We start from the raw sequence: 57,508 nt of genomic DNA on the forward strand, positions 1-57,508 counted from the left end.
TAGAATACAATCCCTGACACAGATGGATGGTAGTGTTCAGGAACATGAACATATGACTGAAATAGATGAGTGGCTGAGAAAAGAGAGAGAAAATGCTCAAACGGTACATCTGGGTAATGGAGACAAAAGGGAGAGCACACTGGAATGTGAAACGAAAGGGAAAGCAAACTTGGGAAAAAGAGAAAAGAGGGTGAAGAAGTTGACACTGGCAGGTTTGGCACAGAAGAACACAACCTTAGAAAAGTCAAGTGTTAGGAGGATATAGCATATAAATGGAAAGTGATATAGAAAGAAGAGACAAAGAAAGATTACGAAATGGAAAAGGAAAGCAGGGGCAGAAAGGAAGACAGTAACTGATGTGACAGTAACAGATGCTTACACTTATTAATACAAAGGGACTGCTGATCTTGCAAAGTGCCCACACTCTGCTTCTCAGCCCAAGACTTTGCTTGGTTTCTTTCAGAATATAAATCTGTGTTCTCAGGAAAGACCTTAGTGAATGTTTTACATATTTGGCATATGTTTACTCCGATGCCGTGACAGACTGCACATTGGAGACCTTAAAGTGTTTTCAGACCCAACTGAAGACTGGAGAATCTCTGACTTTCTTCGCTGCTTGATTGAGTTCAAAGAGATTTTAGATCCTAGATCACATTTATAATATGCAGCTGTTGTTCCAGTGACATATTGGCTTAGAAGTACGGTATAAAAACTGGTCTAAGTGCAGTTCTTGTCTTTTTTGACTGTGATTAAATTCAGGCTGTGGCTTAAGAAGGATTTTTAAGGAAGAACTGGAAATCAGTCTTTTTTTGCTGGCATTATTCCTGGCTTATTTAATTTCCAATGCAGTTAGTGGATGGAAAAAGGCAAAGAATAGGCAATCACTTGTAGCTGTTCTACTTGGAAACCCATTTGTGGGTAGGATACTGTGAAGAAATTCAAAGTGGGAGGCTGGTAGATAAAAAAAAAAAAATAAAAATCTTTAACATGTAACTAAGAGAAAATAAAAATGGCAGGGGTTTAAGTCACTGAGGCTTAAATCCCTGTGCAGACCACTTAGGAAGAATTACATGACTCATGGATTTTAGAGCCAGAAGGGACCAACAGATTGTTAGTTTGACCTATTGTTTAACATGGGCCATAGTATTTCATCAGCTAATTTTGCAGCTAGACAAAAGCTTGTCTTTCCTGAACTCAGGTGGACTTGATTTAGAGATTTCAGGGGATAAGCTCAATGCGTCTGTTAACAGTTTGTCCTCTGGTAGTTTATTCCTTGTAGTTTTAAATTTGTTTGGTTTATACTTAACTCCACTTTATACAGCTTCAGTCTCTTTTTTTCTTGTTGTTGTTTTTGTTTTGTTAATATTTTCCTGCATTATTGGAGGCCCACATTACCTATTATTTTATTTATGTGAAAGATGCTTATGAAATAAAGGGTGTAGGCTAGGTACAAAATATTAGTGAAAGCAAGGACGTCCTCTGTCCAGACTGTAATATGAGTGACTGGAAGGGTGAACATCAGTTCTCAAAAAAATTGCCTCACTTTGAAGTGTACTGTGTATATCTGGGCTCCTCTGCAGCTTATACGTTGCTGTTCCAGTTTGCATTGGGCTGTTGATGCTGGCAGTCTGGGGCATGGGCTCATGAACAACTCTGCAGTGTAATAGCAGGGTAGAGCAGGCTGCACCAGAGACAAGGTAATACCAGCTCTTGGGACAGCTTTTGGCAATGGCAGCTGCCTATGTGGAATGTAACGAGAAGTGAGAGAGAGTGAAATGGCAGACTGTGTGAGGCTGCAATGAGTCAGCCACTCCAAGGGGGCTGGAAGAAATGTATAGTCTGTACAGAGGAGCACTGGGCTGCCCTGAGCTAGAGGCGAGGATTTTGGATTTCTGCAAATCCAATTCATCTGATGTTCTTGGCAGTCAGGGGAGGAAACTCACAGCAGAGAGCTCTGGTGTGAAAGGAGTGATGACTCTTAAGCTGCCTTCTGGGAAAGCAGACCAATAAACGTGGTTACCATGTACTGCAACAATAGTCCTGAAGAGGGAGTGTAAACTAATAGTAGTATCCAGGGCAATATAAATTGCCTCCTTTGTGATGGAGTGAGCAGTGTGTGACTAAAGGTTAAAGCACTACACCACCATTCACAGGAAAAAATTATGTATAAATGTCTCTCATAACTGATTATTTTGCCCCATTTGCTAAGAGAGAGAAATTCAATGTGTTAATTAAAACTCTTCTTCATGCAAGATTTATATTCTGGGAGGTTCATCATCTCATGATCTTCATGCTGCAATTTCTTCTTCCATTACTTCTTCTAAATACTGGATTTATTCTTTTTCTGTCCAAACATGAGGATCCTTTCCATTTCCTTATTGCGTTTTGGAGTTTCAAAATTCAGCCTCAGAATTTCTCCTTCTCTTGTAAATGGTACTAATTTAGAGGATTTGACATTTCTCCTACCAGTTTCTCTTACTGAGAAGTGAGGTATTGTAAGAGCATAATTGTAAAGTACTAGAGTTTTTTTGGGGGGAGGAAATGAAACAAAACTAACAAACAAAAACCCCACTAGGTATTTTCAGGTGGCCACACAGTGAAATATCATTAACACCATGTAATTTGCTTGGAGTAGTCCAGACTTGGACTGTGTGACTGTATTTTACTGCGTCAAAAAATATTGTTGCTTCAGCTGCAGCCATATCTATCTCCCTGGGAAAACTTCCAGCTTCGAAGGGAAATCTGATTGTACATGTTTGAACTGTGTTTTTAGCTGCAACATAATCTTTTCTGTCTTCTGGCCGTTCATTAGAAATGGTAATGAAAACATGGCACATGGTCATTTCAGCCTCAGTGTAACCTTTCTCTTACTCAGGAAAAACAAGTTCCTCAATCTAGAGGGCAATTCAGTTACTGACATCCTTTCAGATGCTTTGAAGATACACTTTGTTGGAGCGTCTGCATGCATGTTAATACAGTAAAAGGTTAACCCCTATCAAGGCAATGTCAAAAACTAAATACATCCATCTCCTAACTAATGCCTTTCACAACAACTGCATCATATTAAACATAGATTCATTTCATGGGCTGAATGGGCAAGTTCTTAAATTTACAGTTACCAAAACATGTTGTCATAAGAAAGTCATCAGTGAGCTTAGGCTCATTCACAGAATCACAAAATCACAGAATCACAGAATGTTAAGGATTGGAAGGGAACTCGAAAGATCATCTAGTCCAATCTCCCTGCCAGAGCAGGAACACCTAGGTGAGGTTACACAGGAACATGTCCAGGCGGGTTTTGAATGTCTCCAGAGAAGGAGACTCCACAGCCCCCCTGGACAGCCTGTTCCAGTGTTCTGTCACCCTCACTGAGAAGAAGCTTCTTCTCAAATTTAAGTGGAACCTCTTGTGTTCCAGTTTGAACCCATTACCCCTTGTCCTACCATTGGTTATCACCAAGAAACACTGGTAATGGAAAAGCCATATGACAAACATTTCTGAACTTTCAGAAAAGAAAGCAAGCAAGAAAAAACAACAACATTTATTTTCTCTTCATGAGCAAATGAGCTATAATAAAATATAAAAATAAAGAAATCTTCACAATTCACGACCTCTCACCTTCACCCCATCCAAGATGCTTTTTAAGGCATTTTTTCATACTCTTGGTTTGTTTATTGTTCCTCTGATGCTTCCAAGTTGACCTTCAGATAGGATTCCACACAGAGTTTTGCAGGAAATAAAATAGGTCAACAGAAGCAAAAGAGTAATTAGCTGGAATGATGGTTACAAAAATATGTGTGAAGTAATTATAGCAGATCTGTTCCTGTCTTGCTTATATATATGTATTGATGTTTGTCTCAGACTCTTTTGGAAATTTTCAGACACATTGATAACTTATGATAAATTTCTGTATTATTTCTCATATTTTCTCATGGCATCTCTATGACCCTTCCTGTTCATAGAATCATAGAATACTTTAGGTTGGAAGGGACCTTCAAAGCTCACCCAGTTCAACCACCTGCCATGAGCAGGGACATCTTCAACTAGATTAGGTTGCTCAGAGCCCCGTCCAGCCTGGCCTTGAATGTCTCCAGAGATGGGGCATCCACCACCTCTCTGGGCAACCTGGGCCAGCATTTCCCTATCCACATTGTAAAAAACTTTTTTCTTCATGTCTAACCTGAATCTCCCCTCCGTTAGTGTAAAAAACATTACCCCTTGTCCTATTGCAACAGGCCCTGCTAAAAAGTCTGTCCCCATATTTCTTATAGGCACCTTTTAAGTACTGAAAGGCCGCAATAAGGTCTCCCTGGAGCCTTCTCATCTCCAAACTCAACAATCCTAACTCCCTCAGATTTTCTTCATGGGAGAGGTGTTCCAGTCCTATGATCCTTTTTTTTTTTTTTGCCTCCTCTGGACACTCTCCAGCAGGCCCATGTCTTTCCTGTGCTGAGGGCTCCAGAGCTGGACACAAAACTCCAGGTGGGGTCTCACCAGAGTGGAGTAGAGGGGCAGAATCAGCTCCCTCAACTTGCTGGCCACACTCCTTTTGATGCAGCCCAAGATATGGTTAGCCTCTGGGCTGCAAGCACACATTGCCAGCTCATGTCCAATCTTTCATTCACCAGTAACCCCAAGTCCTTCTTTGTAGGGCTGCTCCCAATCTCTTCATTCCCCAACTTGTACTGGTACCAGGATTTGCCCTGACTGAGGTGCAGGACCTCGTCCTTGGCCTGTTGTTTCAGGGTGCTCTGTTTGGAAAATATTAAGGCCATCATCATTATCATTGCTTAAATAATAAGGAAAAATAAATGAGTAGACTGGGTTCTTCTCCATGTGAATTCTCACTAATTTCATATATACATGAAATGTAAATTACTTCATCTAATAAAGTCTTCTCTAAGGAGTATCGTGTCCATTATGTGATTTATTCTGGCTTAAAGAAGATAAGCAATGGACAACAATTCACTTCTGCTATTTTTCTTCCTCTGGTAAAAGTTATTCCTGTGTGTTTTGTTTGTATTTTATCTAGTCAGCAAGGGTTAATGATGGAGTACTGAAAAGATACAAACCAAAGGAGATTAAAGGCAAATTGGTACTATGCAATTTAAACTAACACAGAGATCTGAACCAGTCCGTTGCTGTAAACCACATGTATGGCATATGTAATATAGCAAAATTTTCCAGGATAGTCTATTTTTGTTTTTCAAATATCTAAACACCTACACAGACACAAACATAAACATACATATAAAATGCCAACCTGTAATTTAAATGGAACAATGTCACAAATTTTTAATATATTGTTGGTATTAATGGATTTATGTAAAAATCTACCAAATTTTTTAGCCATAGTAATTTATTCAAAGATTAGTATTGTTTAGTTCATTCCTCCTTTCTAATGATCTGAAGGCGCTTTTGTTTTTTCAAAGGAAAAAAAACGATAAAGATTTTTTCCTAATAATCTTGTACTATGAATACTTCCCTAGCCATTTCCAGGCATTTGTGCTGATATCTGGGACAGCTTATGTGGAAACAACAGAGTTATCTATTTACCACTAACATGGGCTCCGCCTAAAATCTTACAATGGAGAAAAATATTTTTGTATCTTCTGAAGACACATAAGTGAATGTAAATGTTTACAAAATGCAAGAATGCTTTTACTTCTTTTTATAACTTTTCTGTTAGTTCTATGAAATAAAGGGTAACTTTAATATTTGTTCTTCCTGGATTTTGACTCTGTGACTGCAGTATTATTCTTTATTATCTATTTATCTGTTGTTCACATGTAGTCATCACAGTTTTGTGTACCTCAAATAACTTGAAGCTAACAGTCTTGGGTAACAGTGCTGAAGGTAAAACAATTTTTCATGTATTTTTGCTGGCATCAAAGGGTCCTGCAAATACTGTGAAAAAGCTACTCTGCATCTGAATTGTGTTAAAAGGTGGGTCTGTGTCATGCTGGCAATACATTTTGTGCAATACAAAATGTGTTTAACCCCTAAGGCTAAGTGAAGGTTAAATATAACTTGCTTGTAATCCAAGTGTTATTCATTTGATAAACACCTTCTCCCATACACAGCATAAAGTTGAATTAATTGTTCAGTGTACTGATACTGCAGTGTCAGGAGGCTTAACCCACTATCACTTTTTTCCTTTACACATTTGTGTTTTGTAATTTAACTTGTTCCACCCAGACAACCTGATTTTACTTCTCTGAAAGCCTTTTGTCATTTTCCTTTCTGTATCTCAGGCTTGGGAATTAACGTGATTCAGAGAACTTCATAAAACTGCCAGGGGAGATGGTTAAAGAATGTAATGTTGTAAAAACCCATTTGATGGGTTTGCTTTGTGTCTGCCTTAGCAGCATACTTGCCACATTAAAAATTTCAGTGTGAAATGGATACTAGAATTTGTTTGCAGTAGCTTTCTCTTGCTTAGCAGAATACAAGACATTGCTCTTGCCAAGGCTCTAAGCAAATGATACCCATTGTGCATTTTTAGGTTTTCAGCAACTGACAACTAAAGTTTGTTATTCAGAAAGGGGTAGAATGGAAGAAGCATTGTAGGCTTGCACTTGGTGTTGCCAGCAGAGAACAGCTACTATGGGAAGGTTTGAACCCATGGTGTTTTCTTACAGCAATTATTTATCTTTCTTTCTGTAGAATTAATTTCCATGGAAAAGATGAACCTCACAAAAGTTAAATTTGAAAGAACATTGAAATTATTTGTCCAAAACTTGTGAATTTTTGCATGAGAACGGTGCCTGTGTAGGAGATGGAATTAGGGCTCCTTATGCTCTTATTCTTCTCCATTGCCTGGGTTTTCCAACGAGGGCATTTGTCCCATTTCACTTAGTCATGAGAGGAAAAGGTTTGGGAGAGAAGACTGGTCATATGGATGCAGAGACTGACTAAGGACCCTTCCCACGAAACGATTTGCAAGTGTTGATCAAATAGACCTTCTCCCGCACACATGTCTGCTGCTTGGCTGGCAGGAAAAGACACATTTTGCCCCAAAAGCAGGTCCTTAAGGGCGCCCCGTGACCTTTCAGAACGGTCGGGGCGAGCGGGCACAACCAGCCGAGCACCAGAGCGCGGGGCGGGGGCGGAGCTTCCCGTTCTGCCCGCCCCCGAATAGCCTCGGCCAATGGGCGCCCGAGTAGCCCGCAGAGAATTTGCATGTGTTGACGTGTTGCCGTGGCAACCGTGGGGCGCTGGGCCTGTCCCCTGCGAGACCCCTGCAGGGCTCCGGCCGGGGAGCGGGAGAAGCCCGGTCTAAACAGTGAAACACGGTGGGGAAAAAAATGAATATATGGTGGGCGGGAGGGGGGGAAAACGTGTTCTGGGTGTGTCCACCTAACTCTATTGTTCAACTTTTCTCTTCCATAAAGGGCAAACTGACCCAAAAGGCAACATGGGAGAAGAACAAATCTTGTGAAAATTGGGAAGATTTGAGCCTGTCTTTGGAGCGAAGGTAATGTTTAGGAAGACATTAATAATGTGATGCCTTTCACAGTCTATTGGGCTTTGAATCTGAATAAGCCTGTGGACTTTTTTAGTGTGGAAAGGTGTAGGAATGGTTGGGTGAAGAGGCACCATGGTTTTCCTTCAGTCCTGAAGTCCAGGCAGCTGTCCTGCCTAACCAAAGGGCAAGAGTAGTTGGGATCCTCTTAGATCAGATCCAAGTTTTTCTGTTTTTCAACTGATTTCTTTCTGAAACTCAGGTGATGGTACTGATAACATGCCTGGCCTGAACCTCAGTAGGCCAAGGATTAAGTAATTCATCCCACTGGACTAGTGACTGACACCAAAGTACCAAACAGCCAGGTTCCTGCAGAGAGCAGGGCTCCAGTTATAAATGAGTAAAAAGGTCTCTGAGCAAAGATTTGAATGACTTTCTCCCCCTCAGACCAGCTAGCTGGTAATAAATGGGTATGTAACAGTGCTTACTGCAAGGATAATGCATTTGTTCTCTGGAATTTATTTCCACAGAGATTTGCCTGGCAAAAACAGTGTGTGAGTAAACAGCATTTACCACGTCAGATGTTCTGATTTCCTAATTCCCCTCTCACTTTCCTTGGGAAGTGGACAGAGCTCACTTATGTATGCTTTTTAAAGGGCAGGATAATACAATTGGAATGGTAATGGGCAACGATTTGGGTACTGAAAGCTGGAAATATTACTCTGTATAGAAGATAACCCTACCTGGCACATAACTACTGATTTTCCTGTATATAGATATTACTTATTTCAGATATCTTCCCAGAAAATATGTGGTGCTCAACAGTAATGAGAAGGTTTACTACAAAAGCTAGATTTTCTTTTTTTGGGGGGAAGCACAGGTGAAACAGAAAACATAGCTGTCATTTCCAAGTGGTTTATCTTAAACCTGAGGTTCACAAAATTTCTTCTCAAGATATTTTCAGTGAACTGATTGCTCAAGTTATAAATTAATACCATTGACTTAATTACAAATGTATAATTTTTTAAATTTGAATTTACTTAATTCCCTAGGACACTCATCTACAGTAGGATACACTGGTTTCTAACCAGCTGAAAATATGGTTACACAGTAAAGAGCTCAGGCACACACTTTTTTTACATCTCTTCATTTAACCGACTCCTTCTGGGGCTATTTCAGACTTCTATTTCATATGTGTTTCTATTGGCTTGTGGAATTTAATAATATTCTGCTAAGTAAACAATTATAGAACAGGAAGCCGGGCAATGTAGACAGATACATGGATAACAGCTTCAAATATAAATTGAGAAAAAAAGACACCATTAAACTTAACAAATTACAGAATCACCAGAGCCCAGTGGTACCAGGTAAAACTTAATGAAGTTTATCAGCCATATCCTCTCACACCAATTAAAAATTATAGTTGGTCTAATGTGGAGGAGAAAAACAATGATGTAAAAGAATTATATTTTTAAGATTTGTCATTAACAAGACCCTTAAGAATTAGTCTTCTCCTACCAGCAGCAACCATCAGCCTTGTGCTACAATGCCTTCAGGTCTCATGCTGGATATGATGAGTTAGAAGTTCTTGTTAGGATCATCAATGCCTCACAAAAGAAACAGGATGTACAGAGTTTTGTTCTCCTAGTCATTGGCCACTTCAGATTGTTTAATTTGCTTGTCTAGATTCCCTCTGTTGGTTTTCCATTACTGTGGCTTTCTGCTTGCCATTTGGTTTTCATAATGCTTTTAACAGCTGTTGTATCTTACTGAGCATAGGAATTGCTATGGTAATCAGATTATCTAACTGAATATCCTGTTCATAACAAAAGTACCAAAAAACATAGTTATGGAGTCACTAGTCAGCAGGAGCACTTTCTTTCTGTTGAAAAATTATTAAGGTGGATGTACTACTGTAAAAGATTAGAACATCTACCCCTTCTGATTATTTTATCCTGCATAATGTAGCTGTTAATGCAGATTATTGAGAAAAATGTTTTGCCTGCACTGAATCACTCTAAACATCTAGTGACAATCTCTCAGCATATGTACGTTGTCATCCTTCGGATTTCCACTGACTTGTATCAGTTTGTACAAGCTGTCATGCCTTTTTTGTTATCAAACAGACTCATAATTGATTATACATTTTTACATCCATGTGCTTTTTCCTCCTAAAAGATAAGCCTGCTTTCTTGAAATTATTGTACAAATTGCACACTCATCATCAAAATCACAAGGAGTCAGCCAGATTCTGCACACATCAGTCCCAGAAACTGAAATGCTCAACCTGAGCTAGGAAGTACATGTAGATCACTTCGAGCTGTGTAAACTTCCTTGCTCCAGTGTCTCCTTGCTCTCATACTCCTGTGCTTTGGACAGGGTAAACAAGCCCAGTCTATTAATTATTTGATGCATATCTGATGCCCTCTGTGGTTTGCATGGTGTTAGATATGACAGATCTATTGCCGCAACTGGCAATGATTAAGACTGTGATGCATAGTATCCCAAATGTCACCCAGTTGGGCATATGACTATGCTGATTTTTAGACAAGAGTAAGTGTGGGGGCAGGGTAACATTATTAATTTAAATATGAGATAAGTGTGTTAAATAATTGTATGTGAGTAAAACTAAGGTAATCTTCACCCTGATAAGTTACAATGCATCACTGAGTAAAATATTAAAAGCAAGAACCTTGTTTGTAGAGCATAAAGGATATCTGAGGGAGAAGGGCATTACTGAAGCAGGCCCAGAATTTTTAATTGTTAAATTCAGACAAATTCAATTTTTTTAACCAAGAATGTTTCACTTTTTCTGTATATTTTAACTAATAGCAGTGATAGTTCCTTCATATAAGGTTATGATTTCAATCAAATCAAAGAAATTCTTTCTTGTGACTGGGCAGAGGAGGACACATGAATGAAAGAACAGCTGGGTGACTAGAACCACTCTCCATCTTTCTCTGGCAACATTGTCGTAAACTTAAATAATATAAAGTTAATTAAATAAAACAAAGTTACTGCATATTTATATGTGGAGTATCCTCAAATGCCAAGTATACAATGATTGCTATTGATGTCAGTGAATTTTTGATTGACCCATAAAGTTTTAGGTTGGAAGAGAATGAGATCCAAAGAAAGATGCAGGCATTTTAATAGGTCAGATGAAAGTTACAAAAACTTTTGTCTAGGTTGATTGTCTCACCACAGCAAACACCTTAAATAGTTCTTGGTTAGAATCATATAGAAACCTCAGGGTTATATATTTTCCTTCTCTTACATTCTAATGAAACTTTGCACACACACAGTACTGATTTCTCTCTTACTTTTGTGTAATTGATACAGGAACAACTTTGAAGAAAGTGTTAGTTTTGTCTCACCAACACTTTAAAAGGTGGGAAAGATGTTAGAAAATTCCCACACAGTTCTAGCTTGATTATATACATCAGAAAACAGTGGCTTTCTAACCTGCTATATTTGGGGTTGGATATTCTTCCCTTGTCCATAGCTGTATCCATGTTTAATGAAGGCGTAATCAACAGCCCTTGGGCTGAGGGTACTGCTATACGTGCAGCTGATCCTCTGGTGGAACATGCTTCATACTTGGATGTTTCTGAGTGTGCATTACTCATAAGATGTTTGATTTTACAGACTTACAGAGTCTTGAAGCTGCCAGAAGTGGGGGTACATGCCAATATTTGTGTGTTCAGAGGTTGCATGAGAAAGGAGGATGCATTAGAATATGGGTTGTGCTCAGCCATGTCAAGATAAAGCTTCCTGACTTAGAAAACTATGGATTTCCTACACCTCAGTGGTTTTTATTTAAGTTTAATCAAATAATAGATTACTCTTTTCACATGACCAAAGGAAAATATCAGTCTCTAGGACTAATCAAAGGAGACTGCTCCAGCCAGGAACTGTGGGGAAAATGAAGTGCTGAGCTGGAAAAATATGAGGGTTTTAATGTGTGGTTAATTTGCTAAAAATATTGTTGGAAACAGAAGACTTCTATTTCCTTTTATCTTTCAGTGAAAAACAGATCCAACAGTAAGATACTACAAATATCCAATATTTTTGTCCAACATGTGTTTGAATACTTTGTCTTTACAGATTTCTAAAATGATTTATAATTGAGCAGTACAAAACAACATTTAGCACAAGAGAGCTTAAGATGTTGGTTTAATTTCATTTGCTTTCCCTTAAAGAATAATGGGAAGCCTCATAGAAAACATTTTATTTGGAAAGAGCCTGAAGCAAGGCTTTTTGACACTCAACACATGATGTCAGTTTGGTCCTTTCTGACACCTCTTTTATATGTAAATATAATGAAAACCCAGTAAAAAGGAGAAGAAAGAAGAAATGTCTTGCCATGACTGTAAAGTTATAGATTGGCCTTAGAAAATCCTGTGACGGGACTGGTTTAGTGTTGGGGCACAAAAAAATCTAGATTGATTTCCTTCTCTTTCTGACCTGCCCTGTTATGCTCAGAGGATGACTTAATCTCTTTCTGTATATTTTGTCATCTTAGACTGAGTTGTTCTCCTTTGTCTTTTTACACCGTCCAACCCAGACCGAGAAACTAGGATCTCCAGGTACTACTGTAGTGCGAGAAGTTGCTTGTTGCTTCTCATCTAAAGCTATTTGAGAATTTTGCTATTTAAGTAGTAGTAAAGTTAGGTATTATAACTGAAATAACTTTTCTTTTGGAATACTTGTGAATTTGGTCCAATGTATATGAATCACGTTTATTAAATGACCTACAGAACAACAACTGTGATACCACAAGTAGAAAAATTATGACTTCCAGCACTGAGTGATCAACAGGCAGAATTAGTATACAACATAAAGTGTAGTATTGAAGGCAAACAAAGGGAAAACTTCTCAGCATGAAGTGAGGTTTTGCTTAAAAAAGGGCTTACACAACCAGGAACTTTTGAATCTGAGATACTGGATTAATCAGTACATTTTTGCAAGCTAAAATTAGGGGGTTTTGGGGGCTTGGGGTTTTTTGTTTGTTTGTTTTTTCTTTATTTGTGGGCTTTATTGTTATTAACAGGCTCATCTGTAGTTGGGCTTCCACCAGGCTGTTGTATTTGGATGACACCATTTAGAACCATATGTTTCCCCCTTTGTTTAATGTATCTCTGTGGCCTGTTGTGCACTTCTTCAAGCACAGCAACCCATGCAGATATGCTCATGACTCTGTTATGTGAGTCCTAATTTTGTAAGCACTCTGCAATTACAAATGACCCTTCCAAAGAGCCTCCTGGATTTAAGCCACTTCCACCTCAAGCAAGTACTTCATATAAATCCTTTTCATAGCTTTATTGAGCACTGTCTTAAAACTAGTAAATGAATCACTATTTATTTTGCTTGTTTATGGCTCTCCTAAATCAAGATGTGAAAATTGGCTCTGCCTTTAGAAGGAGTCAAGCATGTCCAAGGGGTGTTTCTTTGAGTGTCTAAGCTTGAAAGCTTTGAGACCTTTGTTTTAGCTCCCAGTGCCAGGATTTATCTTGTCCATTTCTATGCTGGCTGATAAAAACAATAACAGTATGCCAGCCATGTAGTTTAAATGGAGTTTACGGTCTGATACAGCTGCACTTGTAGGGGCTATGATATCAGTCAGCATTCACAAACTCCCGAAGTTGTCACAGCTGTTCCTGTATTTTGTCCATTGAATAAGCATGGTTGTGTCCTGGCAGCAGGCTTCATGCAATGTGTTCTTCCATGAGGTAAACTCTGTTTTGTTTTTTTTCAGCTGGGAAATCTCCTAGTGGAATTCTAGGTAAGTCAAAAGCAGTAGTGTTGAGGATTCATTGGAAACAGCCAATTTAATCCCCCAGCTAGTGCAAGTATGTTTTGTTCAATTCAGTCAAGAAATACAGGCTTATAAAATGACCTTATAATGGGTTTTGAGGAATTGTTTACATGAGAGAATCAAGAGAGATGAAAAACAGAAAGGGTCACTCTTCAGGAACAGGCTGCATACAGGAAATAGGAAACGTATGTGTCAATTTTGCTTCCAAGTTCCAACACTGACATAAAAGAAGACATAAAGAGGGCCATTTCAGGGAAGAAGTTTCCAAATTGCCTGTTGAATCACACATGGCATGTAAGAGAAGGCAGCATTACTGAAACCTGGATAATAATGCTATTGCAATTTCTGGTTAGGATAAGCTTAAAAACAGTGAGCAAGGGTTCCAGTTCCAGTTTCAGGATAAGAAGACAAGAGATGTATTATTGAGTTATTTCCACTCTTGTAGTTTTGTTCTGTTTTGGCTAAAGTGAAGCTCTCAGCTTGATGCTGAACAAGCCATAGTATTTCACTTGCTTTTAACTAAATTGAACACATCCATTAGTTGCAAGTGGCCTATCACTGCAGCTCATGAGATTGTTGTACTCAGTGGAACTGCAGAGGACAGGAATGTTTTCCAACAGCTATATGCAATTATCAATCATACCATCCCACTTTATGAAAGAACATGTTGCAGCATTTTTAAAAAAGAAAAATAAGGAGGTTTAATGTTTTGAAATGAAAGGTTAAATACCAATCCTGATTTGTTTCCACATCTTTACCACTGAGGCTAAGAAAAGAAGATTTGAACTACTCATATGCCTTTTCATTTCACACTGAATTTATAGGAAGTTTCCAAATAATAACAGTTAACTTGGCAGGAATAAATGTAGACCAAATGGTGTAATCCCCACAAGGAAGCATAATTCTCTTATGAAGTATTTACGATAGCAAGCTCGGAAATCCAACAATAGGTTATATTGTTAATAGGTTGTTTATAGCATCTTTTATTGACTGATTCATTCTTAATTGTAACAGATTTAGTCATCTAATATTCTTTATGTGGCAGGCAGTTCGATGTCCACTGTTGCTTTAAGAGTCCTCTCAGGTAGCAGAAAGCATCATTCTGAGATAAATCCAATAAATGGTACATAAATAGGACATTGCATAGTTCAGAAGTTCCCTGAAATGTATCTGAGAATTCTGATGTTCCCTTTCTGTGACCCTCCAATAACCCTTATCTCCCCTGCCTTCATAACTCTTTAATGTTTCTTTGGCTCTCCATTCCTTTCATCCTCCTGAAGAGCCTGGCTGTTTCCCAAGTTGGACTCATCCAACAGGCCACCCTCCTTGGAAACTCCCCCAGTCTTTGAAAGTGCCTTGCAGTAGAATAGCCTCAATACTAGTTTGCAAATTTAAATTTAACATGGTGTTAAACCACTTGCATAACAAAATAGCATGCATGACCTGGTTGAAAGTGGCAAACTCCTGCAGTGGCAAGTTGTGGTACAAAGTGATCAGCCTACTGTAAAGTTAAGATCTGAAAATGCAATCCTTCTAAAAGGAAAACAAGGGAAAGGCTTTGGGATTTGTTGCACAAACAGCTTTTGCAATACTTTCTACACAGTTAATAAAGTTTTTTGCATTAAGGGAACATTGCTAGTGAAGGCAAAAATTGTTTCTTCAAAATGGGATAGCACTAGTTTGAAGGCAGCTAGCTGCCCAAGTATTATTAGTTGTTACTGTCAAACCTGCTTGTATCCTTTGTTTCTTGGTTAATTTGTCATATGCTTTTCCACGGGATATTTTGCAGTTATACATTGTGACAAGAATCAGACAAAGAAGAGTTTTTTGATATCTGAAACAAAAATTCCAGTGGTACAGTTTTGTGTATCCTTCAACATACATCATACACTTATCTGATAGCTTCAGATGTGAGAGGATACTTTACTATACTATACTCTTTTACTATATTTTTCCACAAACTGTAGTTATCTAATAGAGTTTTAGAGGAGGTGTTAACTTTGACTGCTAAGTATAATGTCTCACAAGAATTTTAACAGCTAACTGTAACATACTGTTCACAGAGATTTGTTCCAGTACAAATCACAGATTGGCTCTGATGGTCTTCACATCTTCCAACTTGCATACAAACAAATCTGAGCTTCAAGGTGATTTTGTAAAATGAGAAAGTGTCACAAGTGTCCCTGGAATATGCAATTTTGTGAATTATTTAAGGAAGCAGTGTGAATGCAGCAATCTAAATATCCTGGTGTGCCTGGCAAGAGGATGACTAATCCTGTGAACCTGGTGACACCTTGTTTTTTCTCTGTTGCCCATGTCCTTAAGGTATTGCCTAGAATATTCATGAAAGACTAGAAGCATCTCAACACTTCTCAGGCAAAATTTAAGTTTGTTGTCTCAAGGCTAATGACAAAACTGTGTCCTCACCCTTGGGTGTAGTAAAATTCAGCCCTTGGGTTCAGAGGTGGGAGTGACTTTTTACATTTTTTACATTTACATACAGATTTACATTGTTCAGCTGAACATTAGGGGTAGGATATATTTCATGTTATTTGTCTGGTATTTAAAAATATAACAGAGTGGTAAGGTAACTCATCCTTGTGATAAAAAAAACCTTGTTGTAACCTTAGCAAGAGAGATGGTGTTTAATAATAAATACTGACTTAATTTGTTTCAGGATCATGTAAAACCAAAAGGCCAAAGAAGAACACGCAGAAACCCTCTTTCCCTACTGAAATCACCATTAGGTGCAGTTTTTCAGCTTTGAAGTCCCTAGTATATTCCAGCCCATGAAACTGAATTAAGAAGATGGAGCATCATGCTGAATAACAGACTTTCCCAAGCCCTTTATGTGTAGGAGAGAGAGATGTTTCTTGAAATGTTGTACCCTTCATGGAAATGAATATCAAGAAAAAGAATGTGAACAAAGCCTGTAACACTCTACCAAGTGCCAGAGAAACCCCTGCTAGTGTCTCTAGCATCTTGCTTTCAGAGCAGGTTTCACCATCTAATGTGTCAGATCTTCCCAGAACTTTGCCCGAAATAGTACATCTAGAAGAAAGACCCCACAGAAGGCGACCAGGCACTGTACTAATATCAAAACGGTCAGATTCTTCAAACATGTCTCAGACACCACTGAATAGGCCCGTCATCCCACCAAGGAGACCTGGCTTCATGGTGTGCTACATCTGTGGCAGAGAATTTGGGTCACAGTCTATTTCTATACATGAACCCCAGTGCCTAGAGAAGTGGCGTGTTGAAAACAGTCAGCTACCAAGGCATCTCAGAAGACCAGAGCCCAGGAAACCTGAGGCCCCTACTGGTGGTTCCTGTATGCTTTCAGCTGAAAATGAGGCAGCTTATCACAGCGCTCAAGCCCAGCTCCTGCCCTGTGAAAACTGTGGCCGAACCTTTCTTCCTGACCGTCTCATTGTGCACCAAAGGAGCTGCAAAGGTGGTAGCAGTAATGTGGGGCTGTCAAGCTTTAACCCCCATAAACCTGGTAAAGGCCCAAGCTCTGGGTCAGGCTCAGCAAGTGATGATCCATCCAAGACTCGTCAGAAAAAGAGCCAAACTACACGAGCCGTGTTAGACAAGGTAAAGTGGTAACCATGTGCTGTACAAAAGGGTGTGGATGCATTTCAATTCTAGGCACTCCAGAGGAGGCTGGGTTCTCATCAAATTTAAAATTGCTTTCCTCCATGTGAAAGTTTCTTTGCTGAATTGTAGGTAAAGGACAATACAGTGTGAGTCAGGGAAACTTCTTATTCCTGTATCTTTTGATTTTCCTGTTGAAAGGAAGTGGTTGGGTTTTCATACTCTGTGGTCCCATGAGAGTTCTGTCCCCAAAAGGGACCATTGTGTGCTATAGTTCCCTAGGAGATTCTATCAAGCAGCTTAGGCAAACTTCAGATGTTATGTATCTTAGCATGTATTAGGTATTTTTGTTTAGTTAACTTGAAATACAGTGTTTCCAATGATTTTCACTTTTTATCGTTATTCTTAACTCTGGCATGGAACACAAGTTTACTGAGGACTACATATTCAAAGGCAGCAACTTGGAGTATAACATCAACAAAGTAAACAAGACTGCACATTTATTTCCACTGAATTTGATTCAAGATCCTGGAATAAAGAAGCTGATTCACATTATCCAATAGCTACACAAAGTTTTGGAAAATGGCATGTGTTTTTCTGCATTTGTTTTTGCACAAGCTGTCTTTTGGCCAGAAGTTTTGTAAAAAGATAGATGTCTAAATTTAGGCCCAGTGTCTGAAATAAAAGGCAAGGCTGTTGGTTTTTTTGTTTGTTTGTTTTTGTTTTTGTTTTGTTTTGTTTTGTTTTGTTTGGTTTTGGTTTTGGTTTTGGTTTTGGTTTTGGGTTTTTTGTTTGTTTTTTTTTCTTTTTTTTTTTTTATCTTTTCACCAGTGGTGGCTGGACTCCTGATAGCCTAGCCTACTTTTAAAAATGGAATTTAACTTCCTCAGTCACCAAAGGAATGCAACGCTATGCAGAGCATTTCTAAAATGTTTTGAAAGTCAAAGCATGCTGTATTTCAGTTTTTCAGCTGCTGAATAAATGGAGGTAATAGCATTATGCTAACAAACATGACAAGACAATGTGAGGCCTCTTTATATTATATTATTTGAGGCTACTAATCGATAGATACTGGCAAATTAGGTCCACTCCTCAGGTCTTTTATCAGCAAATTTCAAATAACCCACAAACAGTTCAAAGTGCTGCATAGGTGCATCTATTGTTGTGGGAAAGGAGATGTTCTTGTTGTACACTACATTGTACTATTTACCAAAGAAAAGGTGTTGCTCAAAAGGTGTTTGTTCAATGAAAGTCATGGGTGTGAAGCAGAGATTTTTGTCCACCACACATAATTCTGTATGTTCAAAAAAAAAAAAAAAAAAGAAAAAAAAAAGAGGCTGGGGGGTAAATGTTCCTAGTTACAATGTCATAAAAAAAAAAACCAAACAAGTTTAAAGTGCAGTTTGGAGTTTGGCATGGAGAGTGACTCTAAAAATGTTTCCCTCTTGCACAACATATCTGATCCCTGTGTGGATTCAGTCACATCTGCTGACTTGTTTAACAACATTATTACCACTTTTTACTTCTGTGAGTTCTGCCAGAGCCAGAATGAATTGTGTTCAAATCTGTTCTTCTGTGTGAACAACAGGTTTCCTCATTTGCTTTCATCAGTTACAGCAGAACTAATGAGTCTCTACAGCCTGCAGTTTGTAATTAAGTCTGAATGACTTCATTATTAGTGACAACTTTCAGGAAGGGATGATGGGTTTTACTTCTCTGAAGTTCTTTATTTTATTATTTTTAGAGGCATCCTTTTGAACAGTGGTGCACTAAAAAGGCAGAGATAAGAATGGAAAGAGTGAAAGAAATTGCCTGTGATCCCAGGGCCATGAAGGACTGGCAGAATGCTTCTTAAAGACATGGTCGAAGGAAGCCTCTTTTCCATAGGTTTAAATTCTCTGTCTGAGGGTCTCCACCTCTTGTTTAAATTTTTGAAAGGTCTGCACATTGAAGGATATTGAAAAGCACTAAGCTCAGGGAAGGACTGCGGATTTGCTATGAACAGGGACATGGTCTGGGTCTCCTTCGCAGTCTTTGTATTTTTCCAACATATGGTTTTAATTTTCCTCACCTTACCAGTTACTCAGCTGCTTATTAATTCTGCTAAAAAAAAAAAAAAAAATACCACTATTGGAGTGAAATGGCAATCTGCTTTGTTCCTGGCAAGAAAGCATTTGAGGCAGTCCCTGTCTCACTTAGCACACCTTATCTCTGTTACAATTAATTATTTAAATACCTGTTTAAAGTCCTGATTCAGCAAAACATCAGAGGAAAGGAACAACTGAAAAAAGTCCAGCCCTTCTATAAGCATATTTAAGAACGGTAATGCTACTGTCAAATTACTTTATGCAATGAAAGAAGTCCTAAATTAAAAAGCTGTATTTTCCTCATTCTAAAAAAAAAGACCTGACCGATTTGATGGTACACCATGTGAACGGCATTTTAACTTTACAACTGCAAGCACTTTTGCCTGTGTAGCTCTGTCCTGGACTTCTTTCTCCCTTAGCAAGCGCAGGGTCAAGTATCATTACTGACAAACACTCCATTCAGTGTTAAGTGCCTTTAGAGCCCCTCTAAGCCAACTCTTCCACTAGCTGTCCTTGCTCTCAGGTTGCATGAACACATCTGAGTTAATCATGTCTGGCTGTGTAAAACAAAAACCAGCCTATGCTTAAGAGACTCTCAAGGATCACATAAGCTCAGAAATTCTGTTTTAGATTCTGCTGTGATACCCCAGATAATGGAAGGGATGTCTGGAGCTACTGAAACTCAGACTTACACTAGAGCAGAATATGGTTTTTGTTCTTTCATTGTCCAAAATGTCTGCTAGATGTGAGTATTAATGACTTACTCTGGGTATATGCTACCATTTTTTTGACGACAGATAACGCTGATCCTAAAATCCTATCAGATGTGTCACTAGCATCTGCTGCTGCCATCTGCTGTTTTCTTCTTATCAAGTTAACTACCTAAAAACAAGATTTCAGTGATCTTCCGTTACTGTACTGTAGCGCATTCTAACATGGCATAAGTCTTGAAAACTTGTGTAACAAAAAAATGTTGATATTGTATCTTGCTCTACCATAAATTCATCTAGTCACCTGGTAAAATGAAAACTCTTTTACCTGCTGTGTAATTCTGATGAAGGTGCAGCAGTTTGGAATATCTGGTTAGGAGAATACTGACAAATATATTTGCAAATGTAGAAAGTTAGATGAGAATAGACAGTGAATGGAAGGTTTGAATGAAATCTATTGACCATTCTCATTGCGAATGATTGAGCTTCCTGCCTTTCTACCTTTACACAAATGCATGCTCATTATACTGATGTATTTATTTTAAAAGGTAGCACATCAGGAGTAAAATGGGATATTCTAGTAGAGTGAAACTTTTAATTGCAACATGTCAGAATTACCTTGCTGTTCGAGGAAATTTCATACACAGGCATATGAGCAGTCCTAGCATTAGTCTGCTGTTGTGTCAGGGCAGTGGCTCAAAGCACTCCAGAAGGCTGTGAAATGCACCTTTGGGTGGTCATGAGAGGCATGCCACAGCTTGTCCCTGTCCCTTACACATGAGTCTTACTTTCCAGAGGAAATGTGGGAAGGACAGCTTTCACACCACATGATCCTATTGCTAAATGTTTGTACTAATCTGTTCCTGAACCTCTTTTACTTGGCTGATTCCAACCTATGACAAGAGCTCTGGCCTAGTGCAGGAAACCTTCCCTCCTCCCATTAAAATAAATGGACAACAAAACAAATAATAAAGGCTGGGGTGTATGCAGTCCTGGATGACAAATATTTATGGAAGGGAGTTTGAGAGACAGTCTTACTGGGTGTACTTAAGAAGAAATTAAAAGCTTTGTGCAGTATGGGAGGATTTGACCTCATGTGACATCGTAACAGCCTGCGGCTAACCTCGAGCAATGTCAGGTCTATTGAAAATACATAGTTGCATAGCCCTCTGAGCTAAATAACTTCATTCATGGTCACGCAGACGTACTTAGCAGTCTTGTGGAAAAAAAGAAAATACTGAGACACCGAAGTAAGGCTGAACTGTGCTGTTAGGTATTTGTAGGTACTTTTATAATAACACATGCCCTCAGGAACAGACTTTCCCTACAACCCTTTTTAAAAATGAAAAACAAAGCAATGAGCAGACAGACTTAGCCACTGGCCTGTGAGTAGTTTGGGTTGGAAAATTGTGGTGGTTCCAAAAATAGTTTAGTTTCAAACTGCAGGCCTCCAGATGTGACATTTAGGATAGGCACACTCTGAAGAGAAAAAGAAATGAAGGATAAATATCATCAGCTGTAGAAATTCCAAATAAAGCTTATCAGAACTGGAGTTCCACAGTTAAGCAACAAAAGAACTGTCACTACCAATTGTAAGGACATTCTCCTTCAGGTTTTATTTTTCAGCATTTTAACATGTGAATTTACAGAGGTGGATTTGTGTATGTAATTTGATGTGCAGTGAAGGTTCAAACTCACTACATTTCTGAAAAAATAATCCCATTCTTAGAGTGATCTGATTCCTTTTAATTAATTCTGGTTGTTTCTGTACAGTTTTTAATTCTGGAAGTGACAAAACAGACATTTCTATTTGAACAGATCTCTTAAATATTTTTTTCACCAAATAGGCTTTAGTTATGAATAAGTCCCAACTGATAACTTTGGAAAACAGAATCCTCTATTTAGCAGCAATCACAAAACAAACCCCACCTATAAACACTCTGTCAGGATTTGGAGATCAGGATCACAGTACTACTCATTTAGACTTCAGGTTTTTGTGTGAGACTACCAAAAAGACCATCTCAGAACTGTGGGAATGTATCCAGATTGCACTGGATGGAGGTTCCTAACTTTTATCTTGCAGGTCTCTGGCAGCTGTTGGCAGATGTAGGATATCACAGCTGCTTTAGAACAAGTGTAATGGATTTGAATGAAGCAGTCATGGGTAGCAGACTAGCCTTGTTCACTAAGGAGATATTTACAAGATAAAAACCTACTTGATTTTAACAATGATATTTCTGTACTTCCGTTAAATGTATTCGGAGTATTTAATGTTTAAGTGATTTTTCACCTGTCTCATATGAAGTCTCCTTGAAGCTATAGAATTGCTTTTATTATACTGCCCCATACTGTGGAAATGACTGTAACAGTGCAGGCTAACTAAATGTGATTTCCATTTGTATTAGGATTCCTTTACCCCCTTCTGGTAGTATAAAAAGTGTCTCTACAAACCAAACGTAAATCAAATTGCTTTTTCATGGTTTTTGGCCAATGAATAATCTATTTTACTGAATGGCAGGAACCTAGTTAATGAAAGCTAGAGAGGTAGATGTGCTCCCAATGTTTTCACACTTAGCATTTTTTTCAGAAAACGATTTCTAAAACGCTGTAAGCATACCCATGAGAAGCATGCACAGTGAAATGGGCTCCTTGACCTCAAGAGTTTATACTGTGGCATCCTTATTTAAAGCTCTTCAGAGCCTACCAACTAAAAAACACTGCCTTCAAAATACTCTGTATGCGGGCCTAGAGTCTTATCTCCAAATCAGACAAGGTCTAGCTCAACAGCTGAAGTAAGGAAGTAGGTGAAAATTAATGATGAAAAATTGGAGGTCATTCTTAAAATATCTGTTGCTATATTCAGATATGAAAAGGAAGAGAAGGTTATAGACACACACATACATATATTTAAAAGCAATGAGAAGAACAAAAACAACCCTTGTTATCAAAAATGGCTAAGGAAATTCCATTTGAAAATGAGGAGGATTAAAATGTCCCTGGAAAGACTGTCTTTGCATAAGTTATATTTCAATTCACTGTGAGAACTTTCCAGATGAAGTCCAACTTTTCCCAGCAAAAATACGCTTGTAGGGTAGTATTTCTTCATGTAATTGGGTTTACATGTGTGATACAGGAAAGAAAGCTTATGCAGATTGTTCACTAATGACATTTTCAGACTGTGGCATAAATGTGAGAAGAGCTGCCCAGAATTTATTGAATACACTGATGGTCTAACAGACAGAGTAATAAATACTGGAACAGGTTATGCTTTGTCTTACACAGCAGCAGAGGAAAAAATGAAATCCCCACCTCCCCTGTTTGAGTGAGAAAGGCATTCCATGTTTGGTCTGGCGTGGCTGTCCCTCTGCCTTTAGGAAGGTGGGGAACAGCTCAACTCTTACTCGTATTCTGCAGTCAGGAGTGCAGGAAATGCTGGCAGTTGTGAGAACCATCAGTGTGACCCAAAGAGCTGTCTCTGCAGTATGTTTTTGCACTGCTCTTGGAGTCCAGCTGGTACTGACACCATGCCTAGCCCAGGATGTGCCTAAGAACACTAGTAAATCCATAATCTGCAATACCACAGTAATTCTATATTTTTCAAGCTTAGAATATGTATTTATGAGGCTTGGGGTTGAGGGATATTTTTTCTTCTGGTAAGCTGTTTCTGTTTGCGAACAAAAGCAGATCTGCAGTGCAGAAACAATGACTTGCTTAGAGCCAGTTCTGCCCTAGCTACAGTCATTGGCAAAGCTCACACTGAGACCTTCTGGATAAATAAACAACAGTTCCATTTTTTGTCACTCTATCCTGAAATATCCTGGATCAGTTTTAATCCATTGAGGCCAAGAATTCCAACAGCTAACTGATTTGTGGCAGAAGCAACGTAGGGTTAGGGACCACAACCACAAGCTTGAGACTGCTGCCCTCACTGTCCAGCTTAAGAGAGATGCTAAGGATGGACACAGAGCATTACCTGTAATCTTCCTGGAGATGGGGTCTTTTTGCTACACGACTAGACATGAGCAGTTCAGCTGATGTTGCTGCTTTCCATGTTGCTCCTGTTTGGTAGATTAAAAAAAGGGCTTCAACATTTAAGATGGAGACCGTGCTGCATCAACATGATCAAGCAGAGGAGTCATTTAATACAGGAAGTTGATGGTGTGAAAATAAGAGAGATAAAACCTACATACCTAAATATTAATTAGATGAGACACAGGGATTTTCAGCCCAGTATCTAGAAGGGTCCTATTTGTTCCAGGTGCCCAGTTAATAAGCCAATATCTCTTACAAGCTTCAAGACTGAATCCAGACAAAATGAAATTGATAGAAAACAGTTACACTGATTTCACACATATGAACCAGTTTCTTACTCTGTGATTGTTTTAATTCAAAGTTGTTCAGATTCAAAATTAATGTTGAAAACAATCCTTATTCTTCATCACGATTTTTATTTGTAGGCACAAGTGGTAAGACGTCCACCAACAGTGATTTGTTACCTATGTGGCCGTGAGTATGGAACAAAATCTATTAGTATCCATGAGCCACAATGCCTGAAAAAATGGCACCAGGAGAATGAAATGCTACCCAAGCACCTGAGAAGACCAGAACCCAAAAAGCCTGAAGTCAGACCCCTGCAAGGTAAGCTACAGACCGAATAAGGAAGAAAGTGGAAGGAAGAAAAAAAAATTTCAAGCAGTAGTTTAGAGGTTTGCAAGTACTTATTTTTCCCTTTTATTGTGAAGAGAAGGTAGCCATCATGGCTTGTTTTAAGCTTTCCAGTAAGTATCCTGTTCTCCTTTTGTACTGCATCTGTGAGAAGTAAGAGTAGTTGTTGCCTTGTGGGACATGCCTCCTGGGACAGTCCTCTTTATATATCAGTATGTTCCAAATCAAAACACGTAAAGAACCTGCTTCACTGTTACATCACTACCTTTTGACTATTTTCAGTGCTGTAGAAAGGCATACTTTAAAATGAGCAGAAGCATCCAAGAATAATGTGCAGACTTGACACATACAGTCACTAAAATAAAATACCCTTTAGGCAACATAAACACTTCAGACAGGTTTTATACCTGTAGCATTGGTTATAAAAAAAGCCTGACACTAGTACTTAGCAATGGTAAAAAGTGAGTGGCCTCAAAAATAGGAGTTCTGTGGTAAAATAAGAAATATAATACTAAATACATAATGACTGGTAGAAAATAAGGTATTTTTAAAACCTACTTATAATATATACTACATTATAAGTTTTTTTATTAAAATATATTTATAGATAAAAATGCAGTATCTTCTTCAATGAATATCCAGTGAATGTTGTTGATCCTTTTTTATTTATGAGTCCTAGAAATTTTGTTTGTGAGACATTATACTATAAACACATTGGAAAAAAAATACATGTAATATAAAATAAACATTGTATTTCTGCCAATTATGTGGGTTTGTGCTGTAGGTTCTGTTTTGTAAGATGCCCAGATCTTACTTCTTCAAATCAATAAAAACTGATGATCCTCAGCATCCAACTGAGCTGTGCTCCCATATGTATCCTAGGAGGGTGTGTTTATGGTAGGATCAAAAGGGAATCTTATCTGTGCTTTGCCTGGAAGCTGCTTTCAGGACTTTCCATTCCCACAAAAACTTATTTCACCATTTCAGCTGAATGCTTTCCCTGGCCCCACCAGATCATCTTTGGCTACTTTGGGCCAAGTTTGGACCACTTGCTCACAAGCAGCTAATTCACACACTATTTTTTATGTATCCCATAATTTCCCACATCTTCCCATCATGTCTGGAAAAGTAGACATATTTTCCTACAACTCACTATGAAAAAGTCATAAACTGGATCAGTTTACAGCAGTACAAAGAAATATGCCCCCAGAAGACACACACAGGAGAGAGCAGGTTCGCTGAGAACGCTAACCAGCTGTTCAAAATAATAATGATTGCAGCTCAGATAATATCAAATCAGGACTTGGTTAACAGATGCCAAGAAGCAGAGTTGAAGCTGCAGTAAAAGATAGTCTCAAAAGATATTTTCATTGGATTTGCTCTTTTTGTTGTTAAGCTTTTTCTAATTATTACATGTTGTGTGATAAAAAAAGATGGGGAAAATGAGAATTCCATCTGAAAGAGGAGGAGGTAAAAGGACAAATGAAATTATTTTGAAATACACTGTTCTTATTTGAAGGTGTGGAAGCAGAAAGACAACCACTCTTTGAGAGAACAATCCAGCAGAAGGCTCCTAGATATGAATCAGAAAATTGTCTCATTGAGTCAATGAGTCACATCAGGCACCGTGCATCTCCTATGAGGTGTTGTGTGCCCACAGTTCCCCAGGGGACATTGACCTGCTTCCAGCATCTGTCCCTTCATGCCTGCTGATGCAAGTCTGATTAGTTCTGTAGCCTGAGCTAAAACTGCTGTTCCCCTGCAGTTGCCTCATGCTCGTGGCCTCAAGAAAATAATCTCAGTGTTTTTCTTTTTCTGTAAGACTTACTCCTGATCATCTGGTAAATGCTATAACTGACCTTGAGACCACATACATATACTGTATGTCTCACAGTTTCTCAGCTTAGGGAGGAGGGGTTATCCTGTTGTTGAATGGAACAGGCAATGTTCAGAAAAAAACTCAGAAATATTAACTGCTTACATAAAACTTTTTATAACCTACATAAATCTTTTTCTGAAAACTCAAGTGTCACAGGAAGACAACCGCTGCCCTGATTACAGTGTGTTTTGTTTGTGGAATGCCTAACACATGCCTGCAAGGAGAAAGGAGAAAGTCATCTTTCTTTCTCTCTCTTTTTTTTTTTTTTATTCAATAAACTTTCCAAAGTACAGAAAATACACATTCATTTCCTGCAAGCAAAGGGGATATTTGTCTCAGCCAAGAAAAGAAACACTACTTGGTTGCTTTTCTAACAAAAAGAACATTAGGAACAGGCCTATTAAGAGATCTAAGGCTTATTGTGGTTATGTGAACCATTGGATATGAATCATATTAAAAGTGTATGGGCCTTTAATGAAGAACTTTAACATGTGCCAATCTCAGAAACTATGGAATATTTTTAAATGCACAAATCCTTCTAAAAAAATATTGTCTTTTTCTGTGTTTTCATACCTTTTGAAAAAGATAAAGCAAATACATCTTCAAATCAAGCCATATAGATTTTTTTCTGCACTCTTTTCAAATGAAGACTCTTAAGATCTAAATTGAGGTATCAAGCAACCTACCTGGCCTTTTTGGAAACTGGTGTGAAACAACACTGTGAAAGTCCATTTCAAGAATAAAGTAAACAATATTTTTTTATACTTAAATAAAATATTGAAAATACATCTGATGTGCATATTTGAAGAATGTTCCTGAGCTTTTGGAGTAATCACTCTTCCCACAGTGGAAAATAACCGAGGGTAAGACTGAATTAGTGTTTAGATGACAATAGAAGCCATGACCTCACTGGAAGTTGAGGCTTAAAAGAATTGTAGGGTTTTTTCTTTAAGGTTTTAATCTTACCTGAGCTTTACTCCACTTATTGGCAAAACTTGCACAGACTTCATGAGGGAGAAAATTGGAATCCTTGTCCAGAGCACTACAAAGAGCATATTCTCAAGTCCTGCCCATTGACATGGTCAGATAATACCTTCTCATCAAAGAGAACTTGAAGTAAAGCCAAAAAGGGAAATTTGTTGATAATAGTATGTGTGCAAAGATGTTAATAATTAGCTGAGAATGCATACACTTAGCATGATATTTTCTCTGTACTCTCATACAATACAAAATGATTCAGTTTGAAGCTAATTTAATTCAACCCCTGGGACAAAAAGCAGAGTCTTTTTAATATATTTTTTACTCTTTTGCTTCTTTATTTTCTTTTTCATTTGCAAAAGCCAGTATGGTTTGGTTAAACTGAAAGGCTCAGTCAACAGGTATTTCCTGAAAATATTTTCCATAAAGAGTTGAATGTGGGTCTCCAGAATGAAAGCTGATACTTTCTTTTTTTAATTTTCCAGCCAAAGGTTTCTATGATCTTGATTCTTTAAATGAGGCTGCCTGGATCAGCGCCCAGAACCAGCTAGTTCCATGTGATATTTGTGGGCGTACTTTTCTTCCAGAGAGGCTGATCGTCCACCAGAAGTCCTGTAAGCCAAAATATTCGAAGCAGATGTAATACACATACATACACATGCCTGTGTGCTCACACACACAAATGTGTGTACACACAAATGCGCACACACAAAAGTCTGTGTGTGCATGAACACACACACACATGCATTCATGCCTTTTAGCCAAACTGTCAGAGAAATAAAGTACAGCTGGAGAGCCATGGGCATCAAAACTGCAAAGTGTCATCAGATCATGTAATCCAAAAGACTCCGGAGTAAATCAGCTGTTGTTACTGTAGTGTAAGGTCAAATATGGTGATTTTTTTAGGCCAGCAGTAGCAAAAATGCCTTCTCATTTCTACTGTTCAAGTAGTCTCACCTTGAAACCACTGTCTGAGAGGGGTGACATAAGAATACTTGGAAGGAACATGAACTGTCATCCTTCTTCTCTTGAGACTGCACCTTTTGGGGGGCAGGAGAATCCAAGTGAAGAATCCTCCCAGTCTGCTTGCTGAATAGCTGTACTGTCCTCATCTCCATTTGTCAAATGGGGGATGTTCTTCAGTCCCATTCCTTTCACAGCCTTTCAGATTTAGCTAACTGGACCTTTGAAAGAAGTTGTGCCTTCAGCATTCTTTTTCCATGGTATGTTTGTTATTTTGTCTTCAGCGAAGAACAGAAAAAAATAGGTCACAGTTGTTAGAGATCTTCCACTGCAGAGATCACCAAAGGGGAATCCCACAGGGATCCGCCCTATGGTCTTGCTTTTTAACAGATCTGTGTGACTGGGAGAGATGGTCTAATGTCAGGAGCAACCTTGTCTGCATATCCCTTGCTCAGTGGATATATTCCAGAAACTGAAGCTTCAGACACCATTTAGGAAATGAGCATTTAAATGAGGAGGCACTAACTGAATCTCAGTGAAAGCAAACCAGGAGTGTTAATCAGGAAAAGTAATTATTGAGGAATTTTGTTTCTCCTGTATCAAAGACTTGTCTAGTTAGTGTAATGACCTCTAACTGAACCTGACTAATCAGAGAAACCAAATAGCTCCTTTGGGTTTGTTGTTTCAGGTTTGTTTGGGTTTGGGTTTTTTGTGTTTTTGTTTTCGGTTGGTTGGTTTTGTTTGGGGTCTTTTTTGTGGTTTCGTGTTTTCTTTGTTTTTTTGTTTTGTTTTGGTTGGTTGGTTGGTTTGGGGTTTTTTGTTGTTTGTTGTTGTTTGTTCATTTGTTTGTTTGTTTGTTGAATTTGTGAGTGTGCATGTGTCTCCTTGTCCATCTTTAGCACAAGACTATTCATTGTCTGATACTCAGAGTTTAAATCCACAGAGCACTCAAGTGTTCACATCCTTATGGGAGAGTGCATCTCACAAAGCCCTGGACTGCTACAGGTGAAATATCCCCATATAAAGTCATGGGATGGAAGCAAAGATGAGCTGGTTTTAGAAAACACCCCAGAAGTGCACTCTTCTTGGAGCATTTCATGCTTAAGAATGATACTGACCATGTGATTTGTCCTTAGCTCAATAAAGTGATTGTGCCAAAAATTTTATAAGTTAGCAGAGCACATCTTTGTCATGAACTTGGTAACAGAAAACACATTTTTATGTCATGCCAAAACAAGCACGGTGTGTCAGATGTTCGGAATAAAATACCATCCTGCCCTCTGCGCCAAATGTGACCAAAACAGAGTGCCAGTATGGGCAAGAAGGGTAGGTGTCTTACAAGAAAACAGTAGGGAATGTGTTTGAATGTGCTATTTTGAAAAATGCTATTATTTTACATAGCAGAATCAGTGCCAAAACACGTCAGTGAATAGATTTAACATAGGAAAGAAGTAATACTCCCTTTAACAAGGTACAGCAGAGAGCACTTTTTATTATTACTTTATTTACTCTGAAGTGTTTTATTAAGTAGCCAGTAAGGTTATTCAAAAGGTATGAAAAAAATCTAATACAAGCTTTTAACCAGCAATATAGACTTCCTGGTACCACAAAAGAAACTGTACCTCAATGTATGTTTCCACTTTCAGACTTAAGGCCCTGAAATGGGCTGTTTTGTATTGTGACCAATGTAACTTTTCTCAGAGCATTCACACTTACTATTGTACTTACAAATCAGATTAAGTGGATGTCTTCATACACACTAAAACAAAATACAGTTACCAGCAACTTTTCTTTTTCCAAGCTATCAAGCTCTGTGATTTGTAGCATAAGTGAAATACGAAGTAATATCATTGTTCTGCTATTAGAGGAACACTCCTGGCTCCAGCCCTGTTGGGCTGTTAATTCAGACTGGGAGAGGTACGAGCATTCTTTGGTGAAAATAATTTCCAAAACAATCAATAGGACCTCAGAAGCCCTTTCATGTTCAGAATGAGAATTGTATTGCCTGAAGACAGATATTCTCAGAAGGCGAAGGTTCACTTTCTGTTCTACTGTGCAAAGCTATGTAAATCCTACAGATCTGTCCTTGTCAGTGTAAGGAGACTCACTGATGGACCTGGACTGGTGCCATCCCTCCTTCTTTTGCCTGGGAGAAGGCATGTGGCCTGAAGAAAGAACAACAGAGCCACCGGTCTGTGATTGCTAGTCTGTCTCCTAGGAACTGCTGGCAGGCAACATACACTGCAAGACCCTGGAGACTCTTGTAATTCACAGTAGGTACGGCCCACTGAAAAACAGCTTGGTAACTGGAGGATTATGTATGTCATGCAATCTCTCATTTGTGTTCCCTCTTCCTCTTCTAGGACCTCTCTTCTGTTTGTCAGACTTGCTAAGCTACATAGAATCACTTTAGTTGGAAAAAACCCTCAAGATCATTGAGTCCAATGGTTAACCTCACACTGTCAATAAACTGTGTCCCCAAGAACCTCACCTGCACAACTTTTAAACAACTCCAGGGATGGCGATTCAACCATTTCCCTGGGCAGCCTGTTCCACTGCTTCACAACCCTTTCCATGAAGAAATGTTTCCTAATATCCAATCTAAACCTCCCCTGGTACAACTTGAGGCCATTTCCTCTCATTCTATCACTTGCTACTTGGGAGAAGAGACCAACACCCTTCATGCTACAACCTGCTTTCAGGTAGTTGTAGACAGCCTCCTTTTCCTCAAGGCTAGACAACTCCATCTCCCTCAGCCATTTCTCATAAGACTGGTGCTCCAGATCCCTCACCACTTTTGTTTCCCTTCTCTGTACACCCTCCAGCACCTCAATGGCTTTCCTGTAGTGTGGGGCCCAAAACTGAAAACACAATTTAAGGTAGGCCCTCACCAGTGTCGAGTAGAAGGGGATGATCACTTGCCTAGCCCTACTGGCCATACTATTATTGATACAAGCCAGGATGCTGTTGACCTTCTTGGCCACCTGGGCACACTGTTGACTCCTATTCAGCTGGCTGTTGACCAACACTCCCAGGTTCCTTCCCAGCAAGCAGCTTTCCAGCCACTCTTCCCCAAGTCTGTAGCATCACATGTGGTTGTTGTGACCCAAGAGCGGGACCTGGCACTTGGCCTTGTTGAACCTCACACAATTGGCCTCAACCCACTGATCTAGCTCATCTAGATGCCTTTGTATAGCCTTCCTACCCTCAAGCAGATCAACAGTCCTGCCCCATTTGGTGTCATCTGCAAACTTACGGAGGGTGCACTCACCCCCCTCATCCAGATCATTGGTAAAGAGATTAAACAGAACTGTCCCCAAGACTGAATCCTGGGGAACACCACTTGTGATCAACTGCCAACAAGATTTGACTTCATTCATGCCAGCTCTGTGAGCCCAGCCATCCAACCAGGTTCTTATGCAATAAAGAGTCATCAAGCTTCTTTACAGTCACTTCAAGAGCAGAAACATGTTTGAAAGAAACTAAGCACAATCACTGCAGTTTTTTGAATTAAAAATTTTGCCCTGCCTTCTGGTGGGCTTCAGATGTCAGAGTCCCTGTGTCATTCTGAAAGTTGGACTCAACATCCTTATGATTTTAGATCTGTCAGAAATTTCACCCAGAACAGTTTTTGTGTGTTTTGTTGTCAGGTCTGCTCTTGTTTATTTTTTCTTTTTTGGATTATTATCTCCAAAAGTAATAAAATCTGCCTGATGAACTGTGCAGAGAGTTTATAAACAATCACAAAAGTCCTGATATTAACTGTACTTTTAATGTACTATTGTGTCTTGTCCAGAAATACCACTGTATGGGAACTCCTGAAGCCATAACCCTCTAGTATGGTTTCCACATTAGAGGATTTGGCAAATTAAGAGTTGTCTCTGCTTATAGGTTGTTGCTGCTGAGCTCTGAATGTAACACAGGATCTGTGAAACAGTGAGCCTTACCACTCACAGAGGCAAGTCAACTTTGTGCTGTGAGGACTGATGGTGAGACCAGAGCATGCAGGAATTCAGCAGGAGGCAATAGCCCTCAGAGGATCTCAGAAGCTGTAACATCCTCTTCCTTCCATAACATCCCTGACACAATGATTTTCAAAATATGTAGAAATATAAAAAATACTCTCACGGGAGTGCGTATTGTCCCATTTCAGACTCTGACAGGATATCACTGTCACATCTTCAGGTTACTCTGAGCTTTTCTGCTGAGTTTACCAGCTCTGGTGTTAGCTTGTTTCAATGATAGTGAATTCGGTGGCAAGATTTTTTCACTGGAAGGAGCACTGATAGTGCCTTCACAGCTTGCTCTCAACAGAGTTAAAATGAGATCTTATGAGCATTTTTCATTATTGCTTGGCATTTATCATTCTGACTTCTTTTGCAGAAGCGGAAAAGGAAATGAGAAATTGAGCTACTTTGCTTCCTTTGTTTTCATACTTCAGTGACTTGTCACTTAACCTTGTCTCATCCACCATTGGCTCACAGTGATTTCCAGCTCAATTCCATGTTTCCTACTGGCACAACACATCTAAAGAGCTGAAAAATGTTTTCCTGTACTTCAAAAACAATGACATTTTATCTTGTTTGCCATAAACGTGGTGATAGCAACTAAAACTATTCCTAGACAAAATATACAGAAAATCAGAACGTGAATTGGCAAGCAAAGTTCAATCACATTAAACAAATGAGCATCCACTTTCAGACTATAATTAAAATGACTGGCTGACATTTGAGTTCAGCCAATTGTACCTACCAGTTCTGATTAAAAAATTAGACATTTTAGAAAAGCAATCCTGAAAATCATAGTCAAGCTAGATGAGTTTAACCGCACACTTCAAAAACTGGACATTAATGAAAGAACCCACAACTGCAGATAAGTATGAGATGTAAAGTGGTATAGTTTGGCAAGCTGAGAATGTCATGGTCCTTTAGTTACCATGCACACTTTAAAAGGTCCCACATCTTTAAGAGCAGTAGCAAAAAATGCCTAGCAAGTCTTAACAAAACTGTTTTCATGGACTCTTTTTCTCAAAGACTAACAACACTTAGTAGACCACAGCTTGAGAAACAAAAGCATTGTCAATGCAAATGTTGTCAAAATACCAGATTCTATCTAAACGATAGAGAGAACCCTCATAGATCTGTGTATTCTCTCTGCATGGCGTAGATCTGGAAAACATGTAATACTGTATAGAAATTGTTTTCAGTACTGCCTCCTGACCATTGAAAATTTGTATGCTTAAGCTTTAGTTCAGGGTTTGTAAACACAAAATTTGATTCTGTACTCAACAAAGCCAAGTCCCATGCTAGCATGTGCATACAGGATGGAACCAGTAAAACTAAGGGATTGATCAGATGTTGACACGTATATGCCTTGATCAAATTAGTTCCTGGAAGTTTTTTGAAAGGGCACACAAGCTTTCATGACTTATATTTGTTTAACGATAGAATTCCATAACTGAGCATTAAGTTTGTTTTTATTACCCAGTTCAGAGAGCTGGTCCACACAGAAAGAGTTCTAGGGTGGCTTTTGTCTGAATTAATGTTTTTTTCAGGGCTCCTCTCTACCCAGCTTGTCAGTTTTCTTCACTGTCAGTGGGATAGGGTTTCCTGAATTCTGTATTTCTGAATTGTGTCAACCAAAGTGAGTTCAAATGAGTTTGCTGCATCTGGACAAATGCCACATTCAGCAGGACAGTAGGTCATGCAAAAGCAGGATTCATCGGGGCCATGTGGTCCACTAGGAAGCCTAGAAAACCCTCCAAGAAATTGCCTGAGGGTCTGTCTACATTCTTGCATGCTGTTACTCACTTGATCCTCCATCAATATCATAACTGACAAACGCAGAGTATTTCTGACTCTAGGGCATGCAAGGGTTAGGGACTCATCCTAAATCTATATTACTTAGAAAGCTTCTGGCATTTGCAATTCAAGAAATATTGTTATAATCTGCACAGAGTTGAGAAGACAGCCATGATTATAAAACTGGAAAATCTACCTGACAAGGCAGAATCCAGGAACTCAGCCTACTTACCTTTTCAAAAAAATATTAGGATGTACCTCACTCATGACCTGTACAAATCCAGGTTACAGAGCTTTATTTCCAGAAGAAAAGATTAAACAATCACCAAAGTAGGAATTTGATGTTAGACAAACTCAGGAATAAGAAACTCAGAACCTTGAAACAGTGCAACAGTTTATGGAGTTTTGCAGTGGACTGTCCGTGGTAGTATTTTTATAAACTAATAATTAATGGTTTTGGTGTTTTTTTGTTTGTTTGTTGTTTGTTTTTTTTTTTTTTTTGGGGGGGGGAGTTGTGTTTTGTTGTTGTTGTTTTGGGGTTGGGGTTTTTTTGGTTGGTGGTGGGGTTTTGTTTGTTTTTGTTTTTTTGTGGTTTTTTATGGGCTTTTGGAGGTTTTTTGCTTGTTTGGGATTTTTTTTTTTTGCTTTTGGTTGGGTTTTTTTGCTTGGTTTTCTGTTTGTTTTAATTTTGCTTAAGTCTAATATGAACAAATTCAGACCAGCCTTGTGTTACACTATAGTCTGTGGAACACTGGACTAGAAGACTCTTCCAGATTATAGAGAATTTTCAGGACAAAAAATGGAAGTCCAAGAAATACATTACAAGTAGGCAATGATATCTCTGAATTAGGTAGCTAAGACTTCAAAGGTAGCAATTAAAAAGTAGAAACTGAAAGATGCATATCTTTTAAAAGTCTTTGCATTTTCAGTAGCCCCATCTCTCCGAGAACGTAGAAATCGTCAAACAAGTAAACAAGAGAAATCTGTTTCTGAAGGCTAGAGCAGTTGATGTGGTGTAGGATTTGTACCTGGATTTGGAAGCTGACTCAGACTGCAAAGTCAGATTGGTATAAGAAGTTCTTTAGAGCATCAGTGAGAGACATCTCTGGCTACAAAATTTTGAGATAGTCTCAAATGAAAGATAAGCTGCCAGTCTGGTCAGAAAAAGGAGACTGATTTCAAACCAAGTAAGTGTTTTGCCTTCCTTGCTTTCCCTGGTGCCTTAAGGGGAGAAAGATTTACCTAGGTCAACTCACAGAACTTGTAAATATAAATGGTTAGAAAACTGGCTCTTTCAGGTTCGTTTCAAACTTTATTTTTCTAATACACTCAATTCAAAACAAGTTATATTTATTACCGTCTATTTATACCAGGCTTAAATGATGGAAAGATGGGGAAAAAAAGGGAGACACTAGATGTAGCTTGTGATAAAAACAGATTTCCAAGACCACCTTCTCCAGTCTACTCTTCTTTGCACAGTACTGGATTTGTTACTGTCTAGGAGGCAGGCAGGTTATTTCAGAAGCAAGGTCAGAGCACACACTATGGAGTCAGACCTCAGTAGTGATGTAGTCCATTGAACAATGGATAATTTACAGATAAAAGAGAATCACATGGGTCCCATGCAGCCCACACTCAGGTGAATACAAAAGAATGCTGTAAAAATGTCACCTTGGCCTTGCCTGTAGTTGTTTTCTCCCCTGCATCCCCTCCTCCACCATTTAGCCTATTTATTGCATTTGAACAGAGGTATCCTCCCTAGATACCTCCTGGAGAAGTTACACTTCTCAATATATTGCCATGAGATTGCAAAACATGTGCAGCATGGAAGAAGTAAGAGTCAGAAACACAGATCACATTGCACAGTCCATGTTACGAAGTAATAGCTGGAGGCACTTAAGTAATAGAGCCACATGGAGTGGTTTCAATCCCTTAATATGTAATATTTACATTGTATCACTGGGAAGATAAGATTTAAAAAGAACATGAAACTTGAAAAACACAGTTGTGGCTTCATCAGTTCAGCTTATTGAAGGGAGGACAGTCTGTTTGATCTGTCATGCATATTGTATTTCAGTTCTGAATTTTTAAGAAACAAACCAAGTTCAAGAGTAGAAATAATCACTTATAATCACAGAATTCCAGTTCTATATACTTAACCTCGACGCCCAGGAACCTGTGCAGGTTTTACAAACTCATCTCATTTAGGTAACATAAATGACTAGATACCAAATTCCTCACTGATGTGGCACTAGAAATGCCTAGTACATTCTGTGGAATATTTGGTTTATCAAAACTTACACTTCCGAAAAGACAAGGGAGGACATCCAGGGCAGCTTAACTCAGCTTTTCTGAAACAGTGAATGGAAAGTATCTGTGGGTCCTCTAGTGTTTTTCATATGTTATGGTCTGCAAAGCTGACACAAATGCCAGAGAGACTAGCCCCAGCCAGTTGGTAAAAATATGACTACGGTATGAGGTGATCTGCACAGCCAGTTTCTTTTCAAAGGAGGTAAGAGACCTTCCTAGTTCACCTGTAAGTCTGAAGTCAAAGGAGATAGGTGCTTACATACCTCAAGAGATACAGCTGTGTTTAAATAGAGAACTGTAAGCTGTCTAAATGTGTGGAGCAAGCTGTTGGCTTGTGCAAAGGTTTGTCACCTGTTAGGAAGGAGCTGAAGTCTGCAGACCTGCTAATGAATAAGTGACAATATTAGGTAACTCCTATCCAGAAGAGTCCATAGCAAGGATATAGGTGTTACGGATGTCTTGAGGTTTCTTGTTAGAACTAAGAAAAAGTTTCTGGAGTCTTTTCAGAACTACAGTTAGATTTCTTCCTGACTGTGACCCTCTCAAAGGTCAGTAGATTCTGCTATTCTAAGGAAAACCTGTATGCAAAGAAGCGGAGGTGGTAGCACATGTCCTGAGACCCCTGGTCAGGGCATTCAGACTGGGAACATGAGTGGTAATTCCCATGTCTGGGGTGCATGCATCACATTCCAGGTGATCCTAGGAGTTTCAGAGCACTCTGAAAAGCTCAAGCAGAAGGATTCTTATCCTTAATAGCTGGCACTTCTTTATAACACAATTCCAGCATTCTAGCCTGAGGTATAGAGAAAGATAAACTCATAGTTATCTGAAGCCAAAGTTTAACACAAAGCAGCCTTTTTTTCTGTTTTCTCTGCTTCTTGAGACTTTCCTTAGTCCAGCTTATAGCTTCCATGTGTCTGCATCGTCCACCATTTGAGTCTTGCAGTTGTTTGCATGTCCTAAACCTGATCACAACGCTTCTCTTTTAAGAAGGTTGTTTTGCTAATGACTTGGTTGGCTCACTTATGGTACAGATTTTCATATTTTCTTTTCAAATTTACTTTCCATCATGTATTTCAATTCATTAAAATAAAATTGAGTAGAAAACTATGCATAGTACAATTACATGGACACAGCTAAGTAGTTTTAAAAAAACATATGAAATAGCTATTTCTTGTCATGCAAAACCTGCAGTATCATACCAGTAAAATGAACCAGCCCTTACAGAACCATTGAGAGATATTTTTTATTGAAAAAAACAGCGTGAAGGAATGGCAAAGCTTTGCTGCTCTCATTAGTAAAAGCTATCACTAAAACCTAGCTCAGCTGGCATTTGGAATGGTGGTCTTAAATGCAAAGAAGATGTTTGTCATGAATAAAGAACAGAGCAGGAAGAGGATGGCAGTCGTTGAGAGCAGAGTTCGAGTACATATCCACTGCATTTCTACATTGTGGTTATACAGATGTTTCTGTTCAGTTGTACTTGGGCCAGTGAAGAGGTTTGGGACTTTCTGAAGCTAACCAACAACATGGCTACGCTACAGTCTGCAGCATCGCATGCAAAAGTCCAGCTAGTTTCAACATAGCAAGACCTGACCTCGAAAGCAGTCTAACCATGATGGTCCGAATAGGCTAGTATAGATTTTGCAGCATGTATGACATTCCTTGCTCTTAGTTTCTGAAGTGTGCCTGCTTGAACTCCTTCAAAAATACCTAAGGTATTTTCACTCACATTGCATTTCTCAATGTGCATCACCTTAAGTCTAGAACCAATAGCAAGCTAGAACTCTTCAAAGAATGCTAAATATATATGTGTGAAACATTTTTTCAGTTACACGTTTTCACAGAAAATCTTAGTTTAAACATCTGTAAATCCTCTGACCTGGAAGGGGGTGGGAGAAACAAAGCAGTTACACTAATAAAACCTGAGCATTTTTAAAGTTGGATCTTTTGCTATTATAGTTTTAGGAAATTGATTTTTTTGTCCTTGTTTGAAAGTATAATGGTGAAGGGAACAAAGTCAGTTTAGGATAAAAAATGTTAGGACCAAACCATTTCTATAAATTGGAGTTTGAGTTTCAAAAATATCTTTTTCTACCTTATTTTTTCTCTCATCCAAATAATTTTCAGATTAAAAAACTCCTCAAATATATTGTCTCCTTAGGTTTAATTTCACTTGTTTATTAAAAGCTATTTTTGTGGAAGAAGAAATATTATTATTACTGAACATGTGACACTTTAATGGCAAAGTCCCATAGGCAGCAGTTTCTTGCAAGTTTCCACTCTCATGATTTCTCTGAATCTAAAGAGAGAAAAGGTGTTTAGAAAGTAGTTTGTTTTGCTGCAAGCTTCTTATCAGTTTTGGCCATCACTTACATCTACACCAGGTTTGTTTCATCATCTTGTCATTGTCATTGCGTACAACAGTACTAAATGATAACTGTATTGACACATCGCATCTGGAATATTGTATCCAGTTCTGGGCCCCTCATTTCAAGAAGGACAGGGGAACTGCTGGAGAGAGTCCAGCGCAGGGCAACAAAGATGAGTAGAGTATCTCCCTTATGAGGAAAGGCTGAGCTGGGTCTCTTTAGCTTGGAGAAGAGAAGACTGAGGGGTGACCTCATTAATGTTTATAAATATATAAAGGGTGAGTGTCACGAGGATGGAGCCAGGCTCTTCTCAGTGACAGCCAATGATAAGACAAAGGGCAGTGGGTTCAAACAGGAACACAAGAGGTTTCGCTTAAATTCAAGAAGAAACTTTTTCACAGTGAGGGTGACAGAACACTGGAACAGGCTGCCCAAGGAGATTGTGGAGTCTCCTTCTCTGGAGACATTCAAAACCCGCCTGGACACATTCCTGTGTAACTTCATCTGGGTGTTCCTGCTCTGGCAGGGGGATTGGACTAGATGATCTTCCGAGGTCCCTTCCAGTCCCTAACATTCTGTGATTCTGTGACGCAGCTGATTACAGTTTAAAACTGATACAACCTCACAGTAGCATGCACAACACTCTACAGTAGTTGTATAACTACAGAAGTGATTAAAATATTCAGTGTAGAGGAGGTGTCAATTATTCTAGAAAAAAAAGATTCAGGTACTTGTTGTTACCCTATCTTTGTACCATTAGATCTTGCAAGGACACCCCACTATTCAGTATGTTAAATATATTTTGTCCCTTCTTGTAGACAGACACTTTCCCATGTGGTAATAGTTGCCAAGCATGCCCATTAAAAATGTATTTACTTATATTTTACAAAAAAAAAAAAAAAAAAAAGAAAAAATAGTGAGTTTTGTGAAGAGGACTTGATATTTGGGGATTAGGCAAAGTGTAAAATACTGAGTAGTCATCTGTTGGAGCCATTAACGTTGATGGGCTTGTTTTTTTATTATTTCTGTGACTCTGTCTCTTCATTCAACTTTAAATGATTGACCACTCTGTATTTGCAAGGAGAATTTGAAAAACAATGCACATTTGTGAAAGACGTTGATTTGCCTTGTTTGCTCGTGGGTCGACAAAGCCCAGCAGGTGGCAATAGAAGCACTTGTCGTAATTTGAAATCATGAAACTCTTGGCGTCCAATAGCATTATTATGATTCAGTCGTTTATAGCTCTAACTTGCATGGAAAAATAAGTCTCAGCACTGAAGGTGATTTGATTCACTAAAATAATGCAAATTCCATGTGTGAGAGTCTGGCATTCTTTCCATCTCTGGATCCTTTTTTGTGTCTTTGGGATTTACCAAGTACTATTACATACATCTCAGGTTTAACAGAGAGTCTTGCAGTTGCTGAGAGCAGATTACATCTAGAAACACACCTCAGATATTTTCTTTATTTCTGTAAGTTGACAGAGTGAGGTCTGGTCAGAGATTTCTCCTGAAATGCTGTTCTAAGCAGGTTTTACATGTGAGTCACTTGAAGTAAATATTCTCATCTGGCTAAGGTTTCAAAAGGTTTGCTCTATCTGCAATTAATCAGCTTCCTTCAAAAAGCTCAGTCTGACTCTAAGGTCAAGTCTCCTCGTATCTAACTGATTGCTCGTTACTTTTGTAAATGAATGTATACGGTTTAGAGATGAGTAAAAGTACTTGAGATTAGAATAGAACCTTTTACTTCTAAACAGACTCAAACAAAGAGCTCATAGAAAAACGCCTGTATATGTTACAAAGGCTATATTTAAAGAAGGTGTTTCTATTAACAGTTATAAACTACTTTTGCAAAGTGACCTGAATATCTGTTTATGCTTAGAGAAATATATCAAGAAAGTGAGCCTAGTGGACAGCAAGTTTTCTTCCGGGCTTCTGGGTACTGAAGTAACTGGAGAGTCCTCCGGGGTGAAATTAAAACCCGAAAGTGCTGGAGAGGCTCTGGGAACTCTGCAAGGGCTGCTAAGAAATCTGAAAGACTCTAATAACTGTAATACTTTGCACTCCCATTGCACTTTCCGTTCAGATCTCTCCAAGTACTTTAACACCAGACATTATTTCAGGACTACAGCTTCTGTCAGATGAGGCTCATTAAAGCTGTTTTAAGGTTGGGAAACCGATTGTTGGATGTTAGAGCGAGATAAGGACTCAGCAAAACAAGTCGATTCAATGTGAATCACGCTAAAGCCATTTATTACAGAAACAAGTCTCCTTACATATGTAACTATATTCTAATCATGCGTCCACGCTCCAAGCATGGATTCGCTAAATGAGTATCGTGGGCTGTCCGTGCACTGGAGTCTCACTGATGATACGTCTGATGATTCACGCCACGCCAGGACCCCGGTGATTGTGGAACGCCCCTCTTCCTCACAGCAGATTCTGTTCTCAGCTCCTCGAAGCGGCCTTGAGATTCCTTTAAGCCTGACTAATTCAGCAACAGACCTTATCTATCAAAACCCCTCCACAGTTGGAGTGCAACATTACAAATCAGTCCTGTTTTCCTCTGTTTACCCTGACCTCCAAGAAATGGACCCTGACTAAGATGTTTGCTAGGTACTTTAGGTTTGCCAGAAGCCTGATCTTATGAACTATAGCAGGCAATCTAGATACTTAGTATGCAAGATGAGTTCTAGAATGTCGGATGCAGACAGACCAATCTGTCTATGTAAAATCCTTGGCATTTTCTGTAATATTGAGAAGAATCAGGTCCTTGCAAATGTAGTCCTAAACAGGGATTATGGACCATAGAACCAGTTGCTTCTGCTCACACTGGTGCAGTTACATGAGAAATGTGTTTAGCAACCTGCTCAATGTCAGGTTCCTCATTCCTCAGTTGTACTTAAGTAATACCTGCTACTTAACACTCACACCACACATCTGGAGTGAAAGATGCCTTCAACGCAGACAAATCACGTATGAATGAGAGACTAGTTCACTCCAATCATTCCTCCTGACTCCCAGGTGCTCCTACGTCTCATGAAGGAATACTTCAGTATTTCTCAATCCACCACATGCCATGGAAGCCAGAAGATATCCTCATGGTATATGAGAACAATTCAGAGGCTGCTTTAAGTACTGATATCTGACATGCTGCATAACAATTTTCTCAGCATTTGACCCTTAGCTTTGTGGTGCACTACTTGTTCTTTTCTTTAATTATGGGAATTTTTTTTTTTCTTTCATATTTTACTTTTTTTTTTAAGAAAAAAAAAAATCAAAGGAAAAGAACAAAAAAACCCAAGGTCTGTCTCAGGCCCAGTTCCAGTCCTAGTCACACATGGGATCCCATGGAGATCACTGTCTGCTTTCTGGTCAGGTTATGGCAGGAGTGGGCTCATGGTTTTAGAGTTCAGAGCTCTTACCAGAGGGAGCATCAGGAACCTGAGCAGGTCGCTTCTGCTGGCTAGGACAAGAGCGGAGGCCCTGTCAGTGAGACAAAGACCATCATTTTTCTAAAAGTCAGACTGACTGTTTACGTGACACCCAGTCTGCTGGCAACAAATGGGATGCATCTGTCTCAAAGGGGGAAAAGGATCCTGGGGCAGGGGTTAGCAGGACTCATTGAAAGAGTTTTAAACTAGATTTGAAGGAGGAAGGGCAGAAAATAAGGCAGAGCAGAAGTAAACCAAAGGGCAGCATGCCACCATTTGAGGGAAAGGGTGCTAGCGAGGCCCTTCAGTCTGCTGTCTCAGTGGGGGCAGGGGATGGAGTGCTGTGTGGTAGAAGAGACACAAGGATTATAGATGTGGAAGCACCTGAGAATGGCCACCTAAGGAATTGGGGCTTATCACTGGACAAAGGTGGCAGGATCAATAACGCAGCTGAAGTGCATCTAGACAAATGCACGCAGCATGGGCAACAAACAGGAGGAGCTGGAAGCCATTGTGCATTAGAACAGCTGTGATGTAGTTGCCATCACAGAAACACAGTGGGATCACTCTCACAACTAGAGTGCTGCATTAGATGGCTATAAACTCTTCAGAAGGGATAGGCAAGAAGGGAGAGGAGGTGGGGTAGCTATGTATGTTAGAGGGTGTTTTGGTCATTTGGAGCTTGATGAGAATGATGATAGGGTTCAGTGTTTGTGGATAAGAATCAAGGGGGGGGCCAACAAGGCAGATATCCTGGTGGGAGTCTGTTACAGACTGCCCAAACAAGATGAAGAGGCAGATGAAATATTCTACAGGCAGCTGGGAGAAGTCTCATGATCGCTAGTCCTTGTTCTCATGGGGGACTTCAAGCTACCAGATGTCGGCTGTAAATGCAACACATCAGAGAGGAAACAGTCTAGGCTCCTGGAGTGTATGGAAGCCAACTTCCTAACACAGCTCTCAGTGAGACAACTATGGAAGGTACATCACTGGACCTGTTGTTTGTGAATAGAAAAGGACTCATGGGTAAAGTGTTGGTTGGAGGTCGCCTTGGGCATAGTGATCAGGAAATGATCAAGTTTTTTATTCTTGGAGAAGTAAAAAGGACCTTCAGCAGAACTGCTACTTTGGACTTCTGAAGGGCAGACTTTATCTGTTTAGGAGGCTGGTTGGCAGGGTCCCTCGGGGACAGTTCTGAAGGACAAAGGAGATGAGGAAAGCTTCCTTTAAGTAGGAAACCTTAGAGACACAGGAGCAGGCTGTCTCTGTGTGCCAAAAGACGAGCTAGTGTGGAAGAAGACCAGCCTGGATGAACAGAGAGCTGTGGCTGGAACTCGGGGATAAAAGAAGAATCTATAACCTTTGGAAGAAAGGGCAGACAAGTCAGGAGGACTACAAGGATGCTGTGAAGTTATGGAGGGAGAAAATTAGAAGGGCCAAAGCTCAACTAGAGCTGAGTCTGGCTGATGCTGTAAAAGGAAACAAAAAATGCCTCTATAAATGCATCAGCAACAAAAGGAGGGCTAGGAGGAATCTCTGTCCTCTGGTGAATGCAGGGGGAAACAGAGGATAAGGGAGAGGCTGACGTACTAAATGCTTTCTTCGCCTCAGTCTTCAATAGTCAAAACAGTTGTGTTCCAGGTACTCAGCCTCTTGAGATGGAAGACAAGGACAGGGAGTAGAATGAAGCCCAAATAGTCCAAGGGGAAATGGTTGGAGACTTGCTGTGCCACTTAGACACACACAAGTCTATGGGGCCAGATGGGATCCATCCAAGGGTACTGAGGGAGCTAGAAGAGGTGATCACTAAGCCACTTTTAATTATTGTCCGCAATCCTGGCTAACCGGGGAGGTCTCAGTTGGCTGGAGGTTAGCAAAGTGTGATGCCCGTCTACAAGAAGGGCCAGAAGGAGGATCCAGGGAATTACATACCTCTCAATCTGACTTCAATGCGAGGGAAGGTCGTGGAACAGATCATCCTGAGTGACATAACAAAGCACATACAAGACAAAGAAGTGATCAGGCTCAGTCAGGATGGGTTTATGAAAGGCAAGTCCTGCTTGACCAGCCTGACTTCCTTCTATGACAAGGTGACCCAGAGGAAAGGCTGCATACTTAGACTTCAGTAGAGACTTTGACACCATTTCCCACAGCATTCTCCTGGAGAAGCTGGCAGTTCATGGCCTGAATAGATATACTCTTTGCTGGCTAAATAACTGACTGTATGGTCAGGCCCAAAGAGTTGTAGTGAATCAAGTCAGATCCAGTTGGCAGCTGTTCATGAGTGGTGTTACCCAGGGATCGGTATGGAAGCCAGTTCTGTTTAATCTCTTTATCTGGATGAGGGGGGTGAGTGCACCCTCCGTAAGTTTGCAGATGACACTAAGTTATGTGAGAGTGTTGATCTGCTCAAGGGTAGAAAAGCTCTACAGAGCGATCTGGGCTGGCTGGATCGTTGGGCTGAGGCCAATTGTATGAGGTTCAATAAGGCCAAGTGCCAGGTCCTGCTCTTGAATCATAACAACCACATGTGATGCTACAGGCTTGGGGAAGAGTGGCTGGAAAGCTGCTTGCTGGGAAAGAACCTGGGAGTGTGGGTCAACAGCCATCTGAATATGAACGAACAGTGTGGCCAGGTGGCCAAGAAGGCCAACAGCATCCTGGCTTGTACCAATAACAGTGTGGCCAGCAGGACTAGAGAAGTGATTATTCCCCTATAATCTGCACCAGTGAGGCCCCAACTTAAATCATGTGTTCAGCTTTGGACCTCTCACTCCAGGAACAACATTGAGTGCAGAGGAGGGCAACAAGGCCAGTGAGAGGTCTGGAGCACAAGTCTGGTGAGGAGCAGCTGAGGGAACTGGGCTGTTTAGCCTGGAGAAAAGGAGGCTGAGGGAAGACCTTATCACTCTCCACAACTGTCTGAAAGGAGATTGTAGTATGGAGGGTTTTGGTCTCTTCTCCAAGGTAGCAAGTGATAGAATGAGAGGAAATATCCTCAAGTTGCCCAAAGGAATGTTCAGATTGGATATTAGGAAAAATTTCTTCACAGAAAGGGTTGTGAAGCACTGGAACGGTTTGTCCAGGGAAGTGGTGGAGTCACCGTTGCTGGAGGTGTTTAAAAGACATACAGATGAGGCTCTTATAGACATGGTTTAGTGGTAGATTTAGGTTATGGTTGGACTCAATGATCTTAAGGGTCTTTTCCAACTGAAATGATTCTATGATTCTATGGTGCTGTGATTCTATGATTCTGTGCTACTATGACAGGTCCTCATGTGAAGAAACCACAGTCTGACAAGCCAAAGTCTCCTGCCAGCACTGCATCATGGTGCTACTTGAGGTCTGTGGCTCCCTGTCGTGGGGTATGGCCTTCAGACATGGCCTCATGTGGAAGAAAAATGCCAGGACTCTGGCTCACCATCACCATCTGTGTTTGCTGAAAACAACCGAAAGGCAAGGCCACCCAATAAGAGTTGGGTATGAGTACCTTCCTTTCCCCAGCTATCCAATGTTACACGGACTCCTATCTAACAGACAGGAGCTTGACGCCAGTGAAGATACAGCTTGGCTAACATGTGTTTCAACCTGGGGAAAGAGGAGGTGGGAGGTGAGAGGGAGAAGAAGCACATTTGAGGGCTGCTGGGTGGAGTGTGGGAACTGTCAGCAGCTTCCAGCGTTTTCCCACATCAGTCCTCCCTGCTGTGTACCACCCATGGCTGCACAGAGGAGCTTGCTTGGTTGGTGGCATCTTCCCATGCCCAGAACAGCCACCACCGCATTGTCGCTTGGCTCACCCCAGCCCCAAGTGATGTGCAAAGTGACAGCAACAATTTCCATTGCGCGCAGGACTCCCTGACAGCCCTGACAGGCATTCACAGCCTGCCACAGACCTGGAACTGGTTCTACACACAGGAGACTGCACAGTGAGCAGTCACAAGGGATGGGATGAATATCTCTAAGAGAGATTTGGCTTCCCAAGTTTTGAAATATATGGCAGGATCACAAAGTCCACTGGTCACTCTTCCCAGGATGGGGAAATCCAAGTCATGCACATCGGAGTGGTGTCACATGACTCAAATGCCTCAGTGCCCAACCTACATTAAAAACCTGGATGTGTGTCAGAAAAAAAAAAGGAAGACATACTAGTAATGTAGGCAAGGTGAGTCTTTGGGATTCTAGCATGTATTGATCTCACCACATTCTTTGAGCTATTTGTTTCATCTCTCCTATTTTCATATATTCTCTGTCTGACCATATCTATGTTAGCTTGCTTTAAGTTTCAGCAGACATACTTTAAATGTCGCCAAATCTTGATGGAGAGAGTTTTATTGTTTACACTCTACCAGATACTCAGAATTTTTGAGGATTAGAAACTTAGTGGGATATAGTATTTGCAAAATGAAGAAAAAAACGAAGGAAAAAAAAAAAAAAGAGAGAGACACTGAAGCCTAAGCCTTCATCTTGTTTACATCAGTGAATACAGAGAAATTATTTTTTATTTCTGTGAGTGTAACTGAGATCAGATTTTGGCTGTAGCTGTGTATTCTGTCAAAGGCAGAAGACCACAGTCACCTTCGGGTTAATGGTCAATTATATAACCATCAGGTTGCCTTTTCTGTGCAGGTGGTGCAACGTTATATCACATGCTTATTCTCCCCAAGTATCTGACTTACAAGATCTGCAAACTTTCCAGTCGCTATGAGCTGTTCTGTAATGAGCAAGAAATTAATGATCAAAATCAGCAATAAGCCACAGAGTTCAAGTCCAGACTAGACCCTTGTAAGAGCTGCGGCTGGGAAGGAAGGTTTGGTTACAAGGTTTAAGCTCATCTAATTAATATGGAGCAGAAATGGATTGGGGGTAGATGTTTGGCACCTGCATATATCTGCAGGTGCTCAGGACCAATTTAGGTTCAGCCCAGTGTGAGTATTCACAAGTGTAAGAAGAAATTGGACTATTCCCTATGCATGCATGCATGCAGGATTACAGAGAACAGCAGGAACAGCATATAGAGTATCCTCCTGACCCTGAAGTCACCTCATCCTTTCTCATTACATAAACTACTGTAAATATCAGATGTGACATATTGCAGTTTGATGCAAGCCAGTACAAAACTGCATGTGGTTAATTTAAAGAAATACCTCCTCTTTTAACAACTGGACAGAATCAAAGACAAACACATTTCCACCATTTCCTGTATTTCCTGATATTTTCTTCTATCAGTTCTCAGTTACTGCTAGAAACACAGCACATCATGTGCAGTAATGCCAAAGAGAAGAAAACACTCGAGTTGAACTGAAGCATAGAGAAGGTTCATTTTGATCCCAGAGATGCAATTCACCTCCTGATGCCTGCAGAAAACCCTAAGCTGAGCATTATTTTAAAGGGTGGTCAAAGATATATTTTAAGTTAAAAGGCAGCCTTCCCAACCTCTGCCCTTTTCCTGACTGAAGACAGGAATGGAGGATATGGTTCCTGTGATGTGTTAGAAGACAGACAGGGATAGTGCAGGTCCCCACAGACTCTGCTTGCAAGAATATAGATGCAAACTTCTAAAAAAGTGGAGCACGTACAGTGAGAACCCCTGGACCTGGTTTTGGAGAAGAACATGCTAGATATCGGATTAGTATCCACAATAGCTGGAAGTAACTGCTAGTTACTAGGTTAGTGGTAATTGCCAACAATCCTCCTGTATTTCCTTTCTCTCCAATGTCTCAGGATGCCAGGAAGAGCAGCTGCAGCTGTTGGAGGCAGGTGTGCATTAACCAACTTCACTTCTGAGAGCTGTCACCGGTTTTCAATGGGGAGAATGGCTGCCCTCTGCCTCCATGCAAGTGTCTCCTCTAGAGATATGACACTTTTCTTACTCACCAGGTGTCCAAAGAACTACTATTCTCCTTGATCTGGTGTGTCAGCCTTGTCCTGATGTTGAAGCTATTATGTCCATTTCAGCTGAGTTTTTCTCACCACACACATCAGCCAGGATCTGTTTCCAAAAGTCAGATGCTCTCCACATGCTCTTGTGATGACCCAGCAGTGGAACAGAGCCTTCAGGTCAGGTTTCTAACTTGGAGACAAAAGAAACAGCTATAAAATTTGAAAGTGATTCCAAAAAAGAACTAATAAATATTTTAAAATGAAATGCAACCTCTTCCTCCACAAGAATGTTGACTATATGTGATCTAACCACTAAAAAATACATTTGAGAACAAAATCTCTCCTCTAATGCGGGGATCAATACTTCTAACTCCATCATAGGAACTCCTGAAGGAAGAATGCTTCCACAAGCATCATGGACAACGTCAGGGTTTTACAACTGATAACTAGTTAAATATTTTGCAAAGGATCAATTCAGAAGGAGACTGGAAATTAAGAGTACTGAAAGATCAGTTAGCTTTTGCCAAACAATTGCGTTTTACCTGTGTACGTATCACAAGCTCTGAATTCCAGTCTCTGTATCTGTGAAATATTCTAGGAATAATAATTATTAATTAAGTACAGGTACTATGCAGCAATTATGTATTTAATATCTGCATGGCATATGGAAAACTTCATATGAAATATTTTCGAATACGCAAAATTATTATTTTCTCTTCCCTATCTCACGCCTCAGAAAGATTTTTTCTTTACAGTCTAAGGTTTTTTTTTTTTCCCTAAAATGTATATTTTTATTAATTAGTCATTTACTGAAAGCTAGTAGCTATCCAAAGAGAACACCCAGCTTCCACACAGCTTCCAGACTTAGTAAATACACCTCTGTAAACAAGCTAATCCACAACCATAGTGTGCCTCTGTGTGTTTGTATAGGTGTGTCTCTTAGTCAAAGAAGGGTAGGAAGCAAAAACTACTTCAGAAATTAAGTATGGAGTTTAAATACTTATGGTAGACTTTTGTTTCATCAACTCCAAAGTTGTTTATTGTATTGTTAATTTACTACATTTTCCCAAAATATGAAATATGCTCACAATTGTGGGTGCAACACAAATGTGTCATTCTCTAAAAGTTGATATATAGTACCAGGAAATGCCAAAATAATGGATTTATCAAAAACAAAGACGGGGCAAACCTGACACATTGCAATATATCAGTAGCCAAAAGAATTATTATTCCCTAGTGGATTAACTTTTACAATACCCACTCCATTTTGGTTTTGCTCTGTTGGAACATGAACTATATGCTGTTGCTAGGGAGGGATACTGTAGTTTGAAAACAAGAACAAAAGCTCCATGGTAAGCAATAGACTATTTGGTGACACTGAGTTTTGGTTGGTTGGAGCACTCCAGGAGGGTCTGATCTCAGCTCCGTCACCAGTGTGCCATGTAACTTTACAGGAAAGTAGTGCTTCAGTTTCCAAGTGAGACACTGCTAGTGGTGTTATTTCACTGTCTTGGGTATGTACATTAATGATGGGATTGCAGAAATTCAGTTTACAGTGCTGCTGTTGTTAGTCATGAAGTATAACAAACTACAGTCCAGCCACTTTCTGGTGCCACTGAAATGACCTTTTCCATTGTTTAGGCCTTGAATTTTATCTTTGTATCTGTTGTGCTTTTGTGTAAATCAGTCTTCGCAGGAAAAGAAAACAACAACAACAACAACAACAAAAAACTAAAGCTAAAATCCTGACCCTCCTGACCCTAGAAGGCAATAAAAAATTGCCATTGATTTTTTTGGAGCCAAAAGATCGTGGTGTGTTTACCCAACACATTTCTGTAACTTAGTTGTACTGTATGTGTTGATTATTCTGTGAACATTAAAATAATATTCTGTGTTTCTGGCAGGGAAATAGCCATCATTTTCTTCTGCGGCATGGAGTTGCAAAACAGTGTTGTCTCATCACACAAAATAAATTATGATGTGTTAGCAATTAATGCTTAAGTGAAGCAAGCCTTTAGATCTGCAAAATAACTGTAACCTGGATATTTTTGAAGGCTCAAATTCTCCTTTTTCCTATAGCTCCAGGTTTCTTGCCATCTCATTTCAACCAGTCTTTTTAAAATGGTCGTAATTATCTTACATCTAAAAGACAATTTATTTAGCTTGATGGATGGCTCCACATGAATACTTCGCTCCTCTAAGCCACAAACTCAAACCCTATAAACATCAGTCTACCTCTTCTTTGCAAAACAAATCAGAATTTCATGCCCGTTTCTTTGTTAGAACATGATGAGTTATATTAATTATTCTCTGGCATTTTATGCAAGAGATTTTTTCAGTACCTTTGATCAATCTTCCTTTCTTCTCTTTAGTACCTAACATATTTCATGTGCATTAGTTTTCTCTCCTTCATGGCAGAGGAATAAAACAACTGGTGATGCTGCACAGCTATAATCCCTAAAGTGCTTTGTAATAAAACACAAACAAAAGAGTCACTGCTATGTGAATTAAATGTAAAATACTGATATGTATTAAAATGGTTTTGTATCACAGTAAGAAACTTCAAAAATAACATTTTTAAAAGGCAAAACAAGAAAAGGGGTTGTGAAAGATTTTCTCAGCATTCTTCCAGTGCACAGTAGAAGTCGTAACATCCTTTTTCTCTATGTGCAGTATTGTGCACCTACATTAGTGTGTCACAGTTGAAACACTCCATTTACGGTATAGGAATAAATTTTTTTGTAACTGTGACTAATACCTGCGTTTTGCAAACTTGCAATAATAATTACATGGAAAATAATTCACAAGCAGATATTACTTTGTTTTTTTTCCTGCATTTGGAAACCATTTCCAAGATTGCCAAATGAGAATTTATAATATTGACATGATCCTTATTTAAGCAACAAGACATATGCAGTTACTTTTAGTCCAGCAAGTTTCTTCACCTTGAGTGGCATTTTGTGAGAGCAGAATCAGACTTATTATATAAGACGGTAAGATGGGACAGTAAAACTTGTTCTGCAGCTCCTTTATGTCAATGTACTGACACAAAATAGCTCTAAAGCTGCTGTAGCTTATGGCAGAAGCCTAATCTCTAGTTCAGAGAGACAGTCGAGACTTGATATTACCACAGCTGAGTGGACCCCAAATACATGAAGCAAAAGAGATAAATATTTTGAGTTCTCTTTCAAAAATACCCTGCACACTCAGAGTTTAATATTTCAAAGTGTGTTTTGTGGTCTAAAACAAAAGAAAACAAAACAAAACAAAGCAAAATGAACAAACAAGCAAAACCCCCACAAACACAAAGCAAAGCAAAACAAAACAAAGCAAAAACCACTTGTTAGAAAAGATGGCTCTCCATTTTGGAGCACTTTGCACTTTTGAAAAACAGTAAACCAGAAAAAGATATGACAGGTTGGGCTGTCTGACAGCTTCCCTTTTCATGGCAGATCAGTTATCAGAAAATCCACAAAGTCACGGCAGCTCCAGATTCAGTCACGTTGTCTGTCTGTGGGGATGGAGGCAAACAGTTCCATTTAGTGTATCCCAGCCACCACGCCACACAGTACCTGGGAATCATTTCAGGATGAGCTTTGTCATATTTGAGTGGAAAGGATGGTGCTACTCACCAAGTGCCACACAGTTTAAATTGTGACACTGCAACCACTGACCAAATCTCCAGAATCTGGTCTACCAGCCAGTAACACCAGCAGCCAGGCTGCCTTGTGCTTAACAGGATGCTGGAAAGGCACAATGAACCTCAGAATCAGAGTGAAAAAATAATTAAGAAGTATTCCGGTTTTTGTTTTCCTCCTGCTTTACATGACCTCAAACACAGAAGAAAACCTATGATTTTCCTTTTTTATCATTATATTATGAAATATACAGTGTGTAGAGAAAGTGCATGTTTAGAACGTCCAGGTCCATTTTTCCTTTGTTTTCTGTGTTCAGGTCTTCAGTAAGTAACATAAGAGCCAGAACATCAACTTAGTGCTTCTTTTTCTCAACACAAAGGAAACTAATAGAGTCTTTATTAAGCCCTGCCTGGGTAGAGCCCATGCCTATGCCCCTGGGGCATCGGGGAGCCCAGCTGGGAGGAATAGGTGGGCAGCCACAGTCCTGGGTAACAGACACAGAGCACTGACTCTGGGCAAGGGAGCAGACAGGTTGTCAGACAGAGCTGCACTGGCGATCCTGAGCCCTCATCAAGCTGGTGGGCACAACGAGCACCTTCCATTCTTCCCTCCGCACCAGTGACAGCGGCATCTGACAGAGATGCCCAGAACAAGTCCTCCCTGTGGCCTCCTGTGCCTGATTTTAGGACATAAGGAAGCTCGGGGCAAAGAAAAGTCTCAGTGTACTAGCAGAAAGTTGTTGCTGCTGCTGCATGCTTCCCATATAATCCATCTCCTCCTGCTCTCATCCTTTCCACCCTGATGTATGAATCTGTCCCTATGCTGGCTGCACAGTGGGATTTCTGATCTGTGCTGGGTCAGAAGCACTAAAGCATGGCAAATAATAGCAATACAATCATGTAGAGAGCAACACAAAAAGGAAGTGAAAGCTGCTTTAAGGTGCCCTGACATAACCAGGCACTGTAGATATTCCCTGTGCAAGTACCATAATGACTGGCATTACAAGTATACCAGTTAGGGTGTAATTTTATATAATACCCAGCCAGACCAGGATGAATTAAGGATATTATTTTGCCTTTTAAGGTTTAAGAGAAACAGTTCACTTTAATAGATATATTTTTCCCCTTACTTTTGAACATAGCTTCTACAGTAAAACGAAAACAACTCTTATTGTCCTTGTACATCTTCCAGAATCCAAAGGGATCCATTACATCCATAGGAAGCAAAGCCCCTGCTATTGACACCATATCCTGCCTGCAGCTTCTTTGCGTCTGGTATATCTGTGGAGCCATTAGCAGCCGAGTGCCTTTCATGAGAAATTGCCTCTGATATTATTATCAGACCCTCCAGACATGGTATCATGAGAGCACTATCAGTGTGGTGCTGTTATACAGGATGTCATTGAATTTTTCCATAATGTAGCTGAAATTGTCACATTAAATAGCTTAGTATGGGTGGCATGTGAGTGCACACAGCTTGTGTGCTGGGGGAGTTGTTTAAAGTAGTGAAAAGAATCATTTCATAGTAAGAACTAAGGCACTCCATCTGCATTTCTTTTACTGTTGCCAATGGCAGCTTCTTTTATCCAAAGAGATTAAAATATGCTTTTAAGTGCTTGCAGAGCCCTGGAATGCGTGGTTTACGACCGTATTAAGAACTGACCTATAATTACAAATAGACGTGGCACTAGTAATTAATTTGGTAAGCTTTTGAAATGCTGACTGTTTCATTCCTTCTTGTAGATTGTATTTAGGTTGTACAAAAGCAGACAAAGCAAATCTTCATGCTTTCACATCACCTCCCCTTCTCCCAGGAATTCCAAATCCACAGTACCAATGCATCACTGGCTCTGTCTAACCCAGGCCAATGCTGGTCAGTTGTTTTTTATACGATAGTGTTACCGGCAGGCGTTGTTCAATTTGTAACAGTGATGTGTGCAGATAAAGCAAGAGTTCAACAAGGTAACTTTGAAAAGATTGAGAATAGCTTATGGACACCACCTTGCTGTACAAGTCCTCTCGGTACAAAGCCTTGCCACCCTTGCAAGCATCAGGAAAGTCCAGACACTGATTGCTCTCCCTGTGCTACGTAAGAATACTTTAGCAGAGACTAGCCAGCAAAGAATGGAGGCCTTTGTCTTTACAGTTCATCTGGTGTAGTAATACTTGCTCAGCCGTTCATGTGAGACTGAAAGGTACACATCATTTATGACCAGAGGACTAGCCCTCAAAACAGGGCTTAAAGAGTAAAACTGGGAATTCTGTGTTATGTGAATGAACTGGTGACTGATTTTGTTGCTGTTGTTATAAGATTTACAATCAGCTCAACATAGTTTTTTTTAAGTAATGAAATCTTGGTAGCATATGAAACATTAAGAAGTGAAATCCACTTGGGCTTCTTTTAAATCAAGGTTATGCAAAACCCATGAAAATTTATTGCAAAAAATAAACTTTTAATTTTTCATCAGACTGTTGTTATACAAATGGCATTGATTCTTGTATGTAATGAAGCTGTGTAAAGAAAAGGAGTGAGAGGGGCTGACCAACTCTGCTTTCTTGAAATAATTTGGAAAATGCTATTTTCATTGCATATGTTGATCTGCTTACTTCAGCAACCACATAGTCAGAAATGAAATCCCTGAGATTAAGTATTATGGGAATGACATAAAATGGAATGGACAATACAAACTTGCGTCAAGAAAGCATAATTTGAGAATTTTAGGTTCAATACTTAAATCAGAATTCTTAATGTCAGTCCTAAATAATGAAAGAGATTATTTCAGGACTGTAATTTTGGAATGAAGTGTGTCCTAGCTGGCTCAGTTGCTACTATGGTTTTCTACCACTTTCTTCATCATAGTCTTCATAATTCATGAAATGACATTAGTCAGAACTCTGACTCCTTCAAAATATTTTTTCTCTAAGCGTGAGAATTTGTCTTTGCCAAATATTATGACAAGAAATATGGTAACAAAATTGCATAATCTCTTTCAATTAGTGTTTGCTTTAATTCTAAAATGAAATTATGCGATATGCTAAAAGTAGTAACTAGAAGTGGAAGATGATCATAACACTTACTAGAAAGGAAGCTAGAAGTGTGTCTTCTTATGCCAGTGCAAAGCCCACTGCCTGTGCCCCAGCCTAGATGGTAATGGATCTGTTCCAATCTGGAAATAATTTTAGTAGTGTTAGTCAAGTGCTGTAACCAATTCAGTAGGGCCTGCTGACAGTTTTTCTGAAAGGCAAACATATTATCTCAGGCCCATTGCCATGCTAAAGCACCACATAGCTTCATCTACCTAGAATAACCAGACTAAGTCTCAGTTTCCTTGCAGCCTCTCATACAGGCATGCTCTCAGAGTTAAACTCAGAAATTTAGTCCTAATTTTGCCATTCATTTGATATTTTTAACTTTAAGAAATTGCAACTGTTCCCTCATTGATTTTTCCAGGACTAAGAAAGGACAGAAGCCATTTGAATATTGGAAAAACTTTACAGATAATAATTTATGTTAGAAGTGAGTTCTAGAGGAAGACATGAAGAGATTTTTAGGCTTTTCAACCCTTAAGAAATCACTGCTTTAAGTAATTTGGACATACAGAGAGATAGATATAGATATAAATATCTCTGGTTTAGGGAGAAGAAGCGGTGGAAGAAGTAGAAAGTTTCAACAAAGCAACCATGTGCTAACCTATATAGGAATAGGAACACAGCTTACACCAGCCTCTGGTCAGAGGCACAGTATGGAAAAGATTAATCAAGACACATAAATTGGTAAGATCTTCATTCAAAAATTATCAAACACCCTCAGAAAGGGAAAGCACATTGTACTCTTCCTGGGACTTTCTTACCTCTGCTTTGACTCACTTAAATGCTCTAGCCCTCTCAGTGGATACAAAAGAATGGACTGATTGTGTAACTCAAACACCAGATTGTGACTGTCAAATGCTTACAGCAGTCTCTACAGAGGACAATTCAGAGGTATGCTGTTGGCTGTAGTATCTTCTTATGAATCATTTTACATTACTTACTGCCTGAACAATGGGCATATTCACATAGGGTTTTTAACAGGAAATTCACACCAAGAAAAAAGAACTGAGTTTGGTGGTTATTTTTTATAAATAAATAATGAAGACTGTCCAGAAGCAGCAGAAGAAAGACAAAGTTAATAATATTTCCTTCATGGTTGTAAAGGAGGTAGCATAACAATCTTTATAGAAAAAAAATGGGTCACATTAAAGTTGCAGTTGTAAATGGGGATGTAACAGAAGAGATTTGTTACAAAGAAAACATGTCAAAGACTTCTAGAAGTGAACAGCTTTAGGTTCTGAAATATGGAAGAGCCTTACTTGTTCCAGTTACAGGCATGAAGAAAGGCTCGGTGATAGGAACAAAGGGTAAACCTCCATGCCTCACTCTTGACTTATTCCACATGAAAAATGTGGATACTTCTATCTCCATACTGTTCAGCCTTGGTTTGAGTTCTGCTATAATGCATTTCTTATTTGGTATCTTTTCCTCCACTTTACTGCCCATTTTGCCTGTGGCCTGCTTATTTTGGCTGCTTATCCCTTTAGTCTCTCTATCATCCTGTGAACAGAGAACCCTTCTTGTTTAGTCTATACTAACCTAGTTGTGACTGCATACTTCAGGCATCTTGCTTTGAATCAAATGACATGGAGAATACAGGGAAAGATACGAGTGACTTTTTGGATGATGTTACTGGATATTTTATACCTTCAGAAGAGGTGATCACAAAGAACAGGTGAACTTTCCACCATTGTATTTTCACTTTCCAAATGCATAGCAGTTTGCTGTGGTTGTTACAGTTGACCAGAAAGTATGTAAATTCTGCTGTGCTTGCAACACCTTGATACACTCAGAGTCATCAATGTATTGGGAGGGGAGCTGGGGAAGGAGGTAGTTGTGTTTCTTTTACCATTTCTCGTCACCTCCAATAAAAATATATGCAATGCACACAGACAGTAGGGTCTTCAAATATTTCAGCTTATCATAGAGAACAAGTACATGAGTTTGCTCTTCTTACATACAAGCAAAACTCATTGCAGCAAAAGAAAAGATTGGTTTGATGTTCTTCCCTTGATTTACCACGGAATTTTATTTTTAAAACAAATGAATTTGCTTACATACTCAAACATGAGCTGCTAGATCTAATTCCTGCCCTACTTTTCAGAGTGTGCTAGTCTCCTTGAGTGAAAATCTTATATGATAAACTTTTCATGAATTGGACGTCCAGGACTATAGCTGAGAAAAACACTGACTTATAAAGGTGTTCTTTCATGCGTAAGGAGAAAGGTTTATCCAGCTTGATCCTATTATAGATTCTGTTAGAACAGCTTATACTATTACCATGGCAGTGCTCCCTAATACTTTTGTAGCTAAAAATCTGTTAGCATTTCTCCAACACTCACGTCTTTGTATAATACCCAGCTATTCTTTCCTCTCACAAAGATATTTGTTTTAAACAAATTGCTTTAGCTAAACAAGGCACATAGATATTTGTAACTGTAGTTGTGTGAGATTGCAGGCTGCATTATGTACATTGAAAATGTACAATAATGTCAAAAAATATCTGAACAAAAAATATGGTGGTGATGAACTTACTCCTTGGTTTTAAGAACAACAGCTTAGTTGAATAAATAAATGTCTATCTACATCAACTATCTACATTTTTGTCCTACCACATAATGTCCTCCCTTAATCTGAAAAAATAAATGAGAGTCTAGGCTTATTCCACCCTGAAATAAGCCATTGCTTTTAAAACTGTTTGTCTAGCAGAACTGAGAGTCTGATACTTCAGGGCTAATCTGAAATCTAACCCCATCCTTGAAAACCTGAATATACCTTGTAATTTTAAACAGCGACTAGAGTTTAATTTCAGAAGTATAAAAT

The 57,508-nt window shown here is 39.4% G+C and overlaps 1 protein-coding gene across 1 annotated transcript; it reads left to right on the forward strand.

The window, feature by feature from the left end:
- Positions 1-16,175: 16,175 nt before the first annotated feature.
- On the forward strand, positions 16,176-37,859 carry ZNF475 (zinc finger protein 475; the record flags this gene model as incomplete). The annotated part of the gene is made up of 4 exons (XM_082074182.1): positions 16,176-16,880; positions 24,135-24,315; positions 27,685-27,838; positions 37,751-37,859. The coding sequence occupies 4 exons, from the start codon at positions 16,176-16,178 to the stop codon at positions 37,857-37,859; spliced, it is 1,149 nt and encodes a 382-aa protein (XP_081930308.1).
- Positions 37,860-57,508: the final 19,649 nt, after the last annotated feature.

The sequence above is a fragment of the Streptopelia decaocto genome (genome assembly GCF_964273445.1).
Source record: "Streptopelia decaocto genome assembly, chromosome: Z".
Lineage (NCBI taxonomy): Eukaryota > Metazoa > Chordata > Aves > Columbiformes > Columbidae > Streptopelia > Streptopelia decaocto.